The 72,089-nt window shown below is 44.7% G+C and overlaps 1 protein-coding gene across 2 annotated transcripts; it reads right to left on the bottom strand.

Annotated features, from left to right (window-relative positions):
* Window positions 1-53,335: 53,335 nt before the first annotated feature.
* Window positions 53,336-63,296, bottom strand: LOC123137366 (uncharacterized). Of its 2 annotated transcripts, none has more exons than XM_044557096.1 (2): window positions 62,032-63,296; window positions 53,336-53,670 (listed from the first exon to the last, which is right to left on the bottom strand). In XM_044557096.1, the coding sequence occupies exon 1, from the start codon at window positions 63,211-63,213 to the stop codon at window positions 62,032-62,034; it is 1,182 nt and encodes a 393-aa protein (XP_044413031.1). In that variant the 5' UTR covers window positions 63,214-63,296; the 3' UTR covers window positions 53,336-53,670. The 2 variants fall into 2 exon arrangements, with proteins under 2 accessions (XP_044413031.1, XP_044413032.1); XM_044557097.1 differs by lacking the exon at window positions 53,336-53,670 and adding an exon at window positions 53,731-54,065 and having other exon boundaries at window positions 62,032-63,290.
* Between the last annotated feature and the right edge of the window lie 8,793 nt (window positions 63,297-72,089).

Here is a 72,089-nt window from a genome sequence, read left to right as displayed (position 1 = left end):
GTCATCGTGTTCATGGGGAGCCAACCGGGTCAGAACGGAATGCATCGTCGTGTTCATCGGGAGGGCTTGGACGGAACAGGCGATGGAAACGAGGCCTGGCGTACCGCAGAACGGAGGAAACGGCCTTGTGTTCGACCGGCCACGTTCGAAATGGGGGTCCTGTTGATTGGGAGGGGTGTGGCGTACCGCAAAATGGACGAAATGGACCTCCTACGGTCGAAACGGGGGTCCTGTTGATCGGGAGGGGTGTGGCATACCGCAAATGGAGGAAACGGACTTGTGTTGGAGCGGTATGGTCGAAACGGGGGTCCAGTTGATCTGGAGGGGTGTGGCGTATCGCAAAACGGACGAAACGGACTTGTGTTGGACCGCTACGGTCGAAATGGGGGTCCTGTTCATCGGGAGGGGTGTGGCGTACCGCAAAACGGGACTCCACGGGATATTGTTCATCTCCACCGTCGACCTCCTCCAGCCTCCACGGGCTACCGTCGACCTCCTCCAGCCTCCACGGGCTCCTGGTCATCCAGCCTCCATCACGTGCTACTCCACCGGCTACTGTTCAACCACCCCTCCACGGGCACCCCTCCACCGTCTACAGTTCATCCAACCATCCACACCATGGGGTCCTGTTCATCCAGAGGCAACGCCACCGCTCACTGTTCATCCACCCCCCCCCCCCGCGCGCGCGCAATGCTCACTGTTCATCCAATCGATTGGCTTCAGTTAGCAGCAATAGCGAAGGAATCGCTCAATCGGGTTCAGTTAACAGCCATCGATCGATCGCTCTGGTTCAGTAACGCGTAGCCTGCAGTGCAATCGCTCAGGTTCAGTTAGATCCCAACGCCTCACTCGGGTTCAGTTAGAGCCAATGCCTCGCACACACGCGCGTACGTGTATGAGAGAAACATGCATCGCTCGGCCCCCGACAGACCACCGTAACCGGGAACTCCCCGAAATTTTCCTCGCCCTCGCTTCTACCATGGTTTTTTCCGTCATGGACGGCCCAAAGAATGTCATGCAGCTGCGTCTCCGGCCCGCCCAGGATGAAAATCCCATTTTCTGTCATGATTTTTTGTCATAGAAGTAGGAGCCCACCACATCTATGATGATACCGGGTTTTGTCACAATTATCGTCATAGAACTGTCATATGTATGACAGAAAAAATTTCGTTCGGCCCAAAATGTCACGGATGTGTCTTTTTTTGTAGTGTGAGCCGGTTTTCAAATGCTTGAACATGTCTTATTGAGTCGGGTTGTCTTGCCTGCAGTAACATAGGACTTGTAATTGTCTTATGCTTGTAAAACTTCAGCCAGTGTAGCCCCCAAATGTCGGGTCGATTGCTTGTGGCGACTCGAGAATTTTAGTTGTGAAATACTTTTGACTTGTGGAATTCCAGGGTTGTGATCCTTGATCTGTCTTTCTGCAGTATGCAACCATAGCCTCCAAGGGCTGGGTCATTGAACAATAATGAGCAGGGACTTTGAGATCTGATTATGTAGACCTGGAGAGCAATGTGTAGTTCTCAAGGGCCGGCTCTTCTTTATATGTTCGGTCGGGTCTTCATATGATCCCTTAACTTGAAAAATGATAGTACATTAGCCCACGAGTGCCATGTTGAGTGTTCACTGCTACATGGGACATGATTTTGGGTAAGACGAAATCGACTGATGTAGCCCCCAAGTGCCAGGTCGTTCGCCAATGGTGACTCGAACTTTAGAAACTTGAACAATGTAGCCCCCAAGTGACGGGTAGTGTGCCTACGGTGACTCAGGACTTTTTCCTTCCATTATAGAATAAAACATATCCACATATCCCCCAAGTGTCGGATCATGTGCCTGCGGCGACTCGAGACTTTACTTTTTCTTCTGGGTCTGAGGGACAGCCTGGATGATGTTGCTGAGTGCTTTGCATATCAATGTTCAACCTGCTGCTAAATCCATCAAGAGTGATGCACTTCATAACACTTCATATGCCAAAAGCCAGTTTTCATGATCTTTGCCATGATATCCTTGCTTGGATTTTTGCACTTGTTTGTAGCATTGCAAGAATCCAATTTGTGAATTGCAACCGGTAATTTATTGTACCATGCTCCTTATTGTAAGCCGGCATTTTGGATATAGAAAGAATAGCCATTTCTCTGAGCTGGCTTTGAAAACCTCAATCATTTAATGCTGGTTTTGATAAACCATGATGAAGATCCGGCCATTTTTGCTATCACAGATTTGTTTGTTCCTACAGAGTTATATTGTAACATGGTTTGAAAACTGGCTCCTAGAATACAGGAAACCAATATATATACTTTGACAAGACAATGAATTGTCAGTATAATAAATTATATGATATATAAAATTAATATGAACCAAGTTCGAATAAACATGGAAAAATGTCAGCTTTTGAGGCCAGTTGTTGGTGCTTCATGTTGAGGCCGGCTTGATATTCATTGGTTTATCCTAGCTATCTGGAGAGACACCTTTGCGTGACATGCCAATGTTTTAACTTTGATAAGTTCAGGTTCAACAAAGGCCATATAGGCATTACAGTGATTGACTTAACAAGTTGTATAACTGCAAATGGTTAACCTGGCCAATAGACCGGTTCGTGCAACATAAACAAATACATGCATGTATATATGATGCATTGTATGATGATGCAATGTGTGATGATGTATGTGTATGATAACAGAGTATAAAAACGTCGGCTTTCGAGGCTCAACTTAAGACTGGCTTTTGAGGCATAAGTCTTGGTTTCGCTTCCTGTGGAAGCAGGCATTGTAGCCTCTTTTGGTTTATCCTCGCTTTCTGAAAGCCGACTCTCACATGACTTAAACCAGTGTTTTAACCTTGACAAGATCGGGGTCAATTTTGATTGAATTATCATGAGTACACCGGGTCACCTTTTCGGAGTAGCATCAAGCTAACAGGCAGGTTTAACCAAGTTTCATAATGGCATATGTTGGGTCAAGAGGGATGTTATAGCTAAACTCGATGGGTTTGAAGCCCCCAAGTGACCATATGATCATGGAAAAGCTCAGCATAGGATATACAGGAGGCAATGCTACTACTGCAAAACATCTGGGGTCCAGATAAGCCAGTTTTATTCCATTGATCATAATATATACATGAGACAATGCTACTATTGTGGGTGTGTTAAGGCTTTTGAGGCGTAGGCATTTTAAGGTTGCCGAACCGTAGGCATTTTTTTTAGGTTGTTGAACCATAAAATCATGTGAAGATGAACATGGTGCTACCTCCAAGGTTAACTCAGAAGTGCCAGTTTATTTTATTGAAGAATAAAATCATGAAAAACATGAAAATGACTTAGTTGTTTTTATGTCTTAGTGTTGATGACACGATTTGAACCCGCAGAAGGTTGAGGTCGACCGCAGCGGGTTATAGAGGATCCCGCATGAGTCATGTGTCAATAACCTAGCCAATGGTTCGACATAGCAGCTTGTTAAAGTTGATTAGATCGCCGCGGCGGCGACTTGTGCGCTTGCCCATTGAGCCATCTAGCGTAGGGAGAGGCTGATAATATAGTATTATTTGCTCCAAGGTTGTTGGACTAGACTAGGCTGCAGGGGCGGCAGCCTGAGCGCGTTCATTGAGTAGGTCATGTGGACGGACACGGCTCTGGTGTGTTGATGTAGACGTGGGGGTCGGTCACGGCGTTTGAAGCCAGCGCAGACAAGAGAGTCGACTGCGGTGTTGTAAGCCAAAGCGGACGAGAGAGTCGACCGCGACATTGTAAGCCCATGTGGGCGGGAGAGTCAGTCGCGACGTTGTAAGCCGGCGAGGTGTGGCACCCCGGCTTAGAGAGACCGGAGCACCCTGTATTCCAGCCCAGAGATCAATTCTTCTGGAATACGGCACTACTTGGCATAGAACAAATCAGTTGTTTATTACAAATACTCGGGGATACAAGAGTTCCGATATAATCGAGAATTACATCGGCATGGCAGCACTACGCCTGCCAAGGTTGCTCTATGCTAGCAGTAGAACAACTCATAGCAGCGAAATAACTTCTAACATCAGAATAACGATGATAGCAATGGACTCCACTCCATAGGGACTCTGGCTGGAATGCTTATCCTAGCTCGCCAACAAGGGATCCATGGCAAACAAGTAAGTAGACAAGGCATGACCTGCAGACTGGCATGATACGCCAGGTCAATACATTGAATGTACTTGCAAGCTCACAACAACCAAAGCAATCAAGACAAACAACAGCATGGCATTTACAGGTTACTTAGCAATGATGAGCATGATAATACCAGAACAACATGCCATGTACAAGGTGAACATGATACAGCTATAACAAGATTAGCATGGCATGAACATATTACTCGAGACATGAACAATGATGTTACTGGCATGCAACATGCTTACAAATATCACTTACTCTGTTTGGGGTTACCTTGTAACCACCAACTATATGCCACTCTTACTTACCATCGTGGTCATGGGATCACTTCAATCATTATTAAGAATACCATCGGGATCTTCACAAGATCACCTCATCATTATCAAGAATACCATTGGGATCCTCACAAGATCACCTCATCATTATCAAGAATACCATCGTGATATTCCCGTGACCACATAAAGATCAACGAACTTCTTTCCTCATCAAACTGGAGTTGTTTATTAGTCAGGTTTTTATTACTGTTGACCCATAGCGTGACCTACTACGAACTGGGCACATATCCGCGGGCGCAGCTATCAATAGATTATACACTCTACATAGGTTAGTACACCGTACCCACACCACGGAACCCATGGCCTCGGACTCCCATTCGGGTGGACCAACGGCGTTCCGACAGAAGCAATCTATTTCCATGACACTCTCCCGGCCACTCCAACCAACTCCACTTTGGACTAAGTCATGGGTGGCCTCGGTACCACTCCGGACATCCAACGGCCACCGTCGTGGCAAAACAATCGTCCCAAACGGGGACATGAGATCTCAATACCAAACACGGGCACACAAGACTTATGTCCTCCTACCTGATCAGGGTAGCGGGCGCCCATAACCTTCCCTAGTTGGAGGCGGCGAGAGGTATGACAATAGACCGCATTAGGATCTTCCCGTAAAGACAAATGTTGTTGCACTGGTCAGTTCGGTTTCGATGGCACTATGACTCAGCCAACAGGTGTTCAAGTTTAATTAATGTCCGGTTAAACTTGAATGCAAAAGATGCTGAGTCATAATACGATGAGCTAATAATGCACATGAGCATGATATTAACATGAGCATGGATGGATCACACAACCATTAAGCACGTTCATCTAAACATCAATAACAATAAAGCATTTACACTACCAGATGCAAATGAACATGGTATAAAGATGATCCTGAATAGCACAAGTATAGCAAAGCATATCACTAATATGAACATAGTATGGCCACTAGCATCGGGAAAATAACTACCAGAATAGAACATGATAACAATATTAGCAAGTATGCATGTAAACAACTGGATGAAAATAATCATGGCATAGGAACGAACATGGATCCATAAGCATATAAAGCATTCACGGAAATGTTAACATGCACAATTTATTTAAATATTCAAGTTGAAAACCATGGCTACTGCAAATCCATCATGCAAGTGGTTGTCGTGGCTTGCCTAGGAATGAAGAATACACCGGGAAGAAGTGTGAAAGAATCGCGACAAGATTCGCCAGAAACAGTTCTCTCCCGGAGGGGGATGTTTACGAGCAAGGGCAAAATTGTCATTTTCATTGTGTGACAACCTTGTGAAAATGGTATCAACAGAATGGGCTCCACGAGATGAAGATGTGGGCTTTGGAATCACCTCATTTGGAGTTAGGGTTGCGGAGATACGAGAGGTGGAAGATCAAGGACCAATCTGTATATATTTCTCCACAAACAAGTCCCTATGCTGAAAAGCAAAAAACGTATTTCAGAATAATACGCTTTCAGAACTGTGAAAACGTACTATGGGCTGAAGAAGAAGGAGAATACGCTTTCTAGAGGCGAAAGCGTCTTTCTTGAACTACGCTTCCACTTAAGCTGATGTGGCAGGGTTTTGTGCGGCTTACAGGTGGTGTCCAGTGGGGGGCGGCTCGGTCGTCTCCGACCTCTTGTTCCCCCGATGGAACAGATGACAAGCAGAGGTAGGGCGAGCGTCGGCGAGAGGCCCGGTCGGCTCTGGCCATCTTCGGCAAGGGCGGAGCCATCGGTGGGCTCGGGAGGAGGTGTCGCGCCCGTCCAGATGAAGAGCAGGCGGCGGGGAACAAAGTAGCTGCGGCGACTCATGGTGGCCGAAGCCAGGGAGCGGCGGCTGATCTTGGGGCACACGGCCACGGCCACTCCGGCGACAAAACAAGTGGATGGGGAGGTGCGCCGGTGTAGGGGTGGTCTTTTGGTGGTGGTAGAGTGGAGGGAGGAGCTCGGTGTCGAACCAATTTAGGCCTAAGCCGAGGCGGACATTGCGGCCATGGAGGAGGAGTGGGGGCTCTGGATCTCGGGGAAGAGGCTCGGGTGGACCAGGGGAGCGAGGGAGGGCCGCTGGTGAGGTCGGAAGGCCTCGGGACGGGCTTAAATAGCCGCGATGGTGCGGTGCTCGGACGCAGCCATGGTGACGCGTGTGCCGTTGCACTGGCACGAGCATAGGCATGGGGAGGGAGACACTGGTATGCGTCGGTGCTATACAAACAGTTTTTAACCCCTTTCCGCGACGGTGTTCGGAACCGTCGCCAAGTGAGTGACGGTGATAGGGGGGTCCTTCCCACATGACCCAGAAACCGTCAGGGATATTCCCTCCTGGCACACACACTCGGCAAAATGAGGTCGTGTGCGATAGGCGAGCGCTCAAATACAGAAATACATATAGTAGAGCTAAAAATACAATTATACAAGCGAAATTGTTTCCGGTTGCAAGTACATCCCACGCAGTCAGTCCCTGCTAAACGTTTCCTTTCGTATGTACATCCCACACAGTCGCTCCAAGGAAAACGTTTCCGTTCATAAGTACATCAAACACAATTTTCCCCGTTAAATCATTGTGATAGCGTTACCATTGCACACGATATTAACAATTTTATCGTTTGTGTTATTGAATGCATCACACATGGTCCATAGAAGAAACTGTGAGGCAAAGGTTATCCGTCACACCTAGTTTTTGTGTGCTAAACATTTGCGCAAGGTGGCCTAACGCAAACTGTTTTCAAGAGAAGGTCGTGTGTGATTGTTCGTTGATCCAACACGGTTTATTCCTAGAAACTGTGTGTGTTGCCTGAGGTCATCGCCCATGGTATTTTCTGAATAACCGTTTGCAATAGCAAAACCCAATTAGCAGGCTAATTCACCATTAGCAGGTTAATTGCCCTATTATTACTAATCCATTTATTAATCTAATTGACATTCATATTAAGCAAATAATATATTTCATTTCCATATTAAGGAAGCAGGATTTCATAATTGAAATACATCCGAGTACAACATGATATAGCTTCAACACTCAGCTACCCCATTACACAACTGCACCAGCACCAAGTTTCACATGCAACATCTAGAACCTTTCAGAATTAGCATCATAGATGGTACATAGACAGATGCATCTCATCTGGAAATCTAGTGAAGCGGAAGGCGAATATTGAGCCTTCATTCATGTTGAAGGTCTTTGCAACTTTAGGCCAGTGCCTGTGGATGATTGACCGTCCATCCTTCGACCTCTTTAGGAACACTTCAATATTGAACCGTGGGTGTTGTATGAGAACTTTCCTCGCCTCCTGACCACAGAGGTGGTTTGAGAGGTAATCATCAGTGAACTGCTTCGGAACGGCCTGAAAACAAGGATGTGCATAAATATCTTCTATATATTGGAAATGGGGCAAAGGAATAAAAAATGCAAGGTATAATAGTTAGTACCCTCTTGTAAACCTCAGTGCTTCCCATTGTTTCCCTGCAACACATATAAGGTAGTTAGTCATCAGGTTAAGTAAGGGTTCGTAGGCTATCAGTAAAATATGTTGATGATAAATAAGCACATTGCATATTCATCAGATTAATTCCAGCCACATGGAAAACCCATTTATCCAAACCAAGCATGATTAAGAACTAGGAAATATAGCACTTGTATATGTTTCTAATGTATTAAGTGCAGCCAAAATTCGATTTATTCCTCACATGGTATACAATAACAGAATGCAGCCACAACAATTGAACATCGCATTGCAGAATTGAACCAAACAGTTAACTAAACACAACAACAAATGAACCAAACGTTAACTAAGCACCACATTACACAATATAACATACTCCTAATAGAATATCAGACAGTTAACCAAACCAAGCATGCTTAACAACTTGGAAATATAGCAATTGTATTTGTTTCTCATGTATTTAGTACAGCCAAATTTGATTTATTTATCACATGGTATACAATAACAGAATGCAGCCACAACAATTGAACATCACATTGCAGAATTGAACGAAGCAGTTAACTAAACACCACAACAAATGAACACCACATTGAACAATATAACATACTCCTAATAGAAGATCAGACAGTTAACCAAACCAAGCATGCTTAACAACTTGGAAATATAGCAATTGTATTTGTTTCTCATGTATTTAGTATAGCCAAATTCGATTTATTTCTCACATGGTATACAATAACAAAATGCACCCACAACAATTGAACATCGCATTGCAGAATTGAACCAAGCAGTTAACAAAACACCACAACAAATGAACCAAACGTTAACTGAGCACCACATTGCACAATATAACATAATCCTAATAGAAGATTGGACAGTTAACCAAACCAAGCATGCTTGACAACTTGGAAAATTGCACCCTGAAGAATTGAACATCACATTTGTAGAATTGAACCAAACAGTTAACTAAACACCACATTGCACGACATATAGAACATATACTCTAGAGCAGAAGATTGCCTGGTAAAAGTAGATAGCACAATCCACCAGAATTGGTTAAGGAAAGGCAGTAGCTAGCAAGCTAAACATGGGTCCTTATAGTGAGGTAATAAGACAAGCTACTCCTCATTGTCAAAGATATCGATGACGATTGGCTCCTTGGACATGGAAGAGGGCGAGGCCTCCGCATCGTGGGTGCCCTCTTTGTAGTGGTGAGTTGCCTGAGCCGCTTCGGGCACCAACCTACTGGCTCTCAAGATGAGGTAAGCACATGCATGCTGAGAAAACACCTCGTAGTCTTTGTCGAAGGCACCGACGGTGGCCTCGAGAAAATGCCATAAACTAACGTTTAAAGCAGCCAACCGCGACGCGGTGTCGGTGCGTGAGGCGTCGACGGTGGCCTCGACAGCGAGGTGCTCCTCCAAGATCTGGGGGTCAGCACGACTGGCAGCCATCGTGACCTCATCCGCGTGTGCGGCCGCGATCTGCTTCTCCACTGCTAAATGCTCCTTGAGCTCCTGGCTATACTGCATGCACCATGGCTTAGGGCGGCACTTATTTGGTGGAGGGGTCGGTGATTTGGGTAGAAGGTGTCGTGCTGGCGGTCGGGGCATGTGGGATGTGGAAGGAGGAGGAGGATGGGGGTCGGGTGTGGATTACCTTCCTGGATAGACGAGGCCGAGCAGCGTGATGGAGGGTCGCCGGTGAGGAGGCAGCACTGCAAGCAAGGAGTGAAGGTTTCAACTTCAAAAGGAAGGCGAAAACAGGGGAAATGTGGCTTTTGGTAAGGGGGGGAGGAGGCGGGGAGGTAGATATTTCCGCGGAAGCCAAAAATTTGGAATCGCTTCAGCAAAAAAACTGGCGCGCAAAGTGTCATTGGACACGATCCCTTATTCAGAGCGGGCTGTGGACTGTAGTCGTTGAACCTTAGCGCGTAAGTCGTATATGTACTATACTCCGACGGTGCTTGAAGATATTTTGTGCTACATCTCACACGGTTGGTTATAATAAACTGTGTGGGATCTACTTGATTTTTTGTCTTGATTTGAATTACATAGTGGGGTCACAGCGGCAATGGACGGTGTTTGAATTGCTAGACCTTTTATCTGTAGTGAACATGCAACTATATGTGTGTCGTAAAAGAATTGAAATTATTCAGGGTTCGTTTAGACATTGTATACATTAAATTGGTTTTCTAGCCATTTCAGGTGCACAATTCAAAATTAAACTACATGCACATGCTCCGGTGCACCAACATGGGTTGTAAAATCATATGCGTGTCCATGGGTTTATGCTTATATCCCATGCAAGAAATGGGGATGAATTTCGAACACCACGGCACCGTGGCTCTCTGGAAAATGTTGACGTACTTGCTTTTGTAATTCTAGTAAATACAAAAGTCGTCCGAAATTCATGAAACTTGGCATGCTATCATGGAGCGGCATCAACATGCCGTGGTAAAAATTTTGTCCCATTTGGGGCAGGTTTGGGTATAAGCTTCTCATAAACCAGAGCTTCTCACAACAAGCGTGATGGTTTCGTTAGAGAACGTGTCACCTTTGGGGACGAAACGATATTTGTTGCCTCTTCTCGATTTCAAAAAAAAATTCCTAGTGTCAACATAGATCAACAGGAGTGTTGTTCAATTTTTGGGATTTTTTGGGGTGCATTCATATGCATAATTCAAATTTGAACTACATGCACATGCTCTAATGCATATAAATTAGTTGAAAATTCAAATATGTGTCCTTGGTTGCATGCTTAGGTCCCATGCAAGAAATGGGAATGAATGTCAAACACCCTGGCACCGTCACTCGTCGCAAACATTGTGATACCTGGTTTTTTAATTCTAGTAAATCCAAAACTCGTCTGAAATTCATGAAACTTGGCATGCTATCATGGAGCAGCATCAACATGTCATGGTAAATTTTATGTCCCACTTGGGTCAGGTTTGGGTATATGCTTCCCACAAACCAGAGCTTCTCACAACAAGCATGATGGTTTCGGTAGGGAACGTCCCACCTTTGGGGACGAAATGATATCCATTGCCTCTTATTGCTTTCAAAAAAATTCTCGTGTCACATAGAACAACAGGAGTGTTGTGTCAATTTTTGTGATTTTTCGGGGTTTGTTTGGACATTTTTATGCATTAACTGAGTTTTTAATGCATTTATGTGCATAATTCATTTTTGAACTACATGCACATGCTCCAATGCATATAAATTTGTTGAAAAAACAAATCTTTGTCCTTGGGTGCATGCTTAGGTCCAATGCAAGAAATGGGAATAAATTTCAAATACCAGGGCACCATTGATTGCCGGCAAAACATTGAGATATTTTGTTTTTCAATTCTAGTAAAGCCAAAACTCATCTGAAATTCATGAAACTTGGCATGCTATCATGGAATGGCACCTGACATGTTGTGGTATTTTTTGTGTCTGTTTTGAGAGAAGGCGCACTCGAATAACAGCCAACAATGGCATTTTGAAAAAATAGCTGCCAGTTTAATATCTCAAACGTTTGTATAATTCAAACCGTGTGCATTCTGTTAACCATTCATGTGATGCCATGTGTCTTGGTTTTAATTGCTATATGCTTTAATGGCTCTTGATCGCAAATGTTTTAGATAGAACACCAGTATGCAAAGTGAGAGCGGGATTTGTGCATCTCTTGAACGCAAACGGTTCTTTTGGATGACCCGTGTGCAACCACTTACAAACAATTTGGTAAGATTTGCATCTGTCATATTGGGTATGTTGCCATTTGTCAAACTAGAAAGATTGAAATTTGTTGATCTAGTAACATTGCCATTTGTCAACCTTGTAACACTGTGATTTGTCAAAATATGAAGCTAAAAATCACTAGCAGTATCTAATTTTTGCAACTAAAACTTAGTAATTAAGCATAGATGGAGGCGTGGAGGCATGTTCAGCCGGGCGTGTAGCGGGCAGCGCAGTACTATTTGATTTGACAGCGGGCGGTGCAGTTCCCAATATGGCTTTAATGCAGAGGAGGGAGAGGGTAGCGGTTCCCGAAATGTTGAACGGCCAATGATGCATCCTCCTTCAATTGGCACTGTGTGAATGCATGAGGGAAGGAATGGGAGGAGGACTGGGAAAAGAGGCAGCACGATATGAATGCAATGCAGTTTCACTCATATAAAGGCGCCCCTCTATTTCAATGCATCTACCACATCGTACGCACCTAAGCATTTGCCTAAGCACCTACACTAATAAGCGCAAAAGTGCTCACTCCAGACCCATGGCAGCGATGCGCGTGAGCGGCCAGCGGCTGTGCCAGATGGTCCATGACGCCGGCCTGCGGTATGGCACCGAGGATCATCTCCAGACGGTGTTGGCGACCGGCTGGTGGATGGCCGCCGTCCACACCAGCTACGGCTCTCAGTTGGACCAGATGATCGTTGCCACCACCAAGAAGTTCACCATCGTCAAGAAGCTCGCGGACGACATTGTCGTACTCCTCCAGCCCGCGTGCCCGGGCTCCTCATTGCCTTCCACCCTAATCGGCCTCCATGGTCGGAACCTCTTTCAAGCACTGGTGGCCCTGCGACTGCCCACCGACGCCATGAAGAATGTCCACCTGGAGGTCGCGCTCGCCGCGAGGCACCTCACCCTGCAAGAATTCGTCGACCTACACATCCACGTGTACGAGCAAATCGTGTACATAGGTATCTACAAGGCCAGTAAGGATGCTACGATGCTGGCCTTCTTCAACCAGCCGGAAGCCTTGGATGCCTTTGCTGAGAAGCACCTTGACCTTGCCACAAAAGTTGCCGCTCCTTTGCCGCCGGTTGGTGGCCCGGCGCACTGATTTGAGGAGGAGGAGGTCGTACGTTGATGGATGCATCTTTCTTCTTGCCTCCTGTAACCACCACTGTGATCGCGTCATCGTGGCCTTAATTCTTATTGTGTTATTGCATTCTCATTCCAGTCAATACAGACATGTGCGATCCCTTTGCTTAATTATATGCATCATTATAACTAGTACTCCATCCATCAATTTAATAAGTTGTGCTACCAGTGTTTGGGGTCGGCGCACGATCATGCACGTTCGTGTGCATGCGGTTGCGCCGGGCGCAGCGCGACGATGCAGTTACCCGCTGCAAAAACTGCCATGCAGGGGACGTGGCATTGACCATTGGGCGGCAACAGTCGGTCATCCGGGTGCCCAATAAAGGATGCAAAGAGGGATCCTGCAGCAGCAAGGACCAGCTTCCCTACCGATAGCTCATCTAACAGAACTCCCAAGTAAAGTGTGCTGAGGCTTGAGTAGTCATTAGTGGGTGAACGGATGGGAAGTGGCCTCGATGTTAAACTAATTGATGTGATGGGTCACTGTAAACATTTAATTTCGTTGAATGTATATAGTGCTCCATCATATTAGTTGAATTAACCTCGAGGTCCTTGTTTTGTAATTTTTACATTTTTTGGTTTTTGTACACATGTTGATTGGCTTGAAGAAGGTCTATCTCGTCACTTTTTGATAAATTTTGTTTTTTGAACACATGTTGATTGGCTTGAATGAAGGTATATCCCGTTACTTTACGACATGTTTCCAAAACATGGACCTCGGGATTAATTCAACTAATAGGACGGAGCACTATATACATTCAACGCGATTAAATGTTTTCCAAAAAAAGTGATATGATTTCTGTGAAACTTATAAGTCATGTATGTCAAATTAACCTCTGTGTACTTGTTCTTGAATTAACCTCCGGGCCTTTCTGTTGCGTATCACACACATCTTGTTAAATTGAACTATTTATGTTCTCTTCCCTAATCGAAACAGTTCATTCGACTAAACCGTATGTCGTATATCACACACACCTTGATCTGGCTGGCCGTTTCTGTTCCTTCCCCTAATAGCAAACAGTTCATCGGAGCGAACTGTATGTCGTATATCATACACACATTGATATAGCTGCCCGTTTCTGTTGTTTTTTCTAATCATAAACAGTTCGAATGGATTAACCATGTGCCTTGCATCGCACACGCAACTAAAATCTGAACCGTGTTTGATGCCTCCGCCACCGCAAACATTTTGCACCTTTTTTGACGGGTTTTTTACACCACCATTTGTGATTATTGCATCGCACACAGTTTTGTCGAAGGGTCTTTGATCGTAGTGTCGCGTTAGCAGCATCCTGCAGTGGTGAGGGGAGACTTGTCCAAGAGCTTCACGGGGGCGCGGGAGGCCTCGAGCGAGCTCGGGAAAGCTCGGGAGAGCTCTGGCAACAGGGCAAGGAGGAGAAGGGATTTAGTGGCATGGGCAGGCTCGAAATCGATGCAACCAGGGCGAGGTTGGCCAAGGCAGCGACTCAGAGCGATGCGGGAGGTCACGGGGAAGCGGCTGGACATGGCGAAGCCCTCAGAACCGACGAACATGGGAGGGGCCCAAGAAAATGACGCTCAGCTCGCGTCCATGGCGTGCCAGGGTGGTGCTCACCGCATGAACCTTGGCATCCAGTGCTCCCTAGCGCCCAAATTGTTGTCTAGTAGAAAGTCCTTCCAACTAATAGTCTCTGAGAGGTGATGTGTCGACGAAATGCACTATGAGATGATAGGAAGGATCAGGTGAAGTTTGTTGTAGGAAACTAGGACCACTGGCTATGTTCAAATTGGATGGCCACAAGGAGATAAAAGATGTTTGAGGGGCTTAGGGTAGAAAGGACAATAGTCGTGTGAAGTTTGGACGTAATTGGACCAATATTTTGTATAGTTGCTTTACAACCAACAAAAAGGTCTAGAAAATGAATATTGATGTGGCAATCACCTCAAGTGTTGCCTTGGGATGAAAATGGGCATGGCATGATTATTTGGACATAAGAAGATGCTGTAAAAATTGCATACCATTTGGAGTTGCCAAAATAGTGCTTGCTTCACAAAGCATCCCTCTGGACAGAATCTTAGGAAAATTCTTGAGGGAAAATAGCTAAATGAAATGTGCCCGAATTTGGTATAGATGATTTATATGGGTAGGAGAAGATCCTGGTAAATTTTCAGTAATAATGAAGCAATATAAAATATAGGTGCTTCACATCCTGAAAATCTGACCAGAAACCAAGATTTGATGTTGAGCTCACATACAGTGATGACATGGGCCCAAATCTTGAGGAGAGTGATAATTTGATCATATGAAGGACCTTCCAAAATTTCAACTCATTTGGATTAACCTAGCTAGTACTTCCTTCACAAAGGCTTCCCTCATACTGGAACTTTGGAAATTTGCTGAGGAAGGTTCACTAGGCAAATTGAGTTGAATTTTTTTATGTGGCCATGATATAGACAAGAAAAGGTGTCCAAAAATTTTGGAGTCAATCAAGCAAAGATAAATGGCACTTCCTTCTCAAAAAGCCTCTTAGGTCAGAATGAGAAAAGGAATATTTGTGAATTACTTATGAGGTCAAGGGAGGATTTTGACATATCTGTGCAAGATATGTCCCAAAGGTTTTATGAGAATTATTTGGGACTTTTGGGAGTGACAGAAATATAGGTTGTTTCACAACCTAGGGCAAAAAGGAGTATTCCTTTAATAGAAAAAGGAATATTCCCAATAAAAAGAATATTGGGATTGGGCTAAGATGAAAATGACAAGGTTTTGAGATGGTTTTGAGGATGACAAGCCACTTGGGAGCCTGAGAAAAGATGCTCTTCCCAGGTGTCAGGACCACAAAGCCATAGAAAAGCAATTCAAATCAAAATCCAAAGAAAAATAAAGGGCCAAAAATTAGGGTGTGAAAAACCTTCCCCCCTTAAAGAAATCTCGTCCTCGGGATTTGGTTGCTCAGGGTACAACTATGAATATTCTGACTTAAGGAAACCGTTTCCAACTTGGGTATCCATTTTCCTGCATGATGTTCCCATAAAATTTCATATGGCTGACTGCCTGGCTCGGGGGTAGTTTGTTTCACCATATCCGACTGTCTGACAGGTATTACCTCACATATTCATGTTCACACTGGCTCCAATTTCTTTTATATGTGTTGACTTAGCTGAGGTGCGAAAGATGATCATGACTGCAACACGTACCCTTCTCACAAGTGTGAGAGTGGTTTCCGATGGATGTGTCATTCTTGAATCCAGCACTGACTACATTGCATGGAGTTGCGAACAGATCTTCCCAGTGGACACCCAATCTTTTACTCCTTGCATTGGGTCGCTCAAAAATATGCATGTCCTCCAATTTCAAAACAGTGATGTGAATCATAATTGTTCTTCTGACTGATTTTGATTTCTCACAAGGATTCCTGAATCATCTTGGCTAGCTCCACTGTTGTGAGTATCCAATTCATACCAAAGATTTTACTGTCGTCTGTCGTGATCAGCATAAAGGGGTACGGCCTTGTAATGATAGTATCCACGGACTTGACTAGCAGTGGAGGGCTTGGCCATATATATACCATTAATTCTTCGTGTGACCATAGGTACTATCAGGGGAAATATTTCGACAGGCTTACTTTTGTCCTTGTCTCCTGTCATGGTAACATCGTTTAGATGGCAGGCTCATCGCCTCTCAAGTTTTAACCATAGGGAAATGATCATCCAAACCCTTGCAAGAAATTGGAAAATAAGTCAATAGCCATCAGAACGGTCTTTACAACTCAGATTCGGGACAGTACTAAAATAATTCAACCACGGCTCAAGACGGCCGAGAAGCAGCTCAGAGCATGAGACCGTGTTGATAAGAAGAAAGTGGAAGTTCCCTAAGACGGATGAAAAGCATATCAGAGCATAGGGACACTGTCACACAAAGAAACTCAACAGTTATAGGAGATGGCCGGAAAGCAGCTCAGAACGCGTAACAGTTGTTGAAAAGATAAATATAAAGTCAGCATCCACCACGGCGGACAAAAACAGCTGAGAACACAAGCGTGGTGCCGTCACCAGAGGAAAGTAGACAAGGGCTCATCAGGATTATATACCAGGTTCACAAGTACAGAGCTCATTGTTGTCGTCAATCTTCATAGTCCTTTGTCACATTGAAGTGTATAACTGGCTTCCTTCTTTTAACAATACTCATGTGGTTGTCAAATTTTATTTACATCATCGTTCAAGTGACTTGCAATACTTGGTTGTATGCTCACAATGAAAGCATGTGTAGCTGGGCATTTGGTTTCTGCTGCCGATTACTCATATGAAAAAGGTTGTTCGACTATCCTTCTTACTGAGCACTGAATCCATAGTACATTCTGGCGGGTTTCTAGTGTATAGCATGGTTCAAATCTTACTCATACAAAAATCAACCTTGTATATGAACCATACCTTTGACTCAATATATAATGTTGGTCTTGCACACAATCTGTCTTTCGGTTGATTTCATCATTACGGATGTGAAGATTGCACACTGGTGTAGTCTTGATGTTGATAATCAAGCTAGGATATCTTCTGTAGTAAGACCAGTTATTCCCAATACAATGTAGTTGGATGAGAATTCCATACTATTTTGCTGAGCTTCCAAATATTGGAACTCCTTACTGATTCTTCGGGTTCGGTGTTGGTTCACGAGCAACTTTAATAGGGGAAATAATGTAACACCGAGGGCCCAAAGAAAGAAGCAAAAGAAATGACGAAAACAAAAACACACCAGGCATACAAATAATATTATTTCAAGCAACATCACATATTACTGCTACTCACAACAATAATATGCATGCACACCTAAGCATGCAAATCTTGCGGAAACTCCGATATTGCAGTCTAACATGTTGTGATGGTGTGCATGAAAGGGAATCCAAGTGTGGAAGATGTTGGTGTAAACAAGGCTACACCAAGTGCTGGCTTAACACCGGTCGCATCTAGGCAGACACGGAGGTGAGGACGAACTTGGTGATCATGTAGCAGAACACGGAGGTTACGACCACATCATCATCAAGCGGACGGAAGGGACCCGTACACGTCCAAAGAATGGGGTGGCAGGGTAGGATAGTGGTGGAAAACTAGGCTTACTAGCATTGCCCCTTTTCTGATAGCAAAGATTGGTAAGGGTTGCCAAAGCGGCGAGTGGGATGACATGATCCGGGATAGAAACATGTCTATCACCAAAATGATAGGGGTGGCTAGCGGAAAGATAAGGATACGATACCCGCAAATGGTGTCTGGAACACTTGGTACCTCGGCATCACTCTGCTGGGACAAAGATGATGCCCAACACCGAAGGGCAGGTATGCAAAGAAGGAGGGTGCGGGTAGTGGATCAAAACCAATACCACCTACACTCACAAGATTAACCGTTAGCAACAAGATAATGAGTCTATATGCATGCTATGCGACAAACAAATGTAACAGCCAAATGTAGCAAACCGACAAGAATCTATACTACAGCTTTCTAACGCTCGCGCAGACTAGGGTGTCCTACAGCCAGACCTGCTCTGATACCAAGGCTTGTGGCACCCCGGCTCAGAGAGACCGGAATACCCTGTATTCCAGCCCAGAGATCAAGTCTTCTCAAATACGGCACTTCTTGGCATAGAACAAATCAGCTCTTTATTACAAATACCTGGGGATACAAGGGTTTCGATATAACCGGGAATTACATCGGCACGGCGGCACTACGCCTGCCAAGGTTGCTCTATGCTAGCAGCAGAACAACTCATAGTAGTGGAATAACTTCTAGCAGCGGAATAATGATGATAGCGATGGACTCCACTCCATAGGGACTCTGGCTGGAATGCTAATCCTAGCTCGCCAACAAGGGTACCACGGCAAACAAGTAAGCAAACAAGGCATGACCTGTAAACTGGCATGACGTGCCAGGTCAGTACAATGAATGTACTTGCAAGCTCACAACAACCAAAGCAATCAAGACAAATAACAGCATGGCATTTACAGGTTACTTAGCAATGATGAGAATGATACGACCAGAACAACATGGCACGTACAAGGTGAACATGATACAACTATAACAAGATCAGCATGGCATGAACATATTACGCGAGACATGAACAATGATGATACTGGCATGCAACATGCTTACAAATATCACTTACTCTGTTAGGGTTTACCTTGTAACCACCAAATATATGCCACTCTTACTTACCATCATGGTCACGGGATCACTTCAATCATTATCAAGAATACCATCGGGATCTTCACAAGATCACCTCATCATTATCAAGAATACCATTGGGATCCTCACAAGATCACCTCATCATTATCAAGAATACCATCGTGATCTTCCCGTGACCACATACGGAACAACCGACTTCTTTCCTCATCAAATCGGGGTTGTTTATCAGTCAGGTTCTTATTACTGTTGACCCTAGTGTGACCTACTACAAACTGGGCCCATATCCGCGGGCGCGGCTATCGATAGATTATACACTCTGCAAAGGTTGTACACTATACCCACACCACGGAACCCATGGCCTCTGACTCCCATTCGGGTGGACCAACGGCGTTCCGACAGAAGCAATATATTGCCATGACACTCTCCCGGCCACTCCGACCAACTCCCCTTTGGGCTAAGTTATGGCTGGCCCCGATGCCACTCCGGACATCCAACGGCCACCGTCGTGGCAAACAATCGTCCCAAACGGGAACATGAGATCTCAATACCAAACACAGGCACACAAGGCTTATGCCCTCCTACATGATCAGGGTAGCGCGCGGCCATAACCTTCCCCAGTTAGAGGCACCGGCGAGAGGTATGACAATAGACCGCATTAGGGTCTTCCCATAAAGACAAATGTGGTTGCACTAGTCAGTTCCGTTTCAATGGCACTATGACTCAGCCAACACGTGTTCAAGTTTAATTAATGTCCGGTTAAACTTGAATGCAAAAGATGCTGAGTCATAATATGATGAACTAATCACTACTGCAGGATGCTGCTAACGCGACACTACGATCAGAGATCCTTCGACGAAACTATGTGCGATGTCATAATCGCAAGCGGTGGTGTAAAAACCCGTCAAAAATGGTGCAAAATGTTTGCGATGGCGGAGCCATCAAACACGATTCAGATTTTAGTTGCGTGTGCAATGCAAGGCATACAGTTCAGTTCAATTAACTGTTTGCGATGAGGAGGAACAAAAGAAACGGGCAGCCAGATGGAGGTGTGTACGATATACAGCATATGGTTCACACGGATGAACTATTTGTGATTAGGCAACACAAAAGAAATGGTCAGCCAGATGAAGGTGTGTGCGATATACGGCATGCGGTTCACTCGGATGAACTGTTTGCGTTGAGACATGAGAACAGAAACGGTTCAACTAAGATGTGTGTGATACACGGCAAACAGGTCTGTAATCAGAAATATGTGTGAAGACCAATAATAAGACAGACGGTTGCTGCTAATAAGACGTGTGTGTTGTGCGATGGGATTGCATACCGAACAACAATATATATATATAGACACACACACACTTGTAAGGACATGCTTGCATAACCAAATTAAACATCCACTTACATAGGTGGCTACTACAACCATGGCATTTGCACACACCAAAGTAAACTATTACATGCATAATTACATAGGTGGCTACTACACACATGACATTTCCACACACCAATAAAGTAAACTATATATTACATGCATGATTAACTAGCATAAACGATCATCTGATCATCATCTACTTCTTGTGGCGCTTGCTCTGCTTGTGGCTCGATCCGGGCTCATCAATTTCGGTAACGAGGCACTTCCTCATGTCAACGATCCGCCTGTGCATCTCGTAGCATGTGTACATGCTCTTGGCCGCGAACCTGAGGTGAGGTTCATCCAGTTGCTGCATCTAGGCCCTGTGCCAAGATAGGGGACTTGTTCTCTGGGCATCCTGCTTCATCTTTTCGTAGTAGGGGTCGATGATGGCTGAGGCAAGTTCGACCAGGGAGTCCTTCGTGCTGCCCCAGACCCTATAGTGGTCATGGATTTCGACAAGGTTGTTGCAGGACAAGCCCATAAAACTGAGCGCGTTTACATCGTCTTTGGTTTCCAGCATGGAGAACTTGTAGTCGGTGTTGTTGAGAAACCTGTTGAAACGGTCGCAAGGCTCTGTGGCCATGCAGTAGTGGTAGATGAGGACATGATGGCGCACGCACAACTGGGCAACGGCAACCATCTAATCTATGCCGGGAAGACCGGTGGTGTACTAGAGGTCGATGCCGACCACCTTGTACTTGTCTCGAGCAAGCAACTGCTCAACGCTGTTGATGTAGTCATCCACCACGGTCGGGTCGATGGTGTACACCACCGAGAGATCCGTCTCCCTCGCGTGGGTCTCCACTCTATGCTCGCCGAACTCCATCTGAGCGCCGCTGGACATCCCTTCTCTATGTGTCGTTGTGGGTGTGCTTGTTGTGTTGTGGGGCGCGATCGAAAGGTTGAAGACACTAAGGTTATAATGGCTGCGGGAATTAAAGGGGGAGCCGGACGGCCGGGAATATCAGCAGGCCCTGATGGTAGTTCTAATTTGCAGCGCGTAACTCCATCGTGCCGCACGTAACTGCATCGCGTGGCAACACGCACGGTGCAACCGCATGCATATGGGGCCCCCGACGTGATCGTGCGCACGCCGAACCGCTGGTAGAGCACGCGGAGGGACGCGATCAGAGCACTCCACGGTCGTCTCAACGGCGAGCAATCATATATATGCATATAGCAGTTGAACGCGCAAAGAAAAGTTGTCCACAAGCCGAGCGCGCCAACAGATGCGAGAAGAGTGCGCCGCGGCGCCTAACGGCGAGCAGAGCTTGCCGAGGGACGTGAGCAGAGGCCGGCACAGTGATACATGGCAAATAAGACGAACTGTGCGAGTGATGTCGGAGACATCAAGCACGAATCAGATAAGAGTTGCGTGTGTGATACGTGGCATAAAGTTGATCCATCCGAGCTGTTTGTGATGGAATAAGCCGTGTGTGTTGCAGGTAAATGCTTGCTGGTATATAACCTTAAATTTAACCAAAAAAGTGTTAATGCATCTTACAAAAATTATATAGCTGGAAACTATGTTCAAATACGACTCCAACGATATAATCTTTGGCGACATGTATTCGTATCTTATTAATTAAATCCTACTTATAAACATGGACGGGGGTATAGGGGGTAATTAAACCGCAAACATTTTTTTGTATTAACCGTATGTGTACGTATCCTTTCGTCCTCCTCTCGCACATCTTGTCACCCCGCTGCCGCAGACGGCTTACAGCGCAAGCTTGCGCAGCGCGCGGGGGCGTTCTTTGGCCAAACGGTGGCGCCAATTAATCATCGGTGAGCCCGTTCCCGTGCAACCTCGCAGGTTCCCGCACAAGCTTCCTGCCCGACTCGGTGAAATCCCCCAAAATCCCAATGCTTACCAGCCTGCTATGAAAACCCTCACGGCCGGCGAGTCTTGCGTTGCATTTTCCCTTCCCTCCTTGTAGCTTATCTCGTCTGTTTCTCCCACAATCGCCAATGGCACCGGTCTGTCGTCATCGCTCAGCCACTCTGCTGTCATCAGAGGACAGCTCCAGCTGGAAGGCTACACTGCGGCGGCAGCGCAGTCCCCGGTGTAGTGTAATGTGTATGGCGTACCTGTTGGGTGTGCGCGGAACACCCCCCATACGCTCCGCCGCCGCTGCCCGTCGGCAACTGTTGCCGGCCGGCGTTGCTGCCACACCACCATCGAAAGCCAGGGCCATCTCCCGCTTCTCCTCCACGGCCCGAAGGCCGGAGGTGGCCGTCGTGGCCGCCACCCCACTGCTGGCCACCGTGGCCATCACCCGCTCCGCCACCGCCGCCCGAAGGCGGGAGGTGGTGGTCGTGGCCGCCACCCCATCGTCGGCCGCCATGGCTTCCAGCCCACCGTCGACCGCCGGGATCATAACCTGATCCACCACCACCGCCCGAAGGAGGGAGGCGGAGGTGGAGGTCCGCACGTGCGTCAGCGACCTTGCGTGCTACATCGAGTTCCTACGGGAGGAGTAGGAGCGCCTTGTCGAGCACGCAAAGAGCCTTACCGCAGCCGTGACCGCAGCACATGCTGACGCAGAGGCGAGAAATCAGGATATCTACGAGCAGTCCGGCCGCTTCGAGAGGGATCATCTGGAGCGACAATGGGCGTTCGAGCTGGCGAGCATCGCTGAACATGCAGCAGCAGCAGGCACCGTATTGCATTTCTCCAGCTCGTCGGTAGGCTCCTCCTCCTCCTCCTCCTCTGCCTCTTACTGAGTGTGCTCGGCAGAGGAGAGGCTGCCGGATGTAGCACAAAGCCCCTCCGTGGTAGTATTAGTATTTAGGGGCTATTTTGTTCAGTTCATCTGACTATAGATGTGTGGTCGAACTGTACAGCGTACTTAAATTTAGCTAGTATATATAGTTGAACTAGCTATTTCAGTACATGGTTGGCAACAATTAGGGAAAAGTTTGGTCGGTTCAGCTGTTGAGTTGAACTGTTTGTATAAATTAAGAATGGCTGCTTAATCTATGAATGAAATCTATGCTTAATTACTGAATTTTAGTTGCAAAAATTAGATAGTGCTAGTGATTTCTAGCTGCATATTTTGACAAATCGTAGTGTTACAAGGATTGACAAATGGAAACGTTACTAGATCAACAAATGTAAATCTTTCCATTTTGACAAATGGCAACATACCCAATATGACAAATGCAAATCTTACCAAATAGTTTGTACGTGGTTGCACACGGGTCATCCAAAACAACCGTTTGCGTTGAAGGGATGCACAAATCCTGCGCTACGGATTTTCCCTCGACTTAAGGGGGAAGACCATAGCTCTCACTTTGCATATGGATGTTCTATCTAAAACATTTGCCATCAAGAGCTGCAAAAATCCTGCTTGGTGCATTTTCCCTTGGCTTCCTGGGGAAGCTGTCGGTTTGCATACGGGTGTTCTAACTAAAACGTTTGTGATGAGTGTTTCATATTTAAAAACCGAATTAAACTGCGGCTTGGGCGCCGTTAATGGAGAGGATGCGAGCAAGGAGGGCGGCCATGGAAGTCAAAGGGCTTGCTTCCTGGTGAGCCTGTGCAGCGTACAGCTCACACGCTTCCCATTGAGCCTCCACATTTGAGTACAGCTCGCACTCCTTCCGTTTAGTCAAGCACTCAAGAACCTGTCCGCACGGCACCTACTAGCCATTAAAAGAGTGAGGCGTGGCGTCACGTGAATGGTTAACAGAACGCACACAATTTAAATTATACAAAATGTTTGAGATGTTACAGTGGCAGCTATTTATTTCAAAATGCCTTTGTTGGTTGTAAATCGAGTGCGCCTTCTCTTAAAATGGACACAAAAAATACCACAGCATGTCGGGTGCCATTCCATTATAACATGCCAAGTTTCATGAATTTCAGACGAGTTTTGGATTTACTAGAATTTAAAAACAAAGTATCTCAATGTTTTGTCGGCCATCAACAGTGCCCTGGCGTTTGAAATTCATTCTCATTTCTTGCATGGGACCTAAGCATGCAACCAAGGACACATATTTGATTTTTCAACCAGTTTATATGCACTGGAGAATGTGCATGTAGTTCAAATTTGAATTATGCGCATAAAATGTCTGGAAACCCCAGTTAATGTATAAAAATGTCCAAACGAACCGCAAAAAATTCCAAAATTGAACACAACACTCCTGTTGTTCTATGTTGACACTCGAAAAATTTTAAAAGCAATCAGAGGCAATGTATATCGTTTTGTCCCTAAAGGTGGCACGTTCCCTACTGAAACCATCACGCTTGTTGTGAGAAGCTTATACCCAAACCTGCCCAAATAGGACAAAAAATTTACCATGGTATGTCGATGCTGCTCCATGATAGCATGCCAAGTTTCATGAATTTCAGAAGAGTTTTGGATTTACTAGAATCTAAAGGTCGTGTATCTCAATGTTTGCAGCCGAGTGACGGAGGCAGGGTGTTTGAAATTCATTCCCATTTCTTGCATGGGACCTAAGCATGCAACCAAGGACACATATTTTGATTTTTCAACCAGTTTATATGCAATGGAGAATGTGCATGTATTTCAAATTTGAATTATGCATATAAAATGCCTGGAAAACCCAGTTAATGTATAAAAATGTCCAAATGAACCCCGAAAAATTCCAAAATTGAACACAACACTCCTGTTGTTCTATGTTGATACTCGAACATTTTTGAAAGCAATAAGAGGCAACGGATATCGTTTCATCCCCAAAGGTGGCATGTTCCCTACCGAAACCATCATACTTGTTGTGAGAAGCTAAGGTTTGTGAGAAGCTTATACCCAAACCTGCCCCAAATGGGACAAAAAATTTACCACGGCATGTTGATGCTGCTCCATGATAGCATGCCAAGTTTCATGAATTCCAAACGAGTTTTAGATTTACTAGAATTTAAAAGCCATGTATCCCAATGTTTGTGGACGAGTGACGGTGGCAAGGTGTTTGAAATTCATTCCCATTTCTTGCATGGGACCTAAGCATGCAACCAAGGACACATATTTGATTTTTCAACCAGTTTATATGCAATGGAGAATGTGCATGTAGTTAAAATTTGAATTATGCGCATAAAATGCCTGGAAAACCCAGTTAATGTATAAAAATGTCCAAACTAACCCCCAAAAATTCCAAATTTGAACACAACACTCCTGTTGTTCTATGTTGACACTCAAAAAAATTTAAAGCAATAAGAGGCAACTAATATCATTTCGTCCCCAAAGGTGGCACGTTCCCTACCGAAACCATCACGCTTATTGTGAGAAGCTCTCGTTTGTGAGAAGCTATACCCAAACCTGCCCCAAATGGGACAAAAAATGACCACGGCATGTTGATGTCACTCGACGATAGCATGCCAAGTTTCCTGAATTTCAGACGAGTTTTGGATTTACTAGAATTTAAATACCAGGTATCGCAATGTTTGTGGACGAGTGACGGTGGCAAGGTCTTTGAAATTCATTCCATTTCTTGCATGGGACCTAAGCATGCAACCAAGGACACATATTTGATTTTTCAACCAGTTTATATGCATTGGAGAATATGCACGTAGTTCAAATTTGAATTATGCGCATAAAATGCCTGGAAAACCCAGTTAATGTATAAAAATGTCCAAATGATCCGCAAAAATTTCCAACATTGAACACAACACTCCTGTTGTTCTATGTTGACACTCCAAAAATTTTGAAAGCAATCAGAGGCAACGGATATCGTTTCGTTCCCAAAGGTGGCATGTTCCCTACCGAAACCATCACGCTTGTTGTGAGAAGCTCTGGTTTGTGAGAAGCTTATACCAAAACTTGCCCCAAATGGGATAAAAAATTTACCACGGCATGTTGATGCCGCTCCATGATAGCATGCCAAGTTTCATGAATTTCAGATGAGTTTTGAATTTACTAGAATTTAAAAACCTGGTATCTCAATGTTTGCGGCCGAGTGACGGTGGCAAGGTGTTCAAAATTCATTCCCATTTCTTGCATTGGACCTAAGCATGCAACCAAGGACACATATTTGATTTTTCAACCAGTTTATATGGATCGGAGAATGTGCATGTAGTTCAAATTTGAATTATGCGCATAAAATGCCTGGAAAGCCCAGTTAATGTATAGAAATAACCAAACGAGCCGCGAAAAGTTCCAAAATTGAACACAACACTTCTGTTGTTCTATGTTGACACTCAAAAAAATTTGAAAGCAATCAGAGGCAACGGATATCGTTTCGTCCCCAAAGGTGGCACGTTCCCTACCGAAACCATCACGCTTGTTGTGAGAAGCTCTGGTTTGTGAGAAGCTTATACCCAAACCTGCCCCAAATGGGACAAAAAATTTACCACGGCATGTTGATGCCGCTCCATGATAGCATGCCAAGTTTCATGAATTTCATACGAGTTTTGGATTTACTAGAATTTAAAAACCAGGCACATCAATGTTTGCAGCCGAGTGACGGTGGCAAGGTGTTTGAAATTCATTCCCATTTCTTGCATGGGACCTAAGCATGCAACCGAGGACACATATTTGATTTTTTTAGCCAGTTTATATGCACTGGAGCATGTGCATGTAGTTTAAATTTGAATTATGCACATAAATGCATTGAAAATTCAGTTAATGCATAAAAATGTCCAAACGAACCCCGAAAAATCACAAAAAATAACACAACACTCCTGTTGTTCTATGTTGACACGAGAATTTTGTTGGAAGCAATAAGAGGCAACAGATATCGTTTCATCCCCAAAGGTGGGGCGTTCCCTACCGAAACCATCATGCTTGTTGTGAGAAGCTCTAGTTTGTGAGAAGCTTATACCCAAACCTGCCACAAATGGGACAAAAAGTTTACCACGGCATGTTGATGCCGCTCCATGATAGCATGCCAAGTTTCATGAATTTCAGACGAGTTTTGGATTTACTAGAATTTAAAATCCAAGTATCTCAATGTTTGTGATCGAGTGATGGTGGCTGGGTGTTTGACATTCGTTCCCATTTCTTGCATGGGACCTAAGAATGCAACCAAGGACACAGATTTGATTTTTCAACCAGTTTATATGCACTGGAGCATGTGCATGTAGTTCAAATTTGAATTATGCACCTGAAATGCCTACAAAACCAAGTTAATGTATAAAAACATCCAAACGAACCCTAAATAATTCCAATTTTTTGACAACACACCTATAGTTGCGTGTTCACTGCTGAACTTGCTCGATTAAGAAGTGTGGGTGTGTTGTGCTCTCCTTTGTGTACCCAAATTATGCAATGACGTGGATGACCACTATAACCATGGAAATTTGAACCAAAATTTTTGACGTTCAAACTCATCACACACGGGTTAAGCTATCTAAATCGTTTGTGATGTTCACATATCGTACACGGTTATGAATAAGGGACCGTGTGTGATGACACTTTGCGCCAGTTTTTTGGCTGAAGCGATTCCAATTTTTTGGCTTCCGCGGAAATATCTACCTCCCCGCCCCCTCCCCCTTACCAAAAGCCACATTTCTCCCCTTTCCGCCTTTCTTTCGAAGTTGAAACCTTCACTCCTTGCTTGCAGCACCGCCTCCTCGCCGGTGACCCTCCTTCACGCTGCTCGGCCTCACCTATCCAGGCAGGTAATCCACACCTGACCCCCATCCTCCTCCACCTTCCGCATCCCACATGCCCCGACCGCTGGCGCGAGCGTGACACCTTCCACCCAAATCACCGACCCCTCCACCAATTAAGCGCAGGCCTAAGCCATGGTGCACGCAGTATAGCCAGGATCTCAAGGAGCATTTGGCAGCGGAGAAGCAAATCACGGCCGCATGCGCGGATGAGGTCGCGATGGCTGCCATTCGTGCCGACCCCCAGATCTTGGAGGAGCACCTCACCGTCGAGGCCACCGTTGATGCCTCACGCGCCGACGCCGCGACGCATTTGGTTGCTTTAAACAATAGTTCATGGCGTTTTCTTGAGGCCATCATTTGCTAGCTGCTGCCTTTCCTTAACAAATTCTAGTGGATTGTGCTATCTACTTTTACCATGCAATCTTCTGCTCTAGAGTATATGTTCTATATGTCGTGCAATGTGGTGTTCAGTTAACTGTTTGGTTCAATTCTACAAATGTGATGTTCAATTCTTCAGGGTGCAATATTTACAAGTTGTTAAGCATGCTTGGTTTGGTTAACTATCTGATCTTCTATTATGAGTATGTTATATTGAGCAATGTGGTGCTCAGTTAACGTTTGGTTCATTTGTTGTGGTGTTTAGTTAACTGCTTGGTTCAATTCTGCAATGCGATGTTCAATTGTTGTGGCTGCATTCTATTATTGTATACCATGTGAGAAATAAATCGAATTTGGCTTTACTAAATACATGAGAAACAAATACAATAGCTATATTTCCAAGTTGTTAAGCATGCTTGGTTTGGCTAGCTGTCTGATCTTCTATTAGGAGTATCTTATATTGTGCAATGTGGTGCTCAGTTAATGTTTGGTTCATTTGTTGTGGTGTTTAGCTAACTGCTTGGTTCAATTCTACACTGCGATGTCCAATTGTCGTGGGTAGAATTCTGCATTGTTGTGCATGTGAGGAATAAATCGAATTTGGATGCACTTAATACATAAGAAACATATACAAGTGTTATATTTCCTAGTTCTTAATCATGCTTGGTTTGGATAAATGGGTTTTCCATGTGGCTTGAATTAATCTGATGAATCTGCAATTTGTTTATTTTTCATCAACATATTTTACTGATAGCATGCGAACCCTTACTTAACCTGATGACTAACTACCTTATATGTGTTGCAAGGAAACAATGGAAAGCACTCAGGTTTACAATCGAGGTTAGCACGTGCATGGTCCATTGTCTAATAGCACATTATTGTGCAATTGTAGGAACCATTCTAATATTTGGGTTTTTAACAATTTGGTCTTGCACATGTAGGTCCTGCTGTCAGAGGTTTTGACCCACTGTTTGACCCTTTTTGCATCTGGGGAAATGAGTTGTCCATGAATATCAGTCAAGTCAAGAAACTCGAAAAGATTGTTAGGATAAAGAAATTAGCGACAAAAAACAACAAGATCTTTGTCTGCACAATGAAGAAGACATCAGTTAACTACAGGATGGTACTAAGTATTATACATTGCCTTTTTTCATTTGCCCCATTTCCAGTATAGAGAAGATATTTATGCACATCCTTATTTTCAGGCCTTTCCAAAGCAGTTCACTGATGATTACCTCTCAAACCACCTGTATGGTCGGGAGGCGAGGAAGTTATTCATACAACACCCACGGTTCAATATTGAAGTGTTCCTAAAGAGGACGAAGGATGGACGGTCAATCATCCACAGGCACTAGCCTAAAGTTACAAAGACCTTCAACATCAATGAAGACTCAATATTCGCCTTCTGCTGCAGCAGTTTTCCAAATGAGATACATCTGTCTATGTGTCGTCTATGATGCTAATTTCGAAAGGTTATAGATGTTGCATGTGAAACTTGGTCCTGGTATAGTTGTGTAATGGGGTAGCTGAGTGCTGAAGCTATATGATGTTGTACGCTGATGTATTTCAATTACGAAAATGAAATATATTGTGTGCTTAATATGAAATGTCAATTAGATTAATAAATGGATTATGAATAATCGGATAATTAGCCTGCTAATTGGGTTTTTCTATTGCAAACGGTTATTGAGAAAACACCGTGTGCGATGCATTCAATAACGCACACGGTTTCTAGGAGTAAACCATGTTAGATTAATGAACAATCACACACGACATCCTCTTGAAAATTGTTTGCGTTAGGCCACATGGCGCAAATGTTTACCACATAAAAACTGTGTGTGATGGATATCCCTTGACACAAAGTTTCTTCTAGGCACCGTGTGTGATGAATTCAATAACGCAAACGATAAAATTGTTAATACCGTGTGCAATGGAAACGCTATCGCAAACGATTTAACCAAGAAAATTGTGTGTGATGTAATTGCGAACGGAAACGTTTTCCTTGGAGCGACTGTGTGGGATGTATATAATGAAAATGTTTAGTGCTGGTTGACCGTGTGGGATGTACTTACGACCAGAAATGATTTCGCCTGTATAATTGTATTTTTTAGCACTACTGTACGTATTTCCGTATTTGAGTGCTCGCCGGTCGCACACGACCTCATTTTGCCAAGCGTGTGTGCCAGGAGGGCATATCCCCAACGGTTTCTAGGTCGTGTGGGAAGGACCCCCCCCCCCTATCGCCCACACTCACTTGGCGACGGTTCCAAAGGCCACCGCTGCAAGGGGTTAAAAACTGTTTGTTTAGGAGCTCATTGTACTAGTGAACAATGCACATGAGAATGATATTAACATGAGCATGGATGGATAACACAATCATTAAGCACGTTCATCTAAACATCAATAACAATAAAGCATTTACTCTACCAGATGCAAATGAACATGGTATAACGATGATCCTGAATAGCACAAGTATAGCAAAGCATATCACTAATATGAACATAGTATGGCCACTAGAATCGGGAAAATAACTACCAGAATAGAACATGATAACAATATTAGCAAGTATGCATGTAGACAACTGGATGAAAATAATCATGGCATAGGAACAAACATGGATCCATAAGCATATAAAGCATTCACGAAAATGTTAACATGCACAACTTATTTAAATACTCAAGTTGAAAACCATGGCTACTGCAAATCCATCATGCAAATGGCTGCCGTGGCTTGCCTGGGGATGAAGAATACACCATGAAGAAGTGTGGAAGAATCGCGGAAAGATTCACCGGAAACAGTTCACTCCCGGAGGGGGCTGTTTACGGGCAAGGGCAAAATGGTCATTTTCACTATGTGACAACCTTGTGAAAATGATATCAACAGAACGGGCTCAACGAGACGAAGACGTGATCTTTGGAATCACCTCATTTGGAGTTAGGGTTGCGGAGATACGAGAGGTGGAAGATCAAGGACCAATCTGTATATATTTCTCCACAAACAAGTCCCTATGCTGAAAAGCAAAAAACGTATTTCAGAATAATACGCTTTCAGAACCGTGAAAACGTACTATGGGTTGAAGAAGAAGGAGAATACGCTTTCTAGAGGCGAAAGCGTCTTTCTCGAACTACGCTTCCACTTAAGCTGATCTGGCAGGGTTTTGTGCGGCTTACAGGTGAAGTCCAGAGGGGGGGGGCTCGGTCGTCTCTGGCAGGGACGGGCGCCGGCAAGAGGACCGGCCATCTCCGGTGAGGGCGGAGCCACCGGTGGGCTTGGGACGAGGTGTCGCGTCCGTCTAAATGAAGAGCAAGTGCCGAGGAAGATAGCAGCCGCGGCGGCTCCTGGTGGCCGAAGCTAGGGAGCGGCGGCTGATCTTGGGGCACACGGCCATGGCTGAGGGAGTCCTGGATTAAGGGATCCTCGGACAGCCGGACTATATACTTTGGTCGGACTGTTGGACTATGAAGATACAAGATGGAAGACTTCATCCCGTGTCCGGATGGGACTCTCCTTTGCGTGGAAGGCAAGCTTGGATATTCGGATGTGTAGATTTCCTTCTCTGTAACCGACTTTGTGTAACCCCTAGCCCCCTCCGGTGTCTATATAAACCGGAGGGTTTAGTCCATAGGACAACAACAATCATAATCATAGGCTAGCTTCTAGGGTTTAGCTTCTACGATCTCGTGGTAGATCAACTCTTGTAATACTCATATCATCAAGATCAATCAAGCAGGAAGTAGGGTATTACCTCCATCGAGAGGGCCCAAACCTGGGTAAAACATCGTGTCCCCTGCCTCCTATTACCATTAGCCTTAGACGCACAGTTTGGGACACCCTACCCGAGATCCGCCGGTTTTGACACCGACATTGGTGCTTTCATTGAGAGTTCCACTGTGCCATCTCGATAAGGCTTGATGGCTCCATCGATCATCTTCAACGATGTAGTCCAGGGGGAGGTTTTCCTTCCCAGACAGATCTTCGTATTCGGTGGCTTCGTACTGCGGGCCAACTCGCTTAGCCATCTGGAGCAGATCGACAGCTACGCCCCTGGCCATCAGATTAGGTTTGGAAGCTTAAACTATACTACCGACATCCGCGGAGACTTGATCTTCGACGGATTCAAGCCCATGACAGGTGCATCGAACAGTCACGACGGACATGACTGTGATCTGCTGTCGAACAATATTTGGGAGATCGCACCCGTGTTGGCGCCGGGAATCAATCCAGAGCAGATCGTACCTTCCAAGGACAGGTGGATGGACCCCGCCATGGAGGCCGCACACTCACTGGCATCGGAGCCGAACACTGATCCCACCACCTGTGAGAGTGGCGTTATTGGACCCTCGGACTCATCTCCGGCTGCAGGATCCGAACCGCGTACGTCCATGCCTATCGAATCAGATTGGGCACCCGTCATGGAGTTCACTGTCGTGGATATCTTTCACCACTCACCCCTGGGTGACGTGCTGAAGTCGTTAAGGTCTCTATCCTTGTCAGGAGATTCTTGGCCGAACTATGTCCGGCTCGTGTGGGGAGCGGACGACAAAGAAATTCAGCCCCCACCCACCACCCACTTTATAGCCACTATCGTTGACTTAACCGACGTGCTTGACTTCGACTCCGAAGACATCGACGGTATGGACCACGATGCTGGAGAAGAACGGGAACCACCGCCTACAGGGCGCTGGACCGCCACCTCATCATATGATATTTATATGGTGGACACCCCTAAAAAACAATGGCGATGAGGCAACGGTAGATAACCCCTTGGGGAAGCAACCTAGACACTGGCGTAATCGGTGCCGGTCCAAGCCCCGCCATAGCAAAAATAGTGATGCTGGCACAGGATGTAACAATCCGGATGGTGCCGAAGACAAAGACAATCCTGCCCAGCCAGGCTTCGAGCAGGCCAAGCAAGAGGATGGGCAAGCTAGCCCTAAAGAACAGGCAACTGATGGAGAATCAGAGGACGATAATTACATGCCTCTCTCTGAAGACGAAGCGAGCCTTGGCATCGAAGAATTCATCGTGCTGGAGGATCCCGTCAAGCAGGAGCGCTTCAAACGCCAGCTCATAGCCACTGCAAAAAGCTTGAAGAAAAAGCAGCAATAGCTTCAAGCTAATCAAGATCTGCTAATTGACAGATGGACCGAAGTCCTGGCTGCCAAGGAATACGGCCTCGAACGCCCCAGCAAAAGCTACCCAAAACGCAGGCTGCTACCTCAACTCGATGAGGAGGCTTTAAACCCATACTACTAACGCATGATGCGGCTGACCGGCCGCCCCACGGTCGCGACAAAACGGCGTACCAGCCCGAAGTCCAGACCGCACCCCGCCGCCAATCAAATGATGTCCAGACCGCACCCTGCCGCCAATCAAACGATAATACCAAGGCCCGGGGCTACACGAAGGACCTACGAGAAGTATTGGAAAACAAAGCAGGACAGTCAAGATCGATCTATGGATCACGGAGGTGCGCCACAAGACGTGATGATGACTGTCACGCGGATACAATATACTAAAGTCCGGCCGGGCCGAATACAATAGACCGGACTCATTTGAACTATGCCGGGATATAGCCCGGCATAGAGGCACCGCACACCCCCTATGCTTCACTGATGAAGTAATGGATCATGAATTCCCGGAAGGATTTAAACCCGTGAACATTGAATCATACGATGGCACCATAGACCCCGCGGTATGAATAGAAGATTTTTTCCTCCACATTCACATGGCCCGCGGAAATGATCTACACGCCATCAAGTACCTCCCACTAAAACTAAAGGGACCGGCTCAGCATTGGCTGAACAGCTTGCCGGCAAACTCCATCGGGAGTTGGGAGAACCTGGCAGACGCATTCCTTGACAACTTCCAGGGCACTTACATGCGACCACCAGACACTGATGATCTAAGTCACATAACCCAGTAGCCCGGAGAGTCAGCCAGGAAATTTTGGACCCGGTTCCTAACCAAAAAGAACCAAATTGTTGACTGTCTGGATGCCGAAGCCCTAGCGGCCTTTAAGCATAACATCCGTGATGAATGGCGCCCGACATCTCGGTCAAGAAAAGCCAAAGTCCATGGCAGCTCTCACAACACTCATGACCCGCTTTTGCACGGGCGAGGATAGCTGGTTGGCCCGCAGCAACAATACAGCAAGCAATTCGGGCACATCGAAAGCTAAGGATAGCAACGACAAATCACGGCGCAACAAACACAAGCGCCGCAAAAATGGTGATAATGCCGAAGACATCTCAATCAATGTGGGATTCAGCGGCTCCAAGTCCGGTCAGCGGAAGAAACCATTCAACAAAAACAATTTAGGCCCGTCCAGTTTTGACCGCATATTCGACCGTCCATGCCAAATTCCTGGCACCCCTGGAAAACCAGCCAACCATACCAATAGAGAATGCTGGGTCTTCAGACAAGCCGGTAGGTCAGACGCCGAAAACAAGGGGAAGGGGTCTCAAAGCGACGACGACGGCGAGGAGGAGCCCTGATTACCGAATATAGGAGGAAAGATGAAATTCCCTCCCCAGGCGAAAACGGTGAATATGATACGCGCAAGCCACATTCCTATGTGGAAATGTGCACTATGGGAGGTCTATACAATCGACCCAAAGTTCAACCCATGGTCCTCTTACCCAATCACCTTTGATCGCAGGGACCACCCTACCAGTATCCGTCATAGCGGTTCGGCCGCATTGGTCCTCGACCCCACCATTGACGGATTCCACCTCACACAAGTCCTTATGGACGGAGGCAGCAGCATGAATCTGCTTTACCAGGATATAGTGCGCAAAATGGGCATCAACCCCTCAAGGATCAAGCCCACAAAAACCACCTTTAAAGGTATAATACCAGGTGTAGAGGCCTGTTGCACGGGCTCAATCACACTGGAAGTCGTTTTCGGATCTCCGGACAATCACCGTACCGAAGACTTAGTCTTCGACATCGTCCCCTTTCGCAATGACCATCAGGCACTGCTTGGACGAACCGCATTCGCTCGATTCAATGCGGTGCCACATTATGCCTACCATAAATTAAACATGCCTGGTCCACTCGGCGCCATTACGGTCAATGGCAGGTCCAAATTCCCCCTCACGGTCGAAGAGTCTACTACCGCTTTAACAGCAAGAACAAAGGATGGCACCTTATAGTCGAACTTCGAGTCGAAGGCCAAGCTCTCGGACACCACCAAAGGAGTCCGAACTACTGCGCGGCAGGATAGCCCGGCCCGCCCGGAGATTAATTAAAAACACTCCAAAAAAGAATAATACAAGCCACATACTGTGGCTCAACCGCCAGACGGTACAAAACTATTGCTTACGTTTTCTTTACAGGTTCACCTCTACGTAGGACAGGATGGAGGGCGTGGGAATAGTTCAAGCGCATCAGGGAACCTCTAGATATTCCCCCATAATTGTCCGACTACACCCCGGATCCGAACACAAATTCCGCACGCCCGGTATTAGCAGGTTCTGCAGCCATATTTCTTTTTATCACATCATCTGTACTCATACACATTGACGTATTACTCAAACACAACATGTGGATTTATGTGATGCTTACCTACTACCATCTCTAATTTAAAACTCTTTTTAAAAAGGCGGCCTCTTATCACGATACGCCTTAACATGCCAGGGGCTTCGTCACGCCCATACTACGGAAAAAAAATCCAAACACCTTCATGGTAGTCCGGCACCCCGAACTTATAGCATTATATGCATCAACTCCGAATCATGTCTTGGGTTAATAGTTGGGTTTGCATGGCTCCTACATTTTGGTAACTTACATTCCGCTATATTGGCTAAGGTAGCACTGGGAGAACTACTGCGATTGTGTCCCGATTCTTCCAGACGAGCACCTCAATAGAAAAAGCCAAAAACTGACTGTCATGATGCAGCGAGAGCTGGTCAGCTGTTCGAGAGGTTCTAAAATCTTTAAGGATTCTTTCCGCACAATGCTATAACCAATGCAGTGTGTGACGGATCGGACTTTTCCGATCAGGCGCTTATAGAGCCCCTAGTACGGTCTTCCAAACACTAGGGGATGCGCCTACCTTCCTCGAAACAACTCCTATGGCTAAGTGAGAGAGATAAAGCCCTATAGTCCGATTTCCTGGTTCGATGTGCTGAACACCTCCTTTAGGGACCCAAAACTGGGATAAAGAGTGCTCAGGTTTATCCCGAACACCCCCGTACTCACTACATGGGGGCGGAAGCAGACAACTGGCCGACTCTCAGAATTATTATATACAACGGCCGCACAAGATGAAAAACATTCATACGACAAAGCAATAGATGATAAGAATGCTCTTGTTCCAATATTACAACGGATGAACTCGACCATATTCACGGAAATATAATGTCCTTGGTGCATTGCTCCGCCGCAAGGTAGGCTCCTTTCAAGACACCTTCATAATATAGTTCGGGCTTGCGGTGCTCCTTCCCCTTCGGCGGTCCCTCGGTCATCGGCTTCTCCGCATCCATCTTCCCCCAATGCACCTTGGCACGGGCGAAGGCCATTCACGCACCCTCTATGCAGACCGACCGCTTGATGACTTCGAGTCGAGGGTAGGCACCTACAAGCCGCTTCACGAGCCCGAAGAAGCTGCTTGGAATCGGCTCAGTAGGCCACAGCCGGATAATTAAATCCTTCATGGCTAATTCAGCCGCCTTATGCAGCTCGACTAGCTGCTTCAGCTGATCCGAGAAGGGCACCGGATAATTTGGCGCTAGATACTGCATCCAGAAGAGCTTATCCGCAGTATTCGCCACTTTGACTCGGTAGAATTGGGCGGCATCAGATATGCTGCGTGGCAGCTCTGCAAATACCCCTATATACATCCTAACTCAAGATTGTCAAATTTGATTTTCTCATTTCCTATACTTGCTTTTTACAGAAAAAGCCTTACCAGCCGCAATCTTCCTCGCCTCTTGGATTTCCTTCAGGGCACCTTGGGCTTCGCCCCGGGCATCACTTGCGGCTTGCCGAGCCTGGGAGAGTTCAGATTCTTTCCCTGCTAAACTCTGCTCCAGGGTCTCGCATTTCTGCACGGCCTCTTTAAGCTCTCGCTCAGCCTCAATAACTCTGGCCTCGTGCTTCTCACGGAACACCTGCTCTGCGGCTGCTTTCCTCTCGACTTCAGCCAAATCCTTCTTCAAGGTCTCAATTTCGGCCGACGCCCCTAGAGCACATTATCAAAAGATTGTTATTATGCACACTCATCCTTTCGTGCTACATAAACAAGGTTTCTACATAACTTGATTATCCTCCAGCTGTCTCTTCACTTGGCCAAGTTCTCCTTCGGCCCGCTTCAGACTATGCCTCAGGCCGGATACTTCCTCAGCTTGAGAGGCCGCAGTCGCTACAGATACCTGCTGATCAAAAAGAGTGACAAATATATCAAGTGAGTCTCCTGTGAACATGAATTTGATCCCCTGTCTGGTTCTCTCTTTCACCAAACAGTGTATCAGGGGCTGCTATCTATACCATGATATTCTCCCAAGAACTCATAAAACATACCTCAAAGCCTCTTATGAGGCTGACACAGGATTCGTTCAGTCCACTCTCAGCGGACTGAATCTTCTCAATCACCGCACCCATGAGGGCACGATGTTCATCAACGATGGAGGCACCCTTCAGCACCTCCAATAAAGTACCCGACGCCCCTGGTTGAACATAGGCGGTCGGTGGATGGGACTCGGGAACCTTATGGGTCTCTAGAGTCGTGTCCGACTTGGGTCCGGATTCAAGATGGCCTCCGCCGTCGACACCCACGGGATTTTTCTCTCCCGTGTAACCGGCCCCAGAAGTATGGCCTCCTGGCACCGCCTTCGCGGCCTTCTCCCCCCCCCCCTCCCCCTCCGTGGCCTGGGTCCTTCTGGGACGAAACCTAGGTTTCATTCCTAAGTTGGGAAGAAGAGGCCTTCAGGGGTGTCTCGCTCCCCATAGCGTCTGAACCCAGCAGATCCTCTGACAAGGATTGCTCGGCGCGGGGCTTCGCCGAACTAAAAAAGAAAAGCACGGCTCAGATTAGAATGTGATGCCACGACAAGTCCGGACGCATGTGTGTGTTTGGATTTTATGCTTACGAGTTCACCAGGGGCTCGGCCCTGGGATCCCACTCCGGGCTGCTATCGGTGGCGCCGGTGGACTCCTCTTGAAGATGAGTTTTACCCCTCTTAGGCGAATCAGCCTCCAAGGAGCTGGAGGCCGTTCTTTTCTTCTTTCCCCCTGCGGGGGATTCGTCCTCCTCCTCCCCATCCTCTTCGGAGGAAGAATAGGCATTAGAGTCTTCGGATTTTGTGTTCATGGTACCACGGCGAAGAAGGCCACCCTGGTCTTCTTGGGCTCCTTCTCGGTCTTTTTCTTCGGCGCTTTATATGGCGCCGGGACCAGCATCTTCGTCAGGAGTGGGCCGGCCGGTTCTTCTGGTAGAGGGGCAGGACAGTAGATCCGCCCCGCCTTCTTCACCCAGCCCTAGGAAAAATGATGGAAAATACGTTAAGTGTCTCCCTGAGGATGTACGGACAGAATGCATGAATTGTCAAACATTTAGTTGCTTACCGAACTTGCGGGGCGAGACAGTTGGTAATGGTCCTCAGTGGAGTCCGGCCACGGTTTGTCGGACTTGAAAAGCACCTTCCAGATGTCCTTGTGTGTAGAGCCAAAGAGCTCTGACAGGGTCTGGTGCTTCACCGGGTAGAACTCCCATAGATTGCAAGCTCGGTGTTGACATGGTAGAATCCGGCGAACCAACATCACCTGGACTACATTGACGAGCTTGACGCTCTTGTCTTCCATGTCTTGGACGTGCGTCTGGAGCTCTGATAGCTTGTTAGATGAAGCCCAGCTCAGGCCCTTCTCGTGCCATGACGTAAGTCGCAGGGGGGCACCGGATCTGAACTCCGGAATGGCGGTCCACTCCTCGCCACGCGGCTCGGGGATGTAAAACCACTGCTGCTGCCACTCCTTGACGGAATCATTGAAAGTCCCTGTCGGCCATGTGACATTGGGCATCTTGCTCACCATGGCGCCTCCACATTCGGCATGCTCACCGCTCACTACCTTGGGCTTTACATTAAAAACTTTCAACCATAAGCCGAAGTGCGGCGGAACGCGGAGAAAGGCCTCGCACGCGACTATGAATGTCGAGATGTTGAGAAAGGAATTTGGGAATAGATCATGGAAATCAATCCCGTAATAGTACATGACGCCGCGAACAAATGGGTGGAGGGGAAACCCTAGCCCGCGGACAAAATAAGGGAGAAATACCACCCTCTCATGGGGTTCCGGGGTGGGGACTATCTGTCTCACCGTCGGGAGATGGTGGCCAATTCTCTTGGCCAGATACCCGGCCCCCTCGAAGCTTTTTGATGTCCTTCTCCCGGACGGTAGAGGCCATTGATGACCCACAAGTGTAGGGGATCTATCGTAGTCCTTTCGATAAGTAAGAGTGTCGAACCCAACGAGGAGCAGAAGGAAATGATAAGCGGTTTTCAGTAAGGTTTTCTCTGCAAGCACTGAAATTGTAGGTGATAGATAGTTTTGTGATAAGATAAATAGTAACGAGTAACAAGTAAATAAAGTAAACAAAGTGCGGAAAGGTGGCCCAATCCTTTAAGTAGCAAAGGATAAGCCTGGAAAATTTCTAATAATAATAAAGGAGCTCCCGAGGACACATTGGGAATTATCGTCAAGCTAGTTTTCATCACGTTCATATGATTCGCGTTCGGTACTTTGATAATTTGATATGTGGGTGGACTGGTACTTGGGTACTGCCCTAACTTGGACAAGCATCCCACTTATGATTAACCCCTATTGCAAGCGTCCGCAACTACAAAAGAAGTATTAAGGTAAACCTAACCACAGCATTAAACATATGGATCCATATCAGCCCCTAACGAAGCAACGCATAAACTAGGGTTTAAGCTTCTGTCACTCTAGCAACCCATCATCTACTTATTACTTCCCCATGCCTTCCTCTAGGCCCAAATAATGGTGAAGTGTCCTGTAGTCAACGTTCACATAACACCACTAGAGGAAAAGACAACATACATCTCATCAAAATATCGAATGAATACCAAATTCACATGACTACTAATAGCAAGACTTCACCCATGTCCTCAGGAACAAACGTAACTACTCACAAAGCATATTCATGTTCATAATCAAAAGAATAATAATATGCATTAAGGATCTGAACATATGATCTTCCACCAAGTAAACCAATTAGCATCAACTACAAGGAGTAATCAACACTACTAGCAACCCACAAGTACCAATTTGTGGTTTGGATACAAGATTGGATACAAGAGATGAACTAGGGTTTTGAGAGGAGATGGTGCTGGTGAAGATGTTGATGGAGATTGACCCCCTCCCGATGAGAGGATCGTTGGTGATGACGTTGGTGATGATTTCCCCCTCCCGGAGGGAAGTGTCCCCGGTAGAACAGCTCCGCCGGAGCCCTAGATTGATTCCGCCAAGGTTCTGCCTCGTGGCGGCGGAGTTTCGTCCCGTAAGCTTGCCCACCTTTTTTCTAGGGTAAAACTGATGATATAGCAGAAGATGGACGCCGGAGGCCCACCAGGGGGCCCCGGGAGATAGGGGCGTGCCCTATAGGGGGGCGCGCCCCCTGTCTCCTGGACAGGGTGTGGGCCCCCTGGCGTATTTCTTTTGCTCAGAAATTCTTATTAATTCCAAAAAGTTGTTTTGTGGAGTTTCAGGACTTTTGGAGCTGTGCAGAATAGGTTTGCAACATTTGCTCCTTTTCCAGCCAGAATTCCAGCTGCCGGCATTCCCCCTCTTCATGGTAAACCTTGTAAAATAAGAGAGAATGGCCATAAGTATTGAGATATAATGTGTAATAACAGCCCATAATGCAATAAATATTGATATAAAAGCATGATGCAAAATGGACGTATCAACTCCCCCAAGCTTAGACCTCGCTTGTCCTCAAGCGGAAGCCGAAATCGAAAAATATGTCCACATGTTTAGAGATAGAGGTGTCGATAAAAATAAAATACAGACATGAGGGCATCATGATCATTCTAATAACAGCAACATATATAGATTTTGTCATATGATTTCCTATGCTCAAGTGATAAGCAATTCACAATGTCAAGTATGGTTCAAAAACTTCATTGGGAACTAACAAACTATAATCTCAGTCATTGAAGCAATTGCAATTTATCGTAACATCAGAAAGAGTCAATCAATAGAGCTTTTCAGCAAGCTCACATACTCAACTATCTCGTAGTGTTCTACAATTGCTAACACTCACACAGTACTTGTGGTTATAGAGTTTCAGCCGGACACTGAGAAAGATAGGGGCTTATTGTGTTGCCGCCCAACGTATTCACCTTTAGGTGATGTCAACAATAATAGCCCATGCTAACTTACATCCAATTGGATATATATATCACAACCTTTCAAACACGAGGAGCTTGCCAAAGGATAAAACAAAAAAAGGGAAAGGTGAGGATCACCTTGACTCAAGCATAAAGTAAAAAAACTTAAAGTAAAAGATAGGCCCTTCGCAGAGGGAAGCAAAGGTTGTCATGTGCGTTTAGGGTTGATGCACAAAATCTTAATGCAAAAGAACGTCACTTTATATTGCCCCTTGTATGTGGACCTTTATTATGCAGTCCATCGCTTTTATTACTTCCACAACAAGTTCGTACAAAGCTTATTTTCTCTGCACTAATAAGTCATAAAAATTTAAATAGCAATTTTTATTGCTTGCAACATGACAACTTACTTGAAGGATCTTACTCAATCCATAGGTAGGTATGGTGGACTCTCATGGCAAAACTGGGTTTAAGGGTATTTGGAAGCACAAGTAGTATCTCTACTTGGTGCAAGGAATTTGGCTAGCATGAGGGGGAAAGGCAAGCTCAACATGTTTGGAAGGTCAATGACAATATACTTTAACTGAGATGTCGGAAAACATAAACCATTACGTTGTCTTCCTTGTCCAACGTCAACTCTTTTAGCATGTCATACTTAATGAGTGCTCCCAATTATAAAAGGTGTCCAAGATAATGTATTTGTATGTGAACCCCTCTTTCCTTATCACTTCCTATTAATTGCAACGATGACCAAGGCTACGTTCATCAACTCTCAAAAAAATTTATGCCTCATACTTTCTATGTGTGAAGTTATCACTATCGATAAGATCAATATGAACTCTTTTATTCTTTCTACTTTCTCAAGATCATAGCAACATAGCAAAGCCCTTGACTCAACACTAATCTTTATTATAGATAGCTCACGGACTCGATTACAAAAAGAGATCACAATGCAAAACTCAAAACTACTTGATATCAAAACTTCAAACTACTAGATCAAGATACTACTAAAAGGATCGAACTAAATAAAGCGGTAAAGATAGGAGTGTGATGGTAATACGATACTGGGGCACCTCCCCCAAGCTTGGCAGTTGCCAACGGGAGTGCCCATACCCATGTGATTATTTCTCCTTCTTCACGGTTGGTGTTATGATCTTCTTGGCGATGATGCCCTTCAGGATACGGTTCTCCTCCTCGAGCTTATTGACTTGTTGTTTGAGGTCCATAATTTCTTTACGGAGCTTGCCCGTAATGGCCAAAGCTCCTTTTACCCAAGGATGTTGCATAGCTTCTGGAGAACAAGTGAAACTCTTTTTCATATTTTCATAAGAAAGAAATCTAGAGTTGGAAGGGATGACCGAAGTAGGGACAGCCAGGCTAGGTAGTTCCCCCATAGTGAATTCTGCTCGGAGACGAGAGGTGACTTCTTGATCCTCCTCCATGGCATCTATTCTTTTCAAATCAGCCTCCATCTCATCCTCCGTTGATGGTCCAAAGTGATAGACATCGCTATTTGCTCCGGGACCTGGCGTTGGGTGAGACACCCGACTTTCCCCGACTAATTCCTGAGAAGATATCTCGCTTTATTCTGCAGCAGGAATAGCTCGAAACAAAAACAGAGGATATGTGCGTGATACGGTGGTCAAAACCTTCGGTAATATATATAATGAATTTTTACCGACCAAAATACATAACATGCAAGAAAACGGAGTCCGGGAGGCACACGAGGTGCCCACGAGACAGGGGGCGTGCCCTATAGGGGGGGCGCCCTCCACTCTCGTGGGAGCCTCGTGTCCCTTTCGGACTACTTCTTTTTTCCTAAAATTCTTAAATAATTCAAAACTGATAAAAATTGCCATTAGAGTTGTTTTCGAGTCGGTTTACTTACCGTACCACATACAAATAACTTTTCGGAGTCTGGAACGTTCTGGAAAGTTTCACTTATGTATTCCTCAGGGGTTACGGTTTCAATAATATTAGTTTCAACATTATTGGGATTACCTGAAATATAATGTTTAATTCTTTGACCGTTTACCACCCTCGGATTTGTGCCTTCGAAGTTGTGGATTTTTATAGCACCAGAATGATAGACCTCCTCGATAACGTAGGGACCTTCCCATTTTGAGAGAAGTTTTCCTGCAAAAAATCTTAAACAAGAGTTGAATAATAACACATAATCTCCTATGTTAAACTCGCACTTTTGTATCCTCTTATCATGCCAGCGTTTGACTTTTTCTTTGAATAGCTTGGCATTCTCATACGCTTGGGTTCTCCATTCATCAAGTGAGCTAATATCAAATAATCTCTTCTCACCAGCAAGTTTGAAGTCATAATTGAGCTCTTTAATAGCCCAATATGCTTTATGTTCAAGTTCAAGAGGTAAATGACACGCTTTTCCATAAACTATCTTATATGGAGACATACCCATAGGATTTTTGTATGCAGTTCTATAGGCCCATAATGCATCATCAAGTTTTTTGGACCAATTCTTCCTAGATCTATTCACATTCTTTTGCAAAATTAATTTGAGCTCTCTATTGCTGAACTCTACTTGACCACTAGACTGCGGATGATAAGGAGATGCTATTCTATGATTGACATCATACTTAGCAAGCATCTTACGGAAAGCGCCATGAATAAAATGTGAACCACCATCAGTCATAAGATATCTAGGGACACCAAACCTTGGAAAAATAACTTCTTTAAGCATTTTAATAGAAGTGTTATGATCATCACTACTAGTTGGAATAGCTTCTACCCACTTAGTAACGTAATCAACAGCAACTTAAATATGTGTATAACCATTAGAGGCAGGAAAAGGTCCCATATAATCAAAGCCCCAAACATCAAACGGTTCAATAACAAGGGAATAATTCATAGGCATTTCTTGACGTCTACTAATATTACCTATTCTTTGACATTCATCACAAGATAAGACAAACTTACGAGCATCTTTGAAGAGAGTAGGCCAATAAAAACCAGATTGTAGTACCTTGTGTGTAGTTCTATCTCTAGCATGGTGTCCTCCATAAGATTCAGAGTGACACTTACGTAGAATCTGTTCTTGTTCATGCTCATGCACACAACGTCTAATAACACCATCTACTCCTTCTTTATAAAGGTGTGGATCATCCCAGAAGTAATGTCTTAAATCGTAAAAAGAACTTTTTCTTTTGCTGGTATGTGAAACTAGGTGGTATATATTTAGCAATAATGTAATTAGCATAATCAGCATACCAAGGAGCAGTACGAGAAGCATTGACGACCGCTAATTGTTCATCGGGAAAGCTATCATTAATAGGCAGTGGGTCATCAAGAACATTCTCTAACCTAGACAAGTTGTCTGCAACGGGGTTCTCAGCTCCCTTTCTATCAATAATATGCAAGTCAAATTCTTGGAGCAAGAGAACCCATGTAATGAGTCTACGCTTAGCATCTTTCTTTTCCATAAGATATTTAATAGCAGCATGATTAGTGTGAATAGTAACATTGGAATCAACAATATAAGGTCTAAACTTATCACATGCAAACACAACTGCTAAGAACTCTTTTTCAATAGTAGCATAATTTCTCTGGGCAGTATCAAGAGTCTTACTAGCATACTGGATAACATTCAATTTCTTATCGACTCTTTGCCCTAAAATAGCACCTACAGCATAATCACTAGCATCGCACATAATTTCAAAAGGTAAATTCCAATCAGGCGGCTGAGCAATAGGTGCAGTGATCAAAGCTTTCTTAAGTACTTCAAATGCTTCTACACAATCATCATCAAAGACAAAAGGAATATCTTTTTGCAATAAATTAGTTAGAGGCGTAGAGATTTTAGAAAAGTCCTTAATGAACCTCCTATAAAAACTGGCGTGACCAAGGAAACTTATACCTTTTATGTCCTTGGGACATGGCATCTTTTCAATAGCATCAACTTTGGCTTTATCAACTTCAATACCTCTCTCAGATATCTTGTGCCCCAAGACAATGCCTTCATTAACCATAAAGTGACACTTTTCCCAATTCAAGACGAGACTAGTGTCTTCGCATCTCTGCAAAACTCGATCAAGGTTGCTCAAACAATCATCAAAAGAGGATCCATAGACTGAGAAGTCATCCATGAATACCTCACAAATCTTTTCACAAAAATCAGAGAATATAGCCATCATGCATCTTTGAAAGGTAGCAGGTGCATTACGTAAACCAAAAGGCATACGTCTATAAGCAAAAGTACCAAAAGGGCAAGTAAAAGTAGTTTTAGATTGATCCTTCGCTGAAACAGGTATCTGAGAGAAGCCAGAATAACCATCTAGAAAGCAGAAATGTGTGTGTTTGGATAGTCTTTCTAGCATTTGATCAATAAAAGGTAAAGGATAATGATCTTTCTTAGTAGCTTTATTTAACTTACGGAAATCAATTACGATCCTATAACCTATAATAATTCTTTGCAGGATCAATTCATCTTTATCGTTAGGAACAATGGTAATACCTCCCTTTTTAGGAACACAATGAACAGGGCTTACCCATTCACTATCAGCAACGGGATAAATAATACCTGCCTCAAGGAGCTTTAGTATCTCCTTTCTTACCACTTCCTTCATCTTGGGATTTAACCGTCTTTGAGGATCTCTAACTGGTTTGGCATTTTTCTCCACTGAAATTTTGTGTTGGCATAATGTGGGACTAATGCCCTTAAGATCATCCAGAGTATATCCAATAGTTGCTCGGTCCTTCTTCAGAGTTTTCAATAATATTTCTTCTTCTTTCTCTGAAAGGTTAGCACTAATAATAACAGGATATATTTCTTTTTCATCAAGATAAGCATACTTAAGATTATCAGGTAAGGGTTTAAGTTCAAACACGGGATCACCCTTGGGTGGAGGGGGATCCCCAAGAATTTCGACGGGAAGGTTATGTTTTAGCATAGGTTCATATTTAAGGAACACTTCATCTATTTCCTCCCTTTCCTTCATAAACATATCGTTTTCATGATCTAGCAAATATTGTTCTAACGGATCAGTTGGAGGGACAGCAATGGAAGCAAGACCAATAATTTCATCCTTACTAGGTGGTTCCCTATCACGAGGTTGTCTACTAAACTTAGCGAAATTAAACTCATGAGACATACCATCTATGCCAACAGTGACAATATTCTTTTCACAATTAATCTTAGCACTAGCCGTATTCAAGAAGGGTCCACCAAAAATAATGGGACAAAAATCATCTTGTGGGGAACCAAGAACAAGAAAATCAGCAGGGTATTTAACCTTCCCACACAAAACTTCAACATCTCTAACAATCCCAAAGGGTTTAATGGTATCCCTATTAGCAAGCTTAATAGTAACATCAATGTCTTCTAATTCAATGGGTGCAATGTCATGCATAATTTCTTGATATAAAGTATAAGGTATTGCACTAGCACTAGCACCCATATCACATAAACCATGATAACAATGATCTCCTATTTTAACAGAAATAACAGGCATGCCTACGACAGGTCTACGTGTCTTAGTATCAGGTCTAGCAATATTGGCAGTCTCGCCACAGAAAGAAATAACATGCCCATCTAAATCCTCATCCAAGAGATCTTTAACCATAGCAATACTAGGTTCAACATTAATTTGCTCAGGAGGTGTATAAGTCCTAGTATTACTCTTACAAACAACAGTCGAAGCTTTAGCATGATCTTTTATCCTAACAGGAAAAGGAGGTTTTTCAACATAAGCAGTAGGAACAATAGGATCACTATAGGTAATAGTCTTTTCTTCGACTATAATAGGTGCAACTACTTTCACTTCAACATGAGGATTATATTTAAACCACTTCTATTTAGGGAGATCAACGTGAGTAGCAAAAGATTCACAAAAAGAAGATACTATCTCAGAGTCAAGTCCATACTTGGAGCTAAATCCACGAAAAGCATCGGTATCCATAAAAGATTTAACACAATCAAACTTAGGTGTCATACCTGACTCCTTACCATCGTCGGAACCCCAATCTTCAGAGTTGCGTTTAATTCTTTCCAATAAGTCCCATTTGAAATCAATAGTCTTCAGCATATAGGAACCAGCACAGGAAGTATCGAGCAGGTTGCGATTATCAAGAGAAAGCCGAGCATAAAAATTCTGAATAATCATTTCCCGAGAGAGCTCATGATTGGGGCATGAATATAACATTGACTTAAGCCTCCCCCAAGCTTGAGCGATGCTTTCTCCTTCGCGAGGCCAGAAATTATATATGTAATTACGATCACGATGAACAAGATGCATAGGATAGAACTTCTGGTGAAATTCCAACTTCAATCGCTTATAATTCCAAGATCTCGTGTCATCACATAGCCTATACCATGTCAATGCATCTCCCTTCAAAGATAAAGGGAAGACCTTCCTTTTGACAACATCATCGGGAATACCTGCAAGCTTAAATAATCCACAGACTTCATCCACAAAGATAAGGTGTAAATCGGGATGCAATGTTCCGTCTCCTGCAAATGAATTAGCTAGCAGTTTCTCTATCATACCCGAAGGAATCTCAAAGTAAATATTTTCATAAAGTTCCGTAGGTTGAGGAGCAACTCTTTGCTCTTCTGGTCGGGGTGAATATACCCCAAACAAGCCCCTCAAAGGATTAGTTTCCATAGTGACAAGTAACAGAAAATTTTAGCACACTATATAAATGTTTCCTTACCAAGTTCCACTCACCAAAAGCGCTACAGTCCCCGGCAACGGCGCCAGAAAAGAGTCTTGATGACCCACAAGTGTAGAGGATCTATCGTAGTCTTTTCGATAAGTAAGAGTGTCAAACCCAACGAGGAGCAGAAGGAAATGATAAGTGGTTTTCAGTAAGGTTTTCTGTGCAAGCACTGAAATTGTAGGTGATAGATAGTTTTGTGATAAGATAAATAGTAACGAGTAACAAGTAAATAAAGTAAACAAAGTGCAGCAAGGTGGCCCAATCCTTTAAGTAGCAAAGGATAAGCCTGGAAAATTTCTAATAATAATAAAGGAGCTCCCGAGGACACATTGGGAATTATCGTCAAGCTAGTTTTCATCACGTTCATATGATTCGCGTTCGGTACTTTGATAATTTGATATGTGGGTGGACCGGTACTTGGGTACTGCCCTAACTTGGACAAGCATCCCACTTATGATTAACCCCTATTGCAAGCGTCCGCAACTACAAAAGAAGTATTAAGGTAAACCTAACCACAGCATTAAACATATGGATCCATATCAGCCCCTAACGAAGCAACGCATAAACTAGGGTTTAAGCTTCTGTCACTCTACCAATCCATCATCTACTTATTACTTCCCCATGCCTTCCTCTAGGCCCAAATAATAGTGAAGTGTCATGTAGTCAATGTTCACATAACACCACTAGAGGAAAAGACAACATACATCTCATCAAAATATCGAACGAATACCAAATTCGCATGACTACTAATAGCAAGACTTCACCCATGTCCTCAGGAACAAATGTAACTACTCACAAAGCATATTCATGTTCATAATCAGAAGAGTAATAATATGCATAAAGGATCTGAACATATGATCTTCCACCAAGTAAACCAATTAGCATCAACTACAAGGAGTAATCAACACTACTAGCAACCCACAGGTACCAATTTGTGGTTTGGATACAAGATTGGATACAAGAGATGAACTAGGGTTTTGAGAGGAGATGGTGCTGGTGAAGATGTTGATGGAGATTGACCCCCTCCCGATGAGAGGATCGTTGGTGATGACGTTGGTGATGATTTCCCCCTCCCGGAGGGAAGTGTCCCCGGCAGAACAGCTCCGCCGGAGCCCTAGATTTATTCCGCCAAGGTTCCGTCTCGTGGCGGTGGAGTTTCGTCCCGTAAGCTTGCCCACCATTTTTTCCAGGGTAAAAGTGATGATATAGCAGAAGATGGACACCAGAGGCCCACCGGGGAGCCCAGGAGATAGGGGCGCGCCCTATAGGGGGGGGGCCCTGTCTCCTGGACAGGGTGTGGGCCCCCTGGCGTATTTCTTTCGCCCAGAAATTCTTATTAATTCCAAAAGGTTGTTTCGTGGAGTTTCAGGACTTTTGGAGCTGTGCATAATAGGTTTCCAATGTTTGCTCCTTTTCCAGCCAGAATTCCAGCTGACGGCATTCCCCCTCTTCATGGTAAACCTTGTAAAATAAGAGAGAATAGCCATAAGTATTGAGATATAATGTGTAATAACAGCTCATAATGTAATAAATATTGATATAAAAGCATGATGCAAAATGGACGTATCAGCCATCCACTTGCCTCATGCTCCAGATCCGGACATCTTCGGGAAGCCTTTTGGGCGAAGAAGAGAAATTCTTGGGCACTAGGGCTCGGGCGGAAAGGAATGGATGAATAGGGAAGGGCGTGGGTGAAAGGGAAGACTCTCGTCCCCTTATAAAGGCAGCAAATATCATGTGCCTCCCCACTTGCCCGCTAAAATCGCTTATTCCCCAAATGCCACGATAGATGGCACGGTTGGGTTACCCACATCTATATTGATGAGGATCCCGTGATAAGGGGACACGATCTCTGCTTCGACAAGACGTGCCGCTAAAACCGCTCGCGATATGTGCGGTAGCCAGTTGTGAAAAATGGTTCGAATAATGACCAAACTGTGGCGTGATGTCATTCTACAAAAAGATGTCAGCAGATTAGATTTGTGGAATATTATACTCTCTACGGTGGAATGTGGGATTTGTTTTGCAGAGCGGGACACGATCCTTGTGTTCTAAACTTCTTATGGAGTATTCGGAGAAGGAACCCGCCTTGCAATGTCGAAGACAATATGCGCGCCAGACTCATCGAAGCCTGGTTCAGGGGCTACTGAGGGAGTCCTGGTTAAAGGGTCCTCGGACAGCCGGACTGTTGGACTATGAAGATACAAGATTCAAGACTTCGTCCCGTGTCCGGATGGGCTCTCCTTTGCGTGGAAGGCAAGCTTGGATATTCGGATGTGTAGATTTCCTTCTCTATAACCGACTTTGTGTAACCCTAGCCCCCTCCGGTGTCTATATAAACCGGAGGGTTTAGTCCGTAGGACAACAACAATCATAATCATAGGCTATCTTCTAGGGTTTAGCCTCTACGATCTCGTGGTAGATCAACTCTTGTAATACTCATATCATCAAGATCAATCAAGCAGGAAGTAGGGTATTACCTCCATCAAGAGGGCCCGAATCTGGGTAAAACATCGTGTCCCCTGCCTCCTTTTACCATTAGCCTTAGATGCACAGTTCGGGACCCCCTACCCGAGATCCGCCGGTTTTGACACCGACAACGGCCACTCCGGCGACAAAACAAGTGGATGGGGAGGTGCGTCGGCGTGGGGATGGTCTTCTGGTGGTGGTAAAGTGGAGGGAGGAGCTCGACGTTGAGCCAATTTAGGCCGAAGCCGAGGCGGGCATTGCGGTCATGGAGGAGGAGTGGGGGCTCTAGAGCTCGGGGAAGAGGCTCGGGAGGACCAGGGGAGCGAGGGAGGGGCGCTGGTGAGGTCGGGAGGCCTTGGGACGGGCTTAAATAGTTGCGACGCGGGAGGTCAGGGGGAAGCGGCTGGACATGGCGAAGCGCTCGGAACTGACGAACAAGGGAGGGGCCTGACAAACGACGCTCAGCTCGTGTCCATGGCGTGCCAGGGCGGTGGTCAGCATGTGAACCTTGGCATCCAGTGCTCCCTTGCGCCCAAATTGTTGTCTAGTAGAAAGTCCTTCCAAGTAATAGTCTCTGAGAGGTGATGTATCGACTAAATGCACTGTGAGATGATAGGAAGGATCAGCTGAGGTTTGCTGTAGGAAACTAGGACCAGTGGTTGTGTTCAAATGGGATGGCCACAAGGATATAAAAGATGTGGGAGGGGCTTAGGGTAGAAAGGACAACAATCCTGTGAAGTTTGGACGTAATTGGACTAATATTTTGTACAGTTGCTTTACAACCAACAAAAAGGTCCAGAAAATGAATATTCATGTGGCACTCACCTCAAGTGTTGCCTTGGGATGAAAATGGGCATGGCGTGATTATTTGGACATATGAAGATGTTGTAAAAATTGCATATCATTTGGAGTTGCCAAAATAGTACTTGCTTCACAAAGCATCCCTCTGGACAGAATCTTAGGAAAATTCTTGAGGGAAAATAGCTAAATGAAATGTGCCTAAATTTGGTATAGATGATTTATATGGATAGGAGAAGATCCTGGTAAATTTTCAGTAATAATGAAGCAATATAAAATATAGTTGCTTCACAACCTCAAAATCTGACAAGAAACCAAGATTTGATGCTGAGCTCACATAGAGTGATGACATGAGCCCAAATCTTGAGGAGAGTGATTATTTGATCATATGAATGACCTTGCAAAATTTCAACTCATTTGGATTACCCTAGCTAGTACTTCCTTCACAAAGGCTTCCCTCAGATAGGAACTTCGAAAATTTGCTGAGGAAGGTTCACTAGGCAAATTGACTTGAATTTTTTATGTGGCCATGATATCGACAAGAAAAGGTGTCCAAAAAGTTTGGAGGCAATCAAGCAAAGATAAATGACACTTCCTTCTCAAAAAGCCACTTAGGGCAGAATGAGAAAAGGAATATTTATGAATTATTTTTAATGAGGTCAAGGGAGGATTTTGACATATCTGTGCAAGATATGTCCCAGAGGTTTTATGATAATTATTTGGGAATTTTGGGAGTGACAAAAATATAGGTTGTTTCACAACCTAGGCAAAAAGGATCATTCCTTTAATAGAAAAAGGAATATTCCCAATAAAAAGAATATTGGGCACATTTCTAGTCTAAATCTTGCTTCCCTTGTCAGGAACTTTCCTCTTCTTGGACGAGCCGGCCCAACGATTATCCCTCATAAGCCGGACTTCTGTAAGTCGCCTTCTAGGCCTTGTCGCTCTCTTCGGCCCATCGACAAGGACATCGTTAAGCCGCCACTGTGAGCCAGCCCATCGAACTCCTGTCATGAGCCGTCATTTGTATCTTGGGGCTTGTCGCCTGTACAGCCTAATGGCCGGGTTATCATGAGCCGCCAAGTAGCGGCCGGCTTATACCTCCGGCCGGGTCATACAGTAGGGTATATCCCCAACATGACTGGATATCGCAATGGCCGGTTGCTAAATTTGAACTTCTTGGTTGAAAGTGTCGTTAAATTATGTGGTGACAAAATGAGAAATTTTGATTTACATTGATGCGAAGTTCGAGTTGAAATAGAGTTTATATGCACACCCGTATAAAAGAAATACAATTCCCGCAATAAAAATATAAAAGAAATACAAGAGTGAAAATTATCAGATTTTGAAACTCCACGTTTGCTCATTTCCTTTGCACCTTTAAAAAAGTTATAAGCGATGTAGAAGAGTTTTAAATGCCACAACTTTAGGGAATCTGCTAGAGTTGCTCTTGCTTCTCCCCAATCCTCTCCAGCTTTATGCAGCTTGTCCTTTATTGCAGGTGTTTCTTTCTAGCGAACTTGGAGATTTTACTCATAATATCAGTGTTGCCTGTTTAGCACATACGCCTTAGATTTGATCAAAAGCATCAGGATAAACTTTTCAAATTAAATCGTTAAAAAGGTTCACTTGAATTTAAGTAGTCATATTTGTTCCAACAAAATCATAAACAGCAATGCATTGTATATGTTATGAAATATAATGAAGTTTTAGTTAATTTCCCTTTTCTTTTACACAATTATCAGAATTTAGTCTATTACTCAAACAAGGAAACGGTATGTAGTTTTCACAAGCCAAGAGACATACATGGAATTGTTACAGATAGCATGGTGAAAACAAGGAAAAGGAAATTAGAAATAAACGACAAAAAACTCCTTTCTAAGTCTGAAGTTCCGTTAAGCGCTGTGTGCATATGAGATATTCAGCACAAATATATAATACACGATCAGAAAAGCCTGTTTGAAGCTCCCAAAGACACCAGAGGCTCCCAAGCTCAACACTGGAGACAGATTGAGAATCACAAACACACTTAAAGGATCTCCATATACGAACCTCCCAGGTCAGGCTTAGTACCTGCATAATCGTAACACAAGGAAGACCTACCATGTTTAGAACTGAACGGCTACAAATACACAAGTGACAGAAACAAGTAGCGACGAAATTTTGGCTACATAGACAATACACTGATGCTTTCAAAGAACAACAGTAACAACGCTTCCAAACAGCACCAATGATGCTTCCGAAGAGCACTACTTGATACACAAAATGGAACCAGAACACGCATAAGAGTAAGATAGCCATATTAAACCGTTGTTGCACAAACACAAAGAAACCCGATTCACTGAAATGTAAGTAAACACTGTCTTCTCAAATGTTTTGATTTTCCAATTCTCTAGGCACATTTCCTCTCATCCATCCAATTATACCACCATGGTCATGACATCAATGTCATTTTCTCAATGTACATCCTGGGAGGAGAATATGAATTAAGAAAAAGATAATAGAGCCCATAGGAGAACAAACGATTCTTTTTAAAATAGAGCTAATAAATACTCAGGGACTCCGAATCCTTTGCAGGAGCATCAGTAGGTTATATGCATAATCTACTTATAAGCTCAGGTCTCTTCAAGTGCAATTATACACAACCAAGAACTGGGGAATGCCCAAAACACAAAGTCAACAGCAGACTGCCATACAAGAAGGCCTCATCCAAGAAGGCCTCATCTTGCTTTCCAATCTCTGTGGTGCATAACATAGTATCAAAGTTGCACCTTGGTCATAGCGGAGCTCGTGGATGTGGTCGGCGAGCGGACACGAGTTCATGGCGGGGACGCAGTTCGGGGTCGGCCAGCGAGGCTTCAAGGACGGCGAGTGACTCCTATTTGCCGCTCAAAACGTAAGTGTGGTCCATGTGAGTGACTCCTCTTTGCCGCTCCCTGCGACGGGCCAGACCCATTGCCCGTTCCCCCTGTTTTTATTTGGTTTTTCTTGTTTCTTTTGGTTTAGGGTGGGTTTTCGGTTGTTTTTATTGTTCTCTGGTTTTTCCCTTTTTCTTTTTATTTATTTTCTTTGTATCTTATTTTTATTTTCATTTATAAATATGACTATGGTGTATATATGAACATTTTTCTAAATACACCATGACCATTTTAAAAATATATTTTACTGTTAGCTTATGTAATGTAATATAAATTCTTGACGTATGAACTTGTTTTAACAACATTTTCAACAAAATGTTTTTGAAATATATATTTTGACAAGCTGTGTGTTTGCCTGCCTATTGTAACTACTAACCGGGGGTTAAATAGACTCCTGCACATTGTTGCCTCGGTCCCCCTCGTCTCTCCCTTCTAGCGATCACGCCGGCGGCCAGGGTGTGGGGATTCTTCCACTTCGTAGTTCTTAGTTATTTCTGGTCCTAGTTTCCTAGTAGGTTTTGGTTCCTTAGTGGCATCAGCAAGATGGTGGCGATGATGGTGCATTGGAATAAGGTATCTCCATCCGCAGGTATCTCCATCCGCCTGACCTCGATGAAGTATGATCTAGTGAGGGTAAGTTCTACCAACCTGATAGTTCGCTACGAATTGTGGCAGTTGGTGCGTCGTTCAGGGGAATCAGTTGGCTGGCTTTTCATGTGGCGACTTTAACCTCTTATTTTATATTCGTTCTGCGGCAAGGTATGGTTTGTCCAACCCTCTAGATTGGTGGTGAACTGCAAGCATGAGTTGCTTGGGGTGATCCCCCACCTGATGTTCTTTTAGTGCTTTATAGATCTCGTTGCTAGTGGCAACTGGTTATTGCGGTCTTCAAAGACTTGTATTGTGATGATGTGTGTAGGTGTCCCATTCCCTTGCTGCCTTTGTAATCTTCAAGCTCCGGGGGGGCAAACAATCAACGGAATATGTTGGCCAGGAAGCCCTTCGGTGTAATTTTATTTTCCAGTGGACATATTGTGTCATATTGTCTTTTTCTTTGTACCGACTACTGTTTTCCTTGATGAATATCAAATATAAGACACTCTTTTGGGTGTCTTTGTTAAAAAAAATACCATGGCTAATTAGTAAAGCAGTGAGATTCAAAGCTGGAAATATATAAACCGAATAGTGGAGTAAAAAATTTACTCTGCCTCCTATCCGATGCCTAAATGTGCTCAGTCGCGATTGCAAGAGTAACATTTCTGACCTCTCACCTCCCCAAACCCCACTACCGCTTCGCCGGCGCACCTCCCAGCCACTGTTCGCCGCTCATGCCGCTACCTTGTAGTCTCCCTTGGACCTCGCCGCCCTTCTGCCCGAGTCTGAGCCCTTCACCGGAATCAAGGTGAAACACCGCCGCCATCGCCTTAACTGATTCGTCGGATTGCTCTCGAATCTTCTTTTTCGTTGGCAGCCGCCGCATCTGACCGTGCTTGCGCACCATTGCAGGTCATTCCGACGCCCGCTGGTTTGGCCTAAACGTCGTCGGCCGGCCGGTACACCACCGCCGCCTTGCAAGTGTTCGACGATTTGCCTAAGTGAGTTCTTTTTTGTTTCATTTTGTACAATCGAATTGAACTGAGCCGTTTGAATTGAATATGAAGAGGTTGAGGGAGAGGATCTTCGAGGACTCGTCGTCATCCAAAGAGGAAGAAGACAATGAAGACTTTGAAACTGTTCTTGGCATGATTTTCAATGATAATGTTCGGCGGCTGAGGAGAGGATCGTAGTTTGGCCGCATACAACTCAACCATGATAGAGCGGAGGGCCATGCCAAGATCATGAGAGATTACTTTGATTCAAGTCAAACCTATCCGGAGTACTTTGTTGACTCTTTCGGATGCACGCAAGTCTTCTCACCATTGCAAAAGCCGTTGAGAAGTATGATGATTTGAAGCTTAGAAGGAATGCATGCAGAGAGATAAGTGCAAGCCCTCTGATGAAGTGCATTGCGTCTATTCGAGTTTTGGCATATGGGTGTTCGCCCGATGCAATTGACGACTATGTTTGCATTGGTGAAGACACAATCTTGGAGGCCGTTAGAAGGTTCACTAAAGCAGTTATCGGTGTTTTTGGGCCGGAGTACTTGAGGGCACCCAACAAGGAAGATACCAAGAGGCTAATGGCTAAGTGTGAAGCAAGAGGATGGCCAGGGATGCTCAGATCACTGACTGTATGCACTGGACCTGGAAGAATTGTGATTTTTGGATATGGCATTCATTCTTTGATTTGCCTCGCTCTCACAATGACCTGAATGTGCCGTTGAGATCACCATTGTTTGCTAGGCTTATTTCAAGGGATTTAAAGAGATGATCTCCTTGCAACTATACAGTCAATGGGCACAACTACACGATGGGTTACTACCTTGCGAATGGCATCTATCCCCCATGGGCCACATTAATCAAAACAATTTCCGCGTTCAAAAGGTAACAAAAATATTCACTTTGCCCAACATCAAGAAGCAGCTAGGAAAGATGTGGAGAGAGCCTTCGGTATGCTTCAGAAGCGCCTTGCGGTTGTTCATGGCTCTGTCGAGTACTGGAGCTCCAAGGTTCTATGGCAAATCATAACTATTGCATCATTTTGCATAATATGATCATTGAAGATGAGAGAAATATGCTTGAGAACTTTTGATACATCACCAGCGGGCTCCTGTTGAGCCAGAGTACGATCCAAATTGGATCCAGGCATTCCTTGAAGCGCATAGTACGATCGAGAACCGACAAGTTCATAACCAGCTCCAACAAGATCTTGTTGAGCATCACTGGCAACTTCATATCACTTCCTAGTTGTGCTTTTACATGTTATTTGCTACATTTCAACCATCCGGTGTGTTTAAATTTAAATAATTCAGTTTGTAAACTTTGAATTCGGTTTGTAAACTATATTCATGATTTGCTTGAACCTTCATATTTATGTTTAGTTTCTATATGTGAGATATGTAGTTGCAATGTAAACTAGAATTGCATAAGCTGGAAAAAAATTATACTCCCTTATATTTAGGGGACCGGCTAGGTCCGAGCAAAAGTTAGTGGAGTAAAAATACTCCACAAAGCTTTACTCGGCCAGATAGTAATCTATTTTAAGGGGATCAACTAGCAACAACAACAACAAAGCCTTTAGTCCCAAGCAAGTTGGGGTAGGCTAGAGGTGAAACCCATAAGATCTCGCAACCAACTCATGGCTCTGGCACGTGGATAGCAAGCTTCCACGCACCCCTGTCCATAGCTAGCTCTTCAGCGATACTCCAATCCTTCAAGTCTCTCTTAACGGACTCCTCCCATGTCAAACTCGGTCTACCCCGCCCTCTCTTGACATTCTCCGCACGCGTTAGCCGTCCGCTATGCACTGGAGCTTCTGGAGGCCTGCGCTGAATATGCCCAAACCATCTCAGACGATGTTGGACAAGCTTCTCTTCAATTGGTGCTACCCCAACTCTATCTCGTATATCATCATTCCAGACTCGATCCTTCCTCGTGTGGCCACACATCCTCTCAACATACGCATCTCCGCCACACCTAACTGTTGAACATGTCGCCTTTTAGTCGGCCAACACTCAGCGCCATACAACATTGCGGGTCGAACCGCCGTCCTGTAGAACTTGCCTTTTAGCTTTTGTGGCACTCTCTTGTCACAGAGAATGCCAGAAGCTTGGCGCCACTTCATCCATCCGGCTTTGATCCGATGGTTCACATCTTCATCAATACCCCCATCCTCCTGCAGCATTGACCCCAAATACCGAAAGGTGCCCTTCTGAGGTACCACCTGACCATCAAGGCTAACCTCCTCCTCCTCACACCTAGTAGTACTGAAACCGCACATCATGTACTCGGTTTTAGTCCTACTAAGCCTAAACCCTTTCGATTCCAAGATTTGTCTCCATAACTCTAACTTCCTATTTACCCCCGCCCGACTATCGTCAACTAGCACCACATCAACTAGATTTGAAGCTAAATTGTAACAAGTGTATCTGATTGCTTGGTTGTAACAAAATTAAGGAGCATGTCATACAAATAACAAAATTAGCATGGTTCATCAAACAATTAATTTATCATAATGAACATGTTAGTCGCTTAAGCAGAGGGTTATTAAGGAGGGCGGAGGAAGGAGGTGATGCAAACAATATGTGGATGAAGGTGACGATTTGCATTCATAAGGTGGCTTCAAAGTAGTTTGGGGTGACCAGGAGAAGTAGAAGCAAAACTAAAGATACCTGGCAGTGGAACAATATGTCCAAAAGGCTAGTAGGGAGAAAAAAGACTGTTACATACACCTGCACTTGGATAAGAGTGCAGACAACATAAAGAAGTACAAGGTGGCAAAGAAAGCCGCAAAGCGAGCTTTTAGTGAATCAAGGAGTCGGGCGTATGATGACCTCTACTAGCACTTAAGACACGAAGGAAGGCGAAAGGGGCATCTACAAGATGATCAAAATCCAAGAGAGGAAGACATGAGATGTCAACCAAGTAAAATGCACCAAGGAGGAGCAGACCAACTCCTGGTGAAGGACAAGGACGATGAGATCAAGCATAGATGGCGGGAGTACTTCGGCAAATTGTTCAATGGAGAGGATGAGAGCTCTAACATTGAGTTGGACGACTCCTTTGAAGATACCAGCAAGTGCTTTGTGCGACAACAGAAGTCTTAAGGTCAAGGAGGCTTTAAAAAGGATGAAAAGAGGCAACACGATGGGCCCTGGTTGTATCGCCATTGAGGTGTGGAGAGGCCTCGGAGACAGCGATAGTATGGCTGAATAAGCTTTTGAATCTCATTTTTCAGGCAAACAAGATGCCAAAAGAATGGAGGTGGAGTATATCAGTACCAATCTTCAAAAACAAGGGGGATGTTAAAAGTTTGTACTAATTACCTTGGAATTAAGGTGATGAGCCATACAATGAAGCTACGGGAGTCATTGAGCACCACTTAAGAAGAATGACAAGCATGACCAAAAATCAGTTATGTTTCATGCCTGGGACGTCGACCATGGAAGCCATTTTCTTCGTATGACAACTTACGGAGAAATAAGGGATCAAAACAAGGACTCGCATATGGTGTTCGTTAACTTGGAGAAGATATCGCAGAATGTCATGTGTCATGTGTTGGGACTTGGAGAAACACAAAGTCCCAACAAAGCACATTACCCACATCAAGGTCGTGTACAACAATGTTGAGACAAGTTTTCAAACAAGTGATGGTGACACTAATGACTTCCCAGTTAAAATAGTACTGCACCAAGGGTCAGCTTTGAGCCCTTATCTTTATGCTTTGGTGATGGATGAGGTCACAAGAGATATAGAAGGAAAAAGCCCAAGGTGTATGCTCTTTGCGGATGATGATGTGGTGTTAGTCGATGATAGGCTTAGTAGGATTAAAACTAGGTATATGAGGTGCGGTTCCAGTACTACTAGGCACGAGGAGAAGGTTAGCCTTGATGGGCAACTGGTGCCTCAAAAGTACACCTTCTAATGTTAGGGGTCAATGTTGCAGAAGGATGGTGATATCGATGAAGATGTGAGCCATCGAAACAAAGTCGGATGGATGAAGTGGCACCAAGCTTCTAGCGTTCTTTGTGAAAGAGTGTCACACAAGCTAAAAGGCGGGTTCTATAGGACGGCCATTCAACCTGCAATGCTTTATGGAGCTGAGTGTTGGCCAACTAAAAGGTGACATGTTCAATAGTTAGGTGTAGCAGAGATGCGCATGTTGAGATGGATGTGTGGCCACACAAGAAAGGATCAGGTCCGGAATGACGATATACGTGATACTTTCGATATGAGAGGATGGCAAGTGTCCACAATGACTTAGCGACTAGAGTAAGGGTATCATCAATTGAAGAGAAGCTTGTGCAACACCGTCTGAGATGGTTTGGGTATATACAACGTAGGCCTCCAGAAGCTCCAATGCATAGCGGATGGTTAAAGCATTTTGATAATGTCAAGAGAACTCGGGGGTAGACCAAACAGACATGGGAGAGAAATACGTAAAAAGAGATCTGAAGGACTGGAATATCACCAAAAAACTAGCCATGGACAGAGATGCGTGGAAGTTAGCTATCCACGTGCCAGAACCATGAGTTGGTTTCGAGATCTTATGGGTTTCAGCTCTAGCCTACCCCAACTTGTTTGAGACTAAACGATTTGTTGTGGTTGTTATTGTTGTAAGCAGGTATGTCCTTAATAGTACATGAATTTTCCCTGTAATGACGAGCCAACTTGCAATAAATGAGCTGCTGCAATGATTAAGCCAACTACTTAAATAAAAGGGTAAGGAGAAGCAATTTGGAATATACCTAAACTAGTAGCTTTGTCGTCATCCAAATTCCTATATGTGAACGTAACCATCCAAACTACAGTGATGATACTTTGATGTATTTGAAAGCTTATCACATGTCACTATCTGGACACATTCATGGGTGAGCTCCTATTTCAAGCTATTCTTCCTATATGAGAATGCAACCATACAGACCAAATTACTGACTATTCGGAGCAACACTATGCCATTTCCTGAGTATAAGCAGCTAGTACTCTGACATAATTCGAAGAGAAGTGGTACAAAATAATGGTGGTTTGCAGTACCAGATTCCCTGGAGCGGGCTTCGAACCCTGATCTAGATTGATCGATCTAGATTGGGGTTCCACTTCCCTACAGATCGGTAAGAGTTTGGTCCTGATTTGCTGATCTCAAGAATCGAAATGGAATCACTATTTAGGCTGCAGGAGAGGACTAGGGCGAGAGCACTAGGAAGTAACGCATCTTCCAGCGACTGCAAGAGTGGGGCAAATGCGCAGCTGGCTGCCTATCGGAGAGCAGCTCATGGGCCTATTCGGTCTGGCCCAGCCCGCATGGATAAGTCTATTTCTAATTTTCATAGGGAACCGCACAAATCACGAATCTGGTAACCGGTGTTTGTAGCTCCATTTTAGCTAAAGACGGCGGATTTAGAAAATAAGGAAAAGGGTACATACAATGATTATTATTTTTACTAAATTGCACAAGGTGCGTTAACTTGGTGCCACTTTCGAGGCTATGGCCTTCCTGTGGCATTTTTATCAGTTTAATTGCCTTCAAAATACATGTCCAAAATCAATCCTTTCATGGACATCTAGATATGAGCTAAAAAACGAACAATTTGGGACCATTCATGAATCTTCAAAAAACTACCAGTGATGATGATAAACATTAGGATTTCTATCTAACAGCTAACTCCAGCATCCAGACCCAACTAACCAATGATGATAACATACTGTAGTTTGCTAATGTATTGTAAGAAGGGAATAATATTGTTAAACAAGATGACCAGAGTAATAAGTTAACAGAAAGTGTGACAAATTTATCATGACAATCCAGAATTATGTGCACTTGTTCTAATAAATTCACCAGAATCTACAGGTGCAAATAAAGTTGCAATCAGATGAGACTAATTTATCCATGAAGTCAGACAGATGCGAAAAGGGCTTACTCATATGTAGACCACACCAACCAGACATGGCGCATCTAGTGTCCGGATAAAATCGCGGATCTTGTAAACCTGCATCCACTGCTTGGAGACGACTAAGCATTTTCCCTCCGACTCCACAAAATCATCTGTTCTGTACGTCCTCACCCTGATGTGCGCCCGGTGATACGGGGGATACGGCGATTCGTCAACACTCCAACAGGTCACCAAGCAGAAGCCACTATCAATCCCCAGGGAAAGGAAATTGTGTGAGCGACCGACCAGCTCTTCATCTTCCAAGTTGGACACCACAGGAATCTCAACAACAGAGAGTGACCTAGTGCCGATATTAATCTTGTATCCAGTGATGGCCTTTGTGGTGCTTGATAAGCCGAGGAAGAGCCCACCTCCGTGCGGGATGGCACCATCGCTGAACGGCAGGTTGTTCTCGTCATCCACCGTCACCCACTTCTTCGAGCCCTTCGTGTCAAAAGCGTACGTGCCCACCCGTCCTGTCACAGAAACCAGTATGTGGGAGCCCACGGCGACGTATGACTCGACGGCAACCCTCGGTGGACATAAGTACTGCCGTGGGGTGAGCTCCCAGGGAAAGAAGGGCGGCCGCTGCAGGGAGCTCCACTTGCAGTTGGTTAGACAGCCGTCAACTTCCTGTGCCTGGGAGAGATCGAGGACCTCGAACCAGGGCAAGTAATCGAGCGGTCCCTTCACTGAGGGGCTTCGGGAAAGGGCGTAGATCTTCTGGTCGATGGGTAGCAGGATCGGGTGGCTCTTGATCGACTTAGGTTCCGGCCCCCGGATCACCAACTGCTTCTCGGTGTCGAAAATGATGGTCCCCGGGCCGTAGTAGTTCTCGGTTGAGCTGCCGCCGACGCCGACGATCCACCGGCGGTCCTTCAATCTCAAAGGGACGAAAGACATGTTGTGTTTGCATTTGAGGCGGGCGAGGCGGCGCGGGATGCTCACCGGGGTGTCGCCGCCGCCGTCGGTGTAGGGTTCCACCTTGAACACGGAGAAGGCAGGGCTCACGCTCCCATGACCTACCACCAGGTAGGGCGAGGTCTCCTCATCGCTACCGCTGCCACCGCCCAGCCTCTGCTTCTTGTTCGGCCGCATGGTCTCCAGCGAATCACTGCCTCTATCGGTGATTCCATCTGCCCTCCTCTGCTCCTTGTTCTTGCGCTTCATCTCTATGCCCCGCCGCCGCTTGGGACGGGATCCTTGATAAAGCTAGGGTTTGGGGGTTCTCTTTTGGGAGCAATATGCAATGGACAAGAGGGGTTTTCTTTCTTCTTCTTTTTACCGAAAGAAAGGGGGGACAACTAATGTGGGCTTGTGATAGAAAAATAGAAAAATAGAAAAATGGATCTGGACCATCACATGCGAGATTGATGGCCCAGATTGGAGTGGAGCAATTTGTGCGCACAATTAGTAAAAAGGACCCTCCCCGCAAGCTAATTTGGTCCCGTTGTCCTCGTCGTTCCAAGTCCAAATCACCTACGCAACGCAACACACGAAATCTCTCCAACAACAGCGGCGGCGGCTGCGGCCCAAATCCTTTCTCCAAACTGCGCGAGTATGCAGGGTGGAGTTGTTGTACCATCTCTCCGATGGCTCTTGGTTGTTGTGTCGCTGCAGGCGATGTTTGAGGCAGATCAGATCGGAGTTTGTCTGATCTGAATCTCCGACAGCGGATGGTTGGTTGCCTTCTCTCTCTCTCTCAAGCTCCAGGATCAGCTCGTGTATCCCCCTCCCCTCGTCGACGGCAACGCCAGCTACTTGGCTCCTCCCCGACCGGTTATGTGACGTCGTGCGAACCTAGAAATCTTCGACACGGTGATTCATTTTCCTGGTAAAATACTTCGAGTTTTACTTTCAAGTAAATTATTCATCTTTGTAGTTTTGTTTTCCTTTAATTGTTCATGTCAAATATGCCCGTGTGTGAACGATGCATTTTAATAACTTTGATTTGAAGGTGTGTTGCTATTGTCCTTGGTGGTTTGGTACTCTAATTTGCAACTTTTCTTTCATTGATAAGTACTTTGGAGAACCAATATGGGAGGTTGAGGATGATTGGATAATCTTAAGGTCTTGAAGTTTAGGACAATTCACTAAAAAACTTAGTATCTGCAGTAACGTGTACAGGGTCAATAACTTGACAAGCTGTAAAGAAAGTAATTCATTTTACTAGGCGAAAAAATTGAAATGGACCCATTTGTGAGCATATGAAAATTTGGATTGATGTTCTCTTTTGGGAGCAATATGCAATGGATAAGAGGGGTTTTCCTTTTTTAAGGGAAAGAAGGGGGACAATAATAGAATGTGGGCTTGTGATAGAAAAATAGAAAAATGGATCAGGATCACCAGATGTGAGATTGATGGCCCAAATAGGAGAGGAGCAATTTGTGTGCTGTAAAAAGGACCCTCCCTACAAGCTAATTTGGTTCCGCTGTCCTCATCGTTCCAAGTCCAAATCACCTACGCAGCGGCAGCACACAAAATCTCCCCCAACGGCGGCAGTGGCTGCGGCCCAGATCCCTTCTCCAAGCTGGGCGAGTATGCAGGGTGGAGTTGTTGTACCATCTCTCTGATGGCTCTTGGATGTTGTGTCGCTGGAAGTGTTGTCTGAGGCAAATCAGATCGGAGTTCGTCTGATCTGAATCTCCGACAGCGGTTGGATGGTCGCCTTCTATCTCTCTCTCTATCTATCTATCTATCTCTCAAGCTCCAGGATCAGCTCGTGTATTCCTCCCCCTTGTCGGCGGCAACCCGGTCGCCAGCTCCTTGGCTCCTCCCCGTCCGGTTATGCGACATCATGCGAACCTACAAATTTTCAACACAGTGATTCATTTTCCTGGTAAATACTCTGAATTTTACTTTCAAGTAAATTATTCATCTCTATAGTTCTATTTTCCTTTACTTGTTCATGTCAAATATGCTCGTGTGTGAACGATGCATTCTAGTAACTTTGATTTGAAGGTGTGTTGCTACTGTCCTTGGTGGCCTGGCACTCTAATTTGCAAGTTTTGTTTCATTGATAAGTACTTTGGAGTGTTGGAAATATACCCTAGAGACAATAATAAAGTGGTTATTATTACATTTCCTTAATCGTGATAAAGGCTTATTATTCATGCTAGAATTGTATTGATTGGAAACTTAAATACATGTGTGAGTACATAAGCAAATACCAAGTCCCTAATATGCCTCTACTAGACTAGCTCATTGATAAAAAGATGTTGGGAAACGTAGCATGCAATTTCAAAAAAAGTTCCTACGCTCACGCAAGATCTATCTAGGAGATGCATAGCAACAAGGGGGAAGAGTGTGTCTACGTACCCTCGTAGACCAAAAGCGGAAGCATTTCACAACGTGGTTGATGTAGTCGAACTTCTTCTAGCTCCGACCGATCAAGCACCGAACGTACGGCACCTCCGAGTTCTGCACACGTTCAGCTCGGTGACGTCCCTCGCCTTCTTGATCCAGCAAGGTGTCGAGGTAGTAGATGAGTTCCGTCAGCACGACGACATGGTGACGGTGATGGTGAAGTGATTCTCGCAGGGCTTCGCCTAAGCACCGCAAAACTATGACCGGAGGTGTAAACTGTGGAGGGGGGCGCCGCACACGGCTAACAATTGATGTTGTGTGTTCTAGGCGCGCCCCCTCCCCACATATATATAGGTGGGAGGGGAGGAGAGGCAGCCATGGGGCACCCCAAGTAGGATCCGAATCCTACTTGGGGTTTCCCAAGTGGCGCCCTCCCCCCTCCCTTATTTTATCGGAGAGGAAAAGGGAAGAGGGAAGGGAGGAAGGAAAGGGGGGCGAATCCCCTCTTCCTGCTCTCAATCGGCCTCCTGCCATAGGGGGGCGCCACCCCTTGTGGGCTGGTGTGCTCCCCTCTCATGGCCCATATGGCCCATTATTCCCCCCGGGGGTTCCGGTAACCCCCCCCCCCCCGGTACTTCGATAAATACCCGATATACTCTGGAACACTTCCGGTGTCCGAATACTATCATCCTATATGTCAATCTTTACCTCTTGACCATTTTGAGACTCCTCGTCATGTCCGTTGATCTCATCTGGGACTCCGAACAACATTCGGGCACCAAATCACATAACTCATATAATACTAAATCGTCATCAAACGTTAAGCGTGCGGACCCTACGGGTTCTAGAACTATGTGGACATGATCGAGACACCTCTCCGTTCAATAACCAATAGCGGAACATGGATGCTCATATTGCCTCCTACATATTCTACGAAATCTTTATCGGTCGAACCGTTATGACAACATACGTTATTCCCTTTGTCATTTGTATGTTACTTGCCCGAGATTCGATCGTCGGTATCCAGATACCTAGTTCAATCTCGTTACCGACAAGTCTCTTTACTTGTTCCGTAATACATCATATTGTAACTAACTCATTAGCCACTTTGCTTGCAAGGCTTCTTATGATGTGCATTACCGAGAGGGCCCAGAGATACCTATCCGATACTCGGAGTGACAAATCCTAATCTCGATCTATGCCAACCCAACAAACACCTTCGGAGATACCTGTAGAGCATCTTTATAATCACCCAGTTACGTTGTGACGTTTGATAGCACAGAAGGTATTCCTCCGGTATCCGGGAGTTGCATAATCTCATAGTTGAAGGAATATGTATTTGACATGAAGAAACCGATAGCAATAAAACTGAACGATCAATATGCTAAGCTAACAGTGGGTCATGTCCATCAGATCATCCTCCTAATGACGTGATCCCGTAATCAAATGACAACTCATGTCCATAGTTAGGAAACCTTAACCATCTTTGATCAACGAGCTAGTCAAGTAGAGGCTCACTAGGGACACATTGTCTGTCTATGTATTCACACATGTATTAAGGTTTCTGATCAATACAATTCTAGCATGAATAATAAACATTTATCATGAATAAGGAAATATAAAATAACAACTTTATTATTGCCTCTAGGGCATATTTCCTTCAGTCTCCCACTTGCACTAGCACTACTGCAGGATGCTGCTAACACGACACTACGATCAGAGACCCTTCGAAGAAACTGTGAGCGATGCCATAATCGCAAACGATGGTGTAAAAAACCGTCAAAAAAGGCGCAAAACATTTGCGATGACGGATGCATCAAACACGGTTCAGATTTTAGTTGCGTGTGCAATGCAGGGCATACAATTCAGTTCAATTAACTATTTGGGATGAGGAGGAACAAAAGAAACGGGCAGCCAGATGAAGGCGTGTGCGATATACAACATACGGTTCACTAGGATGAACTGTGTGTGATTAGGCAACACAATGGAAATAGCTCGCATGCTTCCCGGTGAGCCTGCACATTCGAGGACAGCTTGCACGCCTCTCGGTCAGCCTGCGCAGCGGACTGCATTGCCGTTTAGGTCATATTGGTGTAAAGCACATGAAGAAACTCCATGCTGATGGGCTTTTGGAATCACTTGATTATGAATCACTTGATGCTTCCGAACCATGCCTCATGGGCAAGATGACTAAGACTCTGTTCTCCAGAACAATGGAGCGAGCAACTGACTTATTGGAAATAATACATACTGATGTATGCGGTCCGATGAGTGTTGAGGCTCGCGGTGGGTATCATTATTTTCCGACCTTCACAGATGATTATTCTACTTGATGAAACATAAGTCTGAAACATTTGAAAAGTTCAAAGAATTTCAGAGTGAAGTGGAAAATCATCGTAACAAGAAAAAGTTTCTACGATCTGATCATAGAGATGAATATTTAAGTTACGAGTTTGGTCTTCATTTGAAACAATGTGGAATAGTTTCACAACTCACGCCACCTAGAACACCACAATGTAATGGTGTGTCCGAACGTCATAACCGTACTTTATTAGATATGGTGTGATCTATGAGGTCTCTTACTGATTTACCACTATCGTTTTGGGGTTATGCATTAGAGACGACTGCATTCACATTAAAAAGGGCACCATCTAAATCCGTTGAGACGACACCATATGAACTGTGGTTTAGCAAGAAACCTAAGCTGTCGTTTCTTAAAGTTTGGGTTGCGATGCTTATGTGAAAAAGTTTCATCCTGATAAGCTCAAATCCAAATCGGAGAAGTGCGTCTTCATAGTATACCCAAAGGAAACTGTTGGGTACACCTTCTATCACAGATCCGAAGGCAAGATCTTTGTTGCTAAAAGTGGATCCTTTCTAGAGAAGGAGTTTCTCTCGAAAGAAGTGAGTGGGAGGAAAGTAGAACTTGATAAGGTAATTGTACCTTCTCCCAAATTGGAAAGTAGTTCATCACAGAAATCAGTTCCAGTGATGCCTACATCGATTAGTGAGGAAGTTAATGATGATTATCATGAAACTTCAGATCAGGTCACTACCAAACCTTGTAGGTCAACCAGAATACGTTCCACACCAAAATGGTACGGTAATCCTGTTCTGGAAATCATGTTACTAGACCATGAAAACCCTACAAACTATGAGGAAGCAATGATGAGCCCAGATTCCGGAAAATGGCTTGAGGCCATGAAATTTGTGGACCTTGGTTGACTTGCCCGATGATCGACAAGCAATAGAAAATAAATGGATCTTCAAGAGGAAGACGAACGCTGATAGTAGTGTTACTATCTACAAAGCTAGACTTGTCGAAAAAGGTTTTTGACAAGTTCAAGGTGTTGACTATGATGAGATTTTCTCACTCGTTCCGATGCTTAAGTCTGTCTGAATCATGTTAGCAATTGCCACATTTTATGAAATCTGGCAAATGGATGTCAAAACTACATTCCTTAATGGATTTCTTAAAGAAGAGTTGTATATGATGCAACCAAAAAGGTTTTGTCAATCCTAAAGGTGCTAACAAAATGTGCAAGCTCCAGCGATCCATCTATGGACTAGTGCAAGCATCTCGGAGTTGGAATATACTCTTTGATGAGTTGGTCAAAGCATATAGTTTTATACAGACTTGCGGTGAAGCCTGTATTTACAAGAAAGTGAGTGGGAGCGCCACAACTTTTCTGATAAGTATATGTGCATGACATATTGTTGACCGAAAATGATGTAGAATCTTTTCTGAAAAGCGTAAAGGAGTGTTTGAAAGGATTTTTTTTCAAAGAAAGACCTCGGTGAAGCTGATTACATGTTGAGCATTAAGATCTATAGATATAGATCAAGACGCTTGATAAGTTTTTTCAATGAGTACATACCTTGACAAATTTTGAAATAGTTCAAAATGGAACAGTCAAAGAAGAAGTTCTTGCCTGTGTTGCAAGGTGTGAAGTTGAGTAAGACTCAAAGCCCGACCACGACAGAAGATAGAGAGAGAATGAAAGTCATCCCCTATGCCTCACCATAGGTTATATAAAGTATGTCATGTTGTGTACCAGACCTATTGTATACCCTGCTCTGAGTTTGGCAATGGAGTACAATAGTTATCTAGGAGTAGATCACTGGACATTGGTCAAAAATTATCCTTAGAGGACTAAGGAAATATTTCTCGGTTATGGAGGTGATAAAAAGTTTGTCGTAAAGAGTTACGTCGATGCAAGCTTTGACACCGATCTGGATGACTCTGAGTCCCGATCTGGATATATATTGAAAGTGGGAGAATTTAGCTAGAGTAGCTTCATGCAGAGCATTGTAGACATAGAAATTTGCAAAATACATACGGATCTGAATGTGGCAGAGCCGTTGACTAAACTTCTCTCACAAGCAAAACATGATCACACCTTAGTACTCTTTGGGTGTTAATCACATGGTGATGTGAACTAGATTATTGACTCTAGTAAACCCTTTGGGTATTGGTCACATGGCGATGTGAACTATAGAGTGTTAAATCACATGACGATGTGAACTATTGGTGTTAAATCACATGGCGGTGTGAACTAGATTATTGACTCTAGTGCAAGTGGAAGACTGAAGTAAATATGCCCTGGAGGCAATAATAAAAAGTTATTATTTTATTTCCTTATATCACGATAAATGTTTATTATTCATGCTAGAATTGTATTAATCGGAAACTTGATACATGTGTGAATACATAGACAAAACAAAGTGTCCCTAGTATGCCTCTACTAGACTAGCTCGTTAATCAAAGATGGTTAAGTTTCCTGACCATAGACATGTGTTGTCATTTGATGAATGGGGTCACATCATTAGGAGAATGATGTGATGGACAAGACCCACCCGTTAGCTTAGCATAAATGATCGTTTAGTTTTATTGCTATTGCTTTCATCATGACTTATACATGTTCCTATGACTATGAGATTATGCAACTCCCGTATACCGGAGGAACACTTAGTGTACTATCAAACGTCACAACATAACTGGGTGATTATAAAGATGCTCTACAGGTTTCTCCAATGGTGTTTGTTGAGTTGGCATAGATCGAGATTAGGATTTGTCACTCCGATTGTCGAAGAGGTATCTCTGGGCCCTCTCAGTAATGCACATCACTATAAGCCTTGCAAGCAATGTGACTAATGAGTTAGTTGCGGGATGATGCATTACAGAAGAGTAAAGAGACTTGCCGGTAACGATATTGAACTAGGTATGGTGATACCGACGATCGAATCTCGGGCAAGTAACATATCGATGACAAAAGGAACAATGTATGTTGTTATGCGGTTTGACCGATAAAGATCTTCATAGAATATGTAGGAACCAATATGAGCATCCAGGTTCCAATATTGGTTATTGACCGGAAGTGATCTCGGTTATTCTACATAGTTCTCGAACCCGTAGGGTCTGCACGCTTAACGTTCGATGGTGATCGATATTATGAGTTTATGTGTTTTGATGTACCGAAGGTTGTTTGAAGTCCCGGATGTGATCACGGACATGACGAGGAGTCTCGAAACGGTTGAGGCATAAAGATCAATATATTGAAAGGCTATGTTTGGACACCTAAAAGGTTTCGAATGAGTTCGAGCATGTTCTGGAGCATTGGGAGGTTACCGGAACACCCCGGGGAGTCAATGGGCCTTATTAGTGGGAGAGAGGAGGAGGCGGCCAGGTGGAGGGCGCCCCCTCCTCCTGAAGCCCAATCCGAATTGGGTGGGGGGCCTCCCCCCCTTTCATTCTCTCCTTCTCACTCTTCCTTCTTCTCCTACTCCAACTAGGGGAAGGGGGGAACCTACCCCACTAGGAGTAGGACTCCCCCTTGGGTGCGCCATAGAGAGGGCTGGCCCTCCCCTCCTCCACTCCTTTACATACGGGGGAGGGGGCACCCCATACGGGGGAGGGGGCACCCCCTCCACAAATTTCCACCTCGGTCATATCGTTGTAGTGCTTAGGCGAAGCCCTGCGTCGGTAACTTCATCATCACCGTCATCACGCTGTCGTGCTGACGAAACTCTCCCTCGACCTCAGCTGGATCTAGAGCCCATGGGACATCACCGAGCTGAATGTGTGTAGATGGCGGAGGTGCCGTACCTTCGGTGCTAGGATCGGTCGGATCGTGAAGACGTACGACTACATCAACCGCGTTGTCATAACGCTTCCACTTTCGATCTACGAGGGTACGTCGACAACACTCTCTCCTCTCGTTGCTATGCATCACCTAGATAGATCTTGCGTGATAGGAATATTTTTGAAATTACTGCATTCCCCAACAGAAGCATATACCCAAACCTGCCCCAAATGGGACAAAAAATTTACCATGGCATGTTGATGCCGCTCCATGATAGCATGCCAAGTTTCATGAATTTCAGACGAGTTTTGCATTTACTAGAATTTAAAAACCAGGCATCTCGATGTTTTGCCGGCAATCAACGGTGCCATGGTGTTTGAAATTCATTCCCATTCCTTGCATGGGACCTAAGCATGCAACCAAGGACACACATTTGAATTTTCAACCAATTTATATGCACTGGAGCATGTGCACGTAGTTCAAATTTGAATTATGCGCATAAATGCATTGAAAACTCAATTAATGCACAAAAATGTCCAAACGAACCCCGAAAAATCACAAAAAATGACACAACACTCCTGTTGTTCTATGTTGACACGAAAAAAAATTTGAAAGCAATAAGAGGCAATGGATATCGTTTCGTCCCCAAAGGTGGGA

This window comes from Triticum aestivum, chromosome 6B, assembly GCF_018294505.1.
Source record: "Triticum aestivum cultivar Chinese Spring chromosome 6B, IWGSC CS RefSeq v2.1, whole genome shotgun sequence".
In the NCBI taxonomy this organism is placed as follows: Eukaryota; Viridiplantae; Streptophyta; class Magnoliopsida; order Poales; family Poaceae; genus Triticum; species Triticum aestivum.
The sequence above is the reverse complement of the archived record's forward strand: the minus strand, read 5'-3'. Positions and strand labels throughout refer to the sequence as shown.

Excerpts from the sequence above, each read along its gene's own strand:
- LOC123137366 (XM_044557096.1), bottom strand. The coding sequence starts at position 63,213 with ATGAAGCGCAAGAACAAGGAGCAGAGGAGGGCAGATGGAATCACCGAT.